The sequence below is a fragment of the Brassica napus genome, chromosome C3, assembly GCF_020379485.1.
Source record: "Brassica napus cultivar Da-Ae chromosome C3, Da-Ae, whole genome shotgun sequence".
NCBI classification, from domain to species: domain Eukaryota; kingdom Viridiplantae; phylum Streptophyta; class Magnoliopsida; order Brassicales; family Brassicaceae; genus Brassica; species Brassica napus.
In genome coordinates, this window is record NC_063446.1 from 30615552 (window position 1) to 30683781 (window position 68230).

The window sequence follows — 68230 nt, forward strand, 5'->3', positions numbered from 1 at the left end:
CCACGGCAGACGAAGCTGATGCAAGTAAACCTCTCTTCAATCATGCTTAAAATCAATCTACGCTTTTCAATCTCACAAACTAAGAAACAATTTTACCTACATGAATCAGGAAATTAGTGCCCACATTCCCGACATAGAGAAAAAAAGGAGTTGAAGTCCTAACAGTTTTTTCAGTATTAGACTAAACCACAGATTCAAGGCCCAGTTATTTTGAAACCCTAACATTTTAAATCTAAATTTATTATCTTTTTCCATGCACTATTTGATTTATATACAAACAACTACCTAAGTAAACACTAACAAGTTTCATCACCCTCAACTTTGAACATATAAGATATAAAAATATCAACATATGACTTCGTCGTTCATTCTTATATCAAACTCATCAACCCATGTAATATCCAAAGTTCCATCAATCACTTTATAGACAAAAAAAACAATAAAATCCCGTAAACAAAACTATACAATACATCTATAACGTAGCCGACTCCGCGCTTGCGCAGGGACTATGCACCTAGTAACTTTAAAATAGTTAAATATATCTAAAAACTCGTTAGAGACTATCTTGCAAATACTATAAACTTTTAGGCCAAATTGCAATTCTTTGAAACTTGTAAAATTTGTCGGGCCTCTTGGTCAGGATGGGTATTGACGGATACTAATAGATTGACACCAGGTTGAAAGATTGACATCAAGATCACTTTTTCAGCTCCAATTTTCTTTATGCTCCAAATTGAGTTAGAATCTTCAATCTTGTCCAAAATGCATATGAATTTATAAAGACTCTAAAACGATTCGAAACATAATAAATATCTTGCAATATAATTCATATCATGGTTCAAATTCATAAAAACATGATATATCAAAAAATTTAATGGTGGATTTATCCATAAATAAATTACCTAACGATCGAAATTCTGCAGTACAACGAATAAAGGAGTTTTTTAACACCATAAAGGAGTATGTTTTAAATAACTTTTATACATGTTTTTTATTAATATAAAAATCAGATATATATAATCCAAATCGGCAATTAACCAATCCGCTGCGATTGGGAAGAAATGACCGTAGACACTACTATAGAATTTTACTATAAAAATTAGTATCGCATTCATTATTATAATTGTTTTTTTTGAAATTTTATTATATTCTTTCCGTTTCATAATACATGATATTTCAAAAGATTTGTGTTGTGTCAAAATATAAGATGTTTTTGACATATTTATACAATTTTAACTTTATCAGAAAAAAATGAATTAGAAAATGTTTAGTTAATTATATTCTTACAATATTTTTAATGATTGGTTGAATTATTTTAATTTATAGTTTAATAGCTTTTCCTTACGTAGAAGTAATTTTTTTTAATATTTGTGGTTTTATCTATAACATTATATATTATGAAATAGAGAGAGTAACTGTTGTGGCGATTTAAACATTGAGAAATAAGAAGTTACATTGTAATTTTGTGAATGCGATTGCATGTACATTTTGTCAATAATACACACGCGTTTGCAGTAATCAGCGTGAGAATATTATAGATGCACGCCGCGCGTATGCATGGATCAGCAACTGTATTTTACGTGTGTATAAATTGTGTGCATGATGGCATTCATTTTTATTTAATAAACAGATGACAATTACTTTTCAATAAATAAATAAATAAATAAATAAATAAATAAATAAATAGCAACAATTGGAAAACTTTTTGGTGTGAAAACAGTATATTATCATATGCTCTCTCCTTTTCATGCATGCATGCGGGAAAACGGTCATTTCGTACCTAACGATATGTTCAATTCATACCCGACTTATATGATCGTGCTAAAACATACATAATTTTTCAAAAATTTCACATACCTAATGTTTATTTTTTTGGCCAAATCATACCTCAGTCGCCACATCAGCTGACACATCATATAATTTTGCTGATCTAGATGCTACGTCAGCTAATTTTGGTGACGAAAATGCCATGTGTACATTTTAATGAAAAAAAAACAAAATAATCATTTTATAAAAATATTTTTTAGAAAATGTAAAATTTATAAATTTTTATCAGTTAGTAAAAATAATAAAAATTAATTAAATAATTAAATTTTAATCTTATATAAAAAATATACAGTCTCTGTAAATGTCTCGATCATATCATAATACTGTCCTTATAAAGTTATATATGTTGTAATGTATCAAATTCAATACTACTGTTGCATGTGTTGCTCTTGATTATCTTGATTAATCATGAGTATGCTATTTACATTTAAACAATTTAGATTCACATATCATAAATATTTTAAATAAACACAACCATAATTAACTATGAATATGTTATTTACATTTAAAGAATTTAGATTAACATATCATATTTGTTTTTAATAAATACAATTATACATGACTGCAATACTAGCATTGAATTTGAATAATTACAACACATATATAACTCTTATAAAGACGGTACTGTGATATGATCGAAACATTTACAAATCTATCTATTATATAAGATTAAAATTTAATTATTCAATTATTTATGTTAATTTTCACTAAATAATAAAAAGTTATAAAATTTTACATTTTCTAAAAAAAATATTTTTATAAAATGATTATTTTTTAAATGTACATGTGACATTCTCGTCAGCAAAATTAGCTGATATAACATCCAAGTCAGCAAAATTAAATGATGTACCAGCTGATGTGACGACCGATGTATGATTTTGATAAGAAAATAAACATTAGGTATGTTATTTGATTTTTTTTGAAAGTTCAGGTATATTTTAGCACGTTCATATAAATCAGGTATGAATTAAACATATCGCAATATGTTGGGTATGAAATGGTGTTAAAATTTTTGAAAGTTAAAATATATTTTAGTACGTTCATATAAGTCGGGTATGAATTAAAATATTTTAGCACGTTCACGATATATTATACTCTCAAAAAAATAAAAATGAAAAAAAAACGAAACATGTATGATGTAATAATTTCATAAATATATTAGCATTGACAGAGGCACCTATCCCTTGTATCAACTATATAAGTCTCACACCAGTCTTTGTACTCTGCACTTCCATTCATATATACAATCTCAAAAGATGAAGAGTCACTACACAAACATCATTTATGTTGTTTTTCTCTTATTTTGTCTTTTGATCACATCTTCCTCTGCACAATCCCTCATACGACAACCCACTGATGACCTAACCACAATTCTACAGCGTATGCATGCAATATCTTCTGCTCTAAGATTCGAACCCATATTCAAGAAATCCTTCAATGCCCTTTAGATTCTGTGCTTCGGCTGTGTGTTTTCAAACAGTATGATACAGACACTTGCTCTATTTTACTCAAATGCTCGGTTTTTGTCTTGAAACAGAGGAGAAAGGAGCGCAACCAAACTCAATCCTGGGAGAAGCGCATTACTTAAATAAAGATGATCTAGATATCTCTTCACGTGATTATAAAGGCTCACCTTCAAACTTAGTGACGGGTATGAGAGATCGTCCTCCAATGTCTTACTCTCTCAGAATGGAGTCTTTCAACACGCTCCTTCAGTCAAATGAGACAGAGAGATACGAATCTCGTCCTTTTCCCGTTGGTGGATACAACTGGTATGTTGGTATATTATTTATTCCGGATCTAGAACCCGTTCTAAGCATAAACAAAGTGAAATATCAGTCCATTGTTTAAAATTTTTAAGAATATATATAAGCTCCAAAAATTGTTTAAACAAAATCATCTATTAAAAATTCTTATGAAATAAGTAAATTTTCTATAGTCCCAAAATCTAGTGTCCGAATATTACATATCAAAAAACTTTTGATGGATCTTGTTATACAGGTCACTTATTGTGTATCCCAACGGGAACAGGCAGGATAGTGGCTCAGGGTTCATTTCTCTTTACGTAGCCATAGACAACTCGACTCTCGTTTCTTCACATCAAGAGGTTTTCGCAGATCTCAGGTTTTACGTATTCAAAAGGACCGAGAGGAATTTCTTTACCGTCCAAGGTTCTTTCTAATTTTCCATTCTATCAAGAAACATGCAATGTGTATATAGTAGTAACATCTATCTTTGTTTCAATCCGCAGATACAGATGTATGGCGATATAATATTTTCAAAACGATGTGGGGATTCCCTCGGGTCCTCCCTCTTGATACCTTCAGAAACCCGAGCAACGGATACCTCTTCGATGGAGATAACTGCGAGTTTGGTGTTGATGTGACTGTTCATTCTCCCTTTGAAAGTTCAGAACTTTTCACTGTCTCTAGGAATTTCCCTAACCCGAGGTTCACCTGGACTATTCAGAGGTTCTCCACCCTGGTCGGAGATACGCATCTCTCTAATACGTTCTCGGTCGGAGGAAGGAATTGGTGAGTCCTGTCCAACACTAGTTCAAGACTAAAGCTCTTTTGATTTAGTTAGCGTATAGTGGTAGTAACAGATATTCCATATGATGAACAGGAATATACAAGTGAATCCACGTGGCCGTTCAACGGGGGCCGGAAGAGCGATGTCGATGTATCTTATCCTTAATGCGAACGAGAAAGTTAGACCCAATGAGAAGATTTATGTTCGAGCAAGGCTTAGAGTTATTAACCAAAGGATATTCTCGCTCTTGTGGACAACCATCGAAAGGCCAAGTAAGCACATGATCCGTTCATCGGTACTATAAAATTAATCATCGTTACGGACACATCCCCGATGACTAATGAATGTCTCCTTGTCGATTTTTTGTTTTTGTTTTGCAGTCGATCATTGGTTCACTACTCCGGGATTAGGTTGGGGATACGATGAGTTTATCTCTCTAGATGATCTCAGAGATTTTTGGAAAGGTTATGTCATGGGTGATGTGTTGATAGTTGAAGTCGAAATGGAGGCAATTTCTTCAACCAAGTACTTCCCTAGTTAGATTTCTCTAACTAAAAAACTTTGTAGCTCTAAGTTTGTTTTATTATCAACCAACAATAATAAGAAAGGTATGTGTTTGTGATTCAAATAAATGAACAAAACATCATCTCTCTTCTTGCATAAGCACTGCAACTCAAAATCCTTACTTGACATTTGGTTATAAACTGACTATTTCAGGACCATATTAGTGTTTTATCTCTTCAACCATAAAAGCAAAACACTTCAACACAAACGTTGAGGCAATTAAGGAAGCATGAAATTTTTTATTTTACCCATGAATTGGAGTTGGTCATATGACTCATTATTTTTGCAAAGAGCATCCGTAGACTACGTTTAAAACATCGAAAATGTATGAAAATGGATGAACATTCTATAGAATTACGAATTTACGATTTAGATATTAATTAGGGAAAATTGGAAAAAAAGAGACACTTTCAACTTAAAATTTGTCTCAATAAGACTTTTTGAATTTTTTTTTAGGAAAATAGGATTTTATTTCTTGTTAATACCATAATACCCTTATAATTAACCAATTAATATGAATTTAAGTATAAATTATAATTTCCGTAATTGATTTAATATTAATCTATACTATTATTTATGAAGTGATTTGACTTATTTGTCATCTTCTCCATGATTTTAGTTAATTTGCTTACTTGTGATATTTTCCATGATTTTAGGATAAATTATTAGTTTAATTAATATTATTATTAATTTTTATTTTATTTTGATATCTATATATTTATCATGATATTTAAAATCTTGATAAACATGAACCTATTTTACCGATATATATACTATATTTTTCAAAAAATATATTTTAATATATAATAAAAATGATATTTAGGACATTAATTTAATTAATAAATAGATATTAATAATATATACCGATAATATAATCATTACTTTTCTCTCATTTGTAATTTTAATTACTAATATTTTAGCTAATAGATAATTTCCCTGATTTTTACTGAAAATATTGATCAAATAAAGATTATTATAAAATTTACATATAAGTATACTAATATATCTGAATTAATCAGTTTATTTAGTTAATTTGTTTATTTTTCATCTTTTCCATAGTTATAGGATAAATCATTAGTTTAATTAATATTATTATTTAATTTATTTATTTTGATATCTATATATTTATCATTATATTTAAAATAATTAATAAACATTAACATATTTTACCAACATACATATACTAATATTTTGTAAAAATATATTTTAATATATAATTATCATGATATTTAAGAATTAATAAATATATATTAACAATATCTATCGATAATATCATCATTAATTTTCTTTCATTTTATAATTTTAATGACTAATATTATAGCCAATTTCTATGATTTTTACTGAAAATATTGATCAAATACATATTATTATAAAATTTATATATAAGTATACTAATATATCCGAATTAATCGATTTTTTTTTGTTTATTCGGTTTGATCCCTTAATATATTGAACCATATTCATATACTGATGTTTTCTAAACATAACATCCTCGGTACTTCCAAATCCAAACTATTTTCTCTATTTCGGTTTGGTTCGGTTTTGAATGGTTTGGTTTTACCAGATTGAACACTCCTAAACTATTGTTATTTGTTAATGTTTTATATTTATGATTTTTTTATAATCCTTATAGTACTACATGATTTCTTTTCAGTCCAAATACAATATGTGTTAGTTTCACATACAAAATTTCTTAATTTAGTTATTACTATAAAAAAGATTTTGATCCAAAATCTACATCACATAAATAAAAATATTAAACAAAATAATGAAATTTAATAAATTGATTACCAATATGAATATTGAAATTTTATAATTTAAAACAATTTAAAATTTTTATCTAATTTAATTATTATTATTTTATTAAAAAAATAGAATTAAAGGTTGTTAGATGTATAGATATATTAATCCGCACAAGGTGCGGGACATCAACTAGTTAAAAAAGTAAAAACAAAGTAAAAACAAAAGGTAAAAAAAAAAACACAGTTAAAGGGTATTGGGTTAGTCTAATACTTTTTTTTATCTTGTCTTAGCCGCCGTTGTTCTTCTCTCCATCCATGGAGATTTAGGGTTCTTGGAGATAATCTTTGTTCTTCATCGGTGTTTCGTCAATCCTTTCTTCGTCTCTAACCTCGTTTTGGTGATCGAGAAGGGTTTAAGGAGGTTTCGACATGGATTTCTCATCACACGGATGTTCAGGGAACGGTCCAATTTAGAGATGGATATCAGGAGAAGTCTAAATCTCTTGAGGGGAGATTTTGGTACTTGGAGAATTGACAATCGATTGTTTCAAAGGGATATACACGACGAGATCCAAGACACTAAGGGAATATCTTCAGTATGCTATCTGCAGGGGTTTGAATTATGGGAGTATAAGTGGGATACGGTTAATAATGGTTCGTGTTAAAGTTGTCAAGGTTTGTGTCTCTTTACTTGTGCAAAGGGAGATATGATAGGATTTGATTTGGAATATGATCTAAGGAATTGTTTTTGGGGATCAAATGGTTTAAGGGATATATATATATATATATATATATTCTGCAAACCCTAGAATACATGGATTCTGTTTTTAAACCAACACTTCTTGATAACCTAAGTAAAAGAATGAAGTTTTTGGAATATATAGACTCTGTTTTTGTTTACAGGACCTTTATATAAGGGCAAAACAAAGGATCAAAAAGAGGGATATTAGTAGAACAGAGGGGCATGGTGCTACTAACAGAGATGACTATAAAGATCAAGCTAGATGGTCTTCTCCATCTATTCAAGACTTTGGGAATTTGTCAAAAAGTGAGGTCTATATTTGGACTTCAGATCATGGAAGGTGGATTGATTCAGAGCATATACGTATGGCACCCAACAGACGGTTTCCTCACTCACATGAGATTTCCTCATACCTCAACGAGTCTGCTGTAATTGGAACAGATTGGGTCATGGTTATGGAGCACATACGGTTATGGAGAACATATAGTTTTTTATTGTTTTGTCTTTTAATAAGCTCTATGAATAGTCTTCGGGTCAGTGTCTTTTATTATTGTTGGTGTGTCTGTTTGGTTTCTTTATATGAGCCTAAAATTCATTATAAGATATTGTAATAATCATATACTGGGTCACTAGACATTACAAGTCTTTAATATTCGAATCAGAGGGTAGTTATGAATTCATTAGAATGTTGTACCAAAGCCTTCAGCAACTTCGAAGTATCAATGCTGACAGGCTCTTTGCAGATCATATTTTCGGAAAATTTTGGGTCCACTTAATGGCGAACAATATTGCTTCTTTAATCATATCGTATTTTGTTGTATGGGAACCAAAGGATGTAGTAGAAATATATGGTCCATTAAGAAGAGAGAGAGACAAATAACGAAGGAGAGAAAGATCATGGGAGGAGAAAGATATAGTTTAGATATGAGAGATTTAGGGTAGATTTAGTTTAGATTTAGGAAAGATATTTATCGAAATATGGAAGTTTCCATATTTCTCGTGATTTGCCTATAATATGTAATGTACGTATATCAGAGTGCTGAAGAGAGGGTGGGAGTTTTATTCTTCCTTACGCATTTGATAATTTAAAAGGCATAAAAGGTTATGACACATATAGAAAAGAAGGTATTTCACAGAGTCGAGGTTAGAAGTTGTAATAAAACTATAAGTAGACTAAAGATATCTTGTTAGAATATTACTTGACGAAATCTAGGTAGGATAGAATATTGAAGAAAGTTTTGTTTGTATTCTCTACCCAGGATAAATCCGTGTGTAATACTTACTATCTGATTTCTAAACTAAGTAGACGGCTAGAATGAATATTATATCCGTGCTAGAACATAAAATAAAACATGATTCCAGTATTTTCAAAAATAAAATTTAAACATATAAATAGTCATACTAATGTTTCCAATGGCTTACATATTTTTTTATATTTTTAAAACTTAGTTTACTATTTTTTCCATTACAGAAGGGTAAAACATGTCCAAAATGATCAAAACTATCAAAAATCCTATTTAGAGAAACAAAAGTTGAAAATGTCTATTTTTTCTAATTTTTCCTATTAATTACCCACACCCCCCCCCCCCTCCCCCCACCCCAATTTTTCCCAATTTTCCCTAGGGTAGATTTAGTTTAGATTTAGGAAAGATATTTATCGAAATATGGAAGTTTCCATATTTTTCGTGATTTGCCTATAATATGTAATGTACGTATATCAGAGTGCTGAAGAGAGGGTGGGAGGTTTATTCTTCCTTACGCATTCGATAACGTAAAAGGCATAAAAGGTTATGACACATATAAAAAAGAAGGTATTTCACAGAGTCGAGGTTAGAAGTTGTAATAAAACTATAAGTAGACTAAAGATATCTTGTTAGAACTTTACCCGACGAAATCTAGGTAGGATAGAATATTGAAGAAAATTTTGTTTGTATTCTCTACCCAGGATAAATTCGTGTGTAATACTTACTATCTGATTTATAGACTAAGCAGATGGCTAGAATGAATATTATATATGCGTTAGAACATAAAATAAAACATGATTCCACTATTTTTAAAAATAAAATTTAAACATATAAATAGTCATATTAATGTTTCCAATGGCTTACATATTTTTTTATATTTTTAAAACTTAGTTTACTATTTTTTCCATTACAGAAAGGTAAAATATGTTCAAAATAATCAAAACTATCAAAAATCTTATTTAGACAAACAAAAGTTGGAAATGTCTATTTTTTCTAATTTTCCCTATTAATTTCCCTCTCCCCCCCCCCCCCCCAATGATTAATCTAGTAGGTGATGGCATCTATACTATACTAAAAGGGGGATATAAGCCATGAAGAGGGTGTCCACATAGGATAAAAAAATCAACCAATCAGAGAACCCGAAATTGCCATGTCATCTCATTTATTTTTCGTAAAAAATAAAAAAACAATGCGAGGGTGAGAATCGAACCCGGGTTAGTATGATATATATATAGGACAGTTACCACTAAGCCATTGAAACTTTCTTGGACACATATACAAGAACCACTAAGTATATAATCACAAACTCTTATGTACATTTACAATAATATGAATTCAACTTTCAAGACTCCGATACTTTGTTTTGTAAAAAAAAAATAAGTAAGTGACTAAGCTAATATATTCTTAGAAAGTGTGAGAACGTTGACAAATATGAAAAAGCATAGATTTTTGTTTTCGTGACAAAGTTAAGAATTTTGTAAAAGTAAGTTTAACATATAAATTTTCGTGACAAATATGAAAAAGCATAGATTTTTGTAAAATTTTGACAAAACAACTCAAAACATACTTTTCTAATGTCTTAATAAAATATTATTTAAAGGTGCAATAATTAAATATATTAATTCAATAAATTTTGTAATTTGTAGACAAAACAATAACACAACAAATTTTGAAACATTTGTTTAACCTATCGATTTTTTTTTCATGAGAATCCAACTAAACAAGATAAAAAAAATAATTAGATTTACAAATATTTAATTACCATTTTATTCAATTTTAATTAATTTCAAATTGTCATAATGTATCTTTTTGAAGTTACAAATATGAAAAAGCATAGATTTTTGTACAATTTGACAAAACAACTCAAAACATATTTTTCTAATGTCTTAATAAAATATTATTTAAGGATGCAATAATTAAATATATTAATTCAATAAATTTTATAATTTATAGACAAAACAATACCACAACAAATTTTGAAACATTTGTTTAACCAATCGATTTTTTTTTCATGAGAATCCAACTAAACATTTAGATTTACAAATATTTAATTACCATTTTATTCAATTTTGATTCATTTCAAATTGTAATAATGTATCTTTTTGAAGTTACAAAAAAATAATGTTCTTTCTTTATTACACTAGCATTATATATATATATTCTATATACACAAAATAAATATAATATAACAACATAAGCTTGCTTTCCCCGATTCATATGAAAACTTTTTAAGTTATCCACCAAAGCAAATTAATTAAATCAATGAAATTGTTAAAATACAGCAAATTAATATATAATTTATTTTAAATTGAATTATTTAAAAAGTGTATTTTCGTTAAAACAAAATAATAAATAAGTAAAACTGATTTGATGGTAATTTTTATGATAGAAACTCAAACTGAGTTGGCTCTTTTATATATATCAATTCTGTGAAAGAAATAGAAGCTTAATATGGAAAAAATCTTAAATACAAAAACCTCTAAGAATTAACAAAAAAACTAATAAATTAAACTATGATATCACTTAAAAACTTCTTAGACCATATTAATAAAATATTTAAGCGATAATTAGACAAATTTGATTTTTTTCCAGCAAAAAGTTTATTATTAATTAGCATCAGTTATTTTAAGATGTTTAAGAAATGGTGGACAAAAAAATAGGATGGACATTAATGATATATGAACTATGAATAGTACTTTGTGAAGCAGACTTAGATAACATATCTGCACATCCATTTCCAGTTTTTTTTATGCCTAAATTCAATTTCTTCAGAGTAGTTATTCCACAAATAGATCGTATGAGATATTGTTTTGATATGTAGATTTGTTTTTTCAATGTTAAGAAGATTGATAACTGTAAAAATGTCTCCTTCGAATATGATATGTCTATAACCGAGTCCCCAACATGAGACAAGTTTGTTTAAAAAGTAAATAATTTTATTTTTTTTATATTATATAATCAATATATATTATTTACTGATAATAAAAATATAGTTATTCATCTATCACAAATATCTATGCAAATATGTGAATCAAGTACAACAATCAAACAACATAATGATTTCCACAAAGAAAATTTAAAAAATATATTTATGTTATGTAGTCATATTTTATATTCTTTAAATAATGTAATACAATATTATACATTATTTTTTTTAGAATTGAGAAATACATATATCAGTTAGACAAATTAAGCGATAATTAGACAAATTTGATTTTTATTTTGTGAGCAAAAAGTTTATTATTAATTAGCATTACTTATTTCAAGATGTTTAAGAAATGATGGACAAAAAATAGGATGGACATAAATGATATATGAACTATAAATAATTTTTTGTAAAGCTGACTTAGATAACACATATGCACATCCATTTTCAGTCCCTTTTGATGCGTAAATTCAATTTCTTCAGAGCAGTTATTCCACAAAGAGATCGTATGAGATATTGTTTTGATATTCAGATTTGTTTCTTGATTGTTAAGAAGATTGATAAGTGTAAAAATATTTCATTCGAATATGATATGCCTATAACCGAGTCCCCAACATGAGACAAGTTTGTTTAAAAGTAAATAATTCCATTTTTCATATATTATATAATAAATATATATTATTTACTGATAATAAAAATATAGTTATTCATTTATCACAAATATCTATGCAAATATGTGAATTAAGTACAACAATCAAACAACATAATGATTTCCACAAAGAAAATATAAAAAATATATTTATGTTATGTAGTCTTATTTTATATTCTTTAAATAATATAATACAATATTATACATTATTTTTTAGAATTGAGAAATACATATAATATCTTATCCGCGCGTAGCGCGGTTAAAAAATCTAGTTAACGTAGTAGAAAAACCACATGGGTTTTCTGACCACCAATTTTATAACATTTAATTAACATGGGTTTCTGACCACTCGTCCGGTATAGAGCCGGTTTTGAAAGCTACAAATATTTCAATTTTTAATTCGCCATGCAAAACACGAGAGAATAAAAACAGCATTTCTCCTTGTCATTTATTATCTTTAGCTTCCCAGTGCATCTTGAAGCATCGCCCTCTCAATATATATACAAGTCTCGCTAGTTGCTGCTCTGCTCACTTTATTCACAAAGCTCTTGCAAGATGACGAGTCACTACGGAAACACCATCTCTATTGTTTCTCTCTTGTTTTGTCTCTATATCACATCTGCGTCTGCACGTTCCTTCATACGTCAATACACTGATGACGTCAACACAAATCTTCAGCGTATGCAATCTCTTTTGCTTCCATCTAATATCTTTTAGCCTCTGTGTAGTTTAAACATTGTTTGACACACATGTGTTCTGTCTCAAAACAGAGGAGAATGGAGCAGGACCAAACCCAAACCTGGGAGAGAAGCGAACTACGAAGACAAATATGAAGAGATCTCATCCCGTGATTATAAAGTTTCAGCTTCAAACGCTGTGAAAGGTCTGAGAGATCGTCCTCCATCATCTTACATTCTGAAGATGGAGTCTTTCAACACTCTCCTCAAGTCAAACTACGCAGAGAGATACGAGTCTCGCCCTTTTGCAGATGGTGGATACAACTGGTATGTGTTGGTAATCAGATCTTTATTTTCTTGAATAAAATCTTTAAATAACAATAGGTATACAGTATCAATGAGATGAACTTTCAACTCAAAACCAGTTAATTAATTAATACAATTGATCTATCTTTTTATACCAGTTGATCTTTTTTTTTCTTTTATAGTAAGGAATAGTTGATCTATCTTTTTATCTTTTTTATAAATTATTTAAGATCTCTTCTAGCTTCGGATGTGTAACTTTGTTTCTAATATGCAGGACACTTGTTGTATATCCCAACGGGAACAAGAAGGACAGTGGTTCAGGGTACCTTTCTCTTTACGTGGCCATAGACAACTCCACTCTCGTCGCTGCACATCAAGAGGTTTTGGCAGATCTCAGGTTCTACATCTTCAACAATAACGAGAGGAAGTACTTCACCATCCAAGGTTCTATAAACTTTGACCTCTTATACAAGATAAATGATATGTGCTTAAGTAAGCATGCGGGTTTGGGTTGTTAGGTTAATTCGTTTTTCGGTTAATTCGGTTCGGTTTGGCAATCGGATAGTTCGGTTAATGAAAATTCTACCGAAATTTCGATTTATAGTTTTTGATTAAAACAAGGGTTTTTCGGTTACTTCGGTTCAGTGGTCAGTTCAGTTACTTAGTTCGATGGTTAGTTAAGTTTGAAATTTTGGTTAGAGTTTATATGTTTTAGTTATAATTTTTAGAAAATAAAAAGCCGAACTAACTGATTGTCAAACTGATAACCAATTTTTTTATAAAAACCTACGAATTGAACCAAACTTTTAACCAAAATTAAACCAAAAACCGATAATTTTGGTTCGGTTGGGTTCTGCCGGTTCGGAAAAAAAACACAGACCTATAATAGCTATCATCTTTCTTTGGTGTAATCTGCAGATACTACTGTATGGAGATTCAACGTGTTCAAAACAATGTGGGGATTCTCTCAGGTCCTCCCTGTTGACACCTTCAAAGATCCGAAAAACGGATACCTCTATGATGGAGATCACTGTGAGTTTGGCGTTGATGTGATCATTCCTTCTATAGCTGAGAATTCAGAACTCTTCTCTGCCACTGAGAAGTTCTATAACCCGACATTCACCTGGACGATTCGAGGATTCTCCACTCTGCTTAAAGATATGTACTCATCAGATGTGTTTACTATTGGAGGAAGAAGTTGGTGAGTCTGGCACTAAAATCAAAACAAAAGCTTTGTATTAGAATTTATGAGTAACAAAAAATATTTCATATGATGATTAGGAATATACAAGTGTATCCAAATGGTCGAGGCGAGGGAGAGGGAAAGTTCTTGTCCATGTTTCTTAAGCTCAATGGGGAGGAGACACTCAGACCCTATGAGAAGGTTTATGTTCGGGCCAAACTTCGGGTTCTTAACCAAAGCAAACTCAACAATGTCCAAAACCAACGTAAGCAAATGATATATAATAGTGTATATGTGTGTGTGTTCATCGCCATGACTAATGTTTTTCTTACTTTGATGACAGTGGATAGTTGGTTCAGTAGAGCAGCACCGAGCTGGGGGTTTCGTAAGTTTATATCTTTTGATGATCTGAGAGATTCATCAAAGGGTTTCCTTGTGAATGATGTGTTGATGGTTCAAGTTGAAATGGAGGCTGTTTCTTCAACCAAGTACTTTCCCTAGTTAAATTCTCTCTCTAAGCCAATGAACTTGGAGCTCCATGCTTTTTGCTTGCATATCAACCACCTAATAATGAAGATTCTGTGTGTTTGCTTCTCAAATAAATGTGTGTTTTTTTCTTTCTCAAAGGCATATATCCATTTACCATCAAGTCGACCATATGTAACTCTTACCAAACACTATCTTTGCTCATAATAGCATATCAAGGTTTCTAAAAAAACATATTGTACTCAATACATATCAAGTCAAAACTTCAAATGACGCTCAAATAGAGACTGCATCGGCTTATTCATGATTTAGGGATGATAAGAAAAGCCCCAAAACCATCATGGTTTGTTTTATTTGTTTTGACATCTTTTCCCACTCTTCATAGCGTGTTTGATGGTGTTCTAGAGTGTTGCAATGCATTCGATCTCGATCTTGGCGTTTAGAGGCAAGGCTGCGACTTGATATGTCGATCGTGCTGGAGAAGGAGCTGGGAAGTCTGCACCAGAACAAAAAAAATATGGGTTCAGAGTGTTTCACTCCAACTATAAAACCAATACATAGACACAGTAATTATGCAATTTAGAACACAGTAGGAACACTTAATGAGAGAACTCACATTTGGCGTATATCTCGTTCACTTTCTTGAAGTCACCCAAGTCAGCAAGCCTGTGACAAAAGAAACCAAAGATATTATAGATTCAAAATCTCAAATGGAAAAATGATTAATGTTTAGCAAAACGTACATGATTGTTGTCTTTACCACGGAGGAGTAATCAACACCACTAGCTTTCAATATCTCCCCCATGTTCTTGAGTACCTTCAATATTCCAAATCAATCAGTTTCCAAGATTTCATTTGGTCATCAGAAGATGGATACACCATTAAACTCAGGTTGAATTAGGCATAAATAGCTATTTGGAGTACTATCTTAACGGGCATTAGTCACACAACATTCAAGACAAATCTAAATCATCCAAACACAACAGAGATGGAAGTGAAGCGAAACTAATCTTTATAGAGACAGTTGAAAAGCTAATTCACCTGCTCTGTCTGATCCTCAACGCTGTCTGAAACAAACTTTCCAGTCTATACACACAAAAAATAAATTGCAAACTTAGTAGAGAACCCATAGAAAAAGAAACAACAATGTGATAATTTGAAAACTTCATATCTTATAAGGAAGGACCTCAGGTATAAGCCCAAGAACACCAGAGAGGAAAACAAGATTATTAGCTTTGATAGCCTGAGAGTATGGTCCCAAAGCAGCTGGTGCTTTCTCTGTTGCCACAACTTCCTTCTTAACTGCATTTCCTAAGAGCCCACAAGACTAAATAAACAGATGCATTGACGATAGTCGAAATCAAATGAAAAGTTTCTGACCAGGACATTGAAAATGAGATAGAATGGTTACCAGAAGTAGCGGAGATAGTGAGTGAAGCGAAAGGAATAGATTTTGAAGACATATTCGGAAGCGAGACACACCAGCGGTTGCAACGAGAGAAGCCAAGTGGTGCTGTGGAGAGGCGGAGTAGTTTTGGAGAGTCTATTATGGATTTGACGACTGACAAAGTCATTTCCACCTATTTTACGGCGCAGGTACAACAAAAGCAAAAGGACCAACCAGTCTTAAGAGAGAGAAAGGTAGGTAAGCAGATGATACTTAGTGCTGGGTTCACGGGTCAACCCGCCCCGACCCGCCCCGCCCCGCCGCGGGTCGAATCATTTTTTCGATTCAAAAACTCGATCCGCATAACCCGCAAACAAAAACTTTTATATCCGCACCCGCCCCGCCAAAACCCGCGGGTAATATTAATTATATTAAAAATAGTTATTTTAATTAAAAATGATTATTTTCTAATTATATAATAATTATTTTAATTAAAAATAATTATTTTTTATTTATATAATAATTATTTTTAAAAAATATTATTAAAAAATATATTTATAATTAAAATTATACAAATATTTATTGTTTTTTATATATTTTACGAAAAAATGTTTTTTTTTTCAAAAATGTTTTTTTTTTAATTTGCGGGTTGGCGGGTACCCGCGATTCAAATTCGGCTGACCCGCACCCGCCCCGCTCAAAATAATCTCGACCCGCATCCGCACCCGCGATTTAAAAATTTCAAATGGTTCGACCCGCACCCGCCGCAAACGGGGCGGGGCCCGCGGGCAATGATTAAAATTTCCAGCTCTAATCATACTCGTGTCTCGTCCTCTCCTCCTTTTAATCCTACGTTTTCTACATTTCCAAATTTACCCTTAGTTAGGTACATATATTACATGAGAAAACAAAGTTTTTATTATTTGATTTTGGAAGTTTAAAGTTATAGAGATTTGACCCACTGGGCTATAAGAGCATCCACAATGCTGTTATCCAAAGAAGAATCTTTAGAAAAAATGTATTTTGATTTTTTAAGTATTTTTTTTTTTTCTTTTTCAGATAAAAAAAATATATATCAACCAATCGCGGGTCGCCACATGTCGTGGGGACCCGCAAATAGTGCAAGGATTCACTAAGAAAGAGTCTTTATTTAAGAATTTTAAAGATTGAATCTTTAGCTTTTGGTGCGGTCCACTGATTATTTAATTATTTTTTTCCTAAGAACTCCCACTTAAAGATTTCCATTGGATGTCAAAAAAAAAAAAAAAAAAGACTCCCATTGGAGATGCTCTAAAGCCCCTACCAATCCCCATAACATTTTATTTGATAAATTCCTTTGTTTTTTTTGTACATTAGTTCTTTCTGTGGGAAGAACATTTAGAAAATAGAGATGAACTATGTACAAGTGTAATATGAAAGATGGTCTCTACAAATGGGGCTAGTCGCTTGCATTCTAAGAAACCAATTATCTATGCAAAACCATATGAAATGTGTGGCCATACTTCTCTAGCTTTCTTCCCAATCTATGTGCAAACCATATGAAATGCGATTATAAGATTATGATTACATTTTTGTACTATGATGACATTTTATAACGTCCTCATATATAGAGTGACAATTTCCTTAGACAAAGGTTGATCACCATGTAGCATCGATCACTCCAAAGAGTTGGTCCGAGGTGATAACTCCAGCCACAACTCCTACCAAAACCACCTTTATTTAATCTGATGTCTTTGGTGTGACCTTCCATGACCCCTGCAATGGTGGCTACCACAACACTAGTTACATCAAACACTTAGTCATATTACAAAATAGTACTCATACATAAGTACATAACAATGTGGATCAATTCAAGCTATGTGATATGTTAAACAATACATTACTAAAAGAAAGTGTCTTTGAGAATTTATAATATAAGAGTATGAAGTCCCAAAATCAGATAACTTATTGTATTCAATTAAGGTAGGCATGAACACGTAGTGGTGTGGCCATATCACGCACATTTTGGACCCTACCATCTTACTTAAATCTTCCAAGCTATCAAAATTCAATTTCAAAAGTAAAGTAGTCTATCACTGGCTGAAAAAAATATACGTCAAAACTTGTCATGCGTAAGTTTCTAAGTGGAAGCCAGACCACAAATTAAGGAATATGAATATTGTGCAGATTTTTGTTGAAAAAGGAACAATCGATCTAAAGTGAATCTATCTATCTTGCCCCAAAACATGTATTTTGCTCTGATCCTTACTTCTTATACCTAAAATTCCATCTAAACACGATTTGATCTGAATATATTCGAAAACACTTGAAAACTAAGGTTCAAATGCGCTGAAAACATAATACATTCTCGCCCACAAAATATTAAAGTTAAAAGAATAAGAGAATTAAATGGAGAAGTTAATGCAGCTTCGAAAATCAATGTGAAGGCATGGGATGAGTGCACTGCAATGTGAAGTTGTTATTTGCCAGATCAGATTAATGGTACCAACAACCTGGTGATGGGGGAAGCTAGGATGTAAAACCGTCCCACTACAAGCTCAATACCAATTAACCCTTCAAAAGTTAATTTAAACCGCGCCTGAAAGACAAGACTTTAAAGAAGATATTCAAAATCACAATCCAAATCCATTTAAACAAAAAGAGAGATTGTTCTACGATATTTAAGTATATATACTATGTATATACCCTAATTGATATAGACATTTTATCTGACTTAGTAGCAGTGGAAAACAAAACTTAGTAGCGGAAGACTAATGTGAATCAATATATTTATTTAGCCCGTATAATCATGTATAACCTTGATGATCTAAGGTTACTAATGTTTATTTTAGTATCGGTGTCCATCCACTAAAATCATATAACTTAATGGATTTTTTCTCAGCCAAGAAGATACACAAAATCATATATCGTAAAGTGTATAAACCGAGTAGAATTGGTCATATCACATATCCGTTATTCAAAGTTGTAAAGATCATCCTTTCTTGCCTATATGATACTTGATAAACTAGTCAACTAATCGCTTTAAGCAATTATATAATACGTTATTTTTCAAATGTAATGTAACAACAGGAAAACAATCAAAAGGAATTATATATCTCCAAAAGGTTTTTAACATTAATTCTCTTTTAGAGTAAAGTTTTCTAAATATAAGTTTATTTGAGAAAAATGAGTGTATCTGAAATAGTTAGTTTGATAGAATCCAACTGTACAAGTACAAAACAACAAGAGAGGTTCAAAAATGTCTGAAGCAAAAGTGCAAATCCAAACACAAAATTCTGTTACTTTTCTTGTCACTGCACAATATTTCCAAGACAAGAAGAAAAACATTCATCAAACATTCATGTCAAATGATGAACAAATTAAAAAGTAATTAAAAAAGACTAATGAAAAAAGAGTTTGACTCCGTGTTGAATAATAGACTCTTTACTTTTCAACATCTATCTGTCTTTCCCAGAAAAAGCCGCCCTCTCCCTCTCTTATAATACGAACCCACCACCACTTGTTCTTCATTCATGCTTCTCATGATTTCCTCTGCAACTTTTTCAACTCTCTGATTTTTAAATAAATCCTCAAATACATCTGGCGATCATTATTTTTGCTTGATGAATTAAGGTAATAATATTAATCTGAAAGCGTTGCCGAAGTGATGCTTCCACGTCTTTATATTATAATAATAACATCCCCAACTAATTTTTTCTAACGAATCTGACTTTCTTAAATTTCTCTGTTGCTTCCTTCTTTGATCATCTGCAAAATATTCACTTCTATCATCCAAAAGCTACGATCTTTTCTCTCTGGGTCTTCAGAATTTGAGCTGACTTAGCTAAAAGGTGCGATCTTTCCTCTCTGGGTCGTCGTAATTTGAGCTGACTTTGCTAAAGTTGGGATCTTTCTTATCTGGGTCGTCGGAATTTGAGCTAAAGTTTCGATCTTTCTTATCTGGGTCGTCGGAATTTGAGTTAGAATCATGGGAAATTGCTTTGCCAAGAACCACGGATTGATGAAGCCTCAGCAAAACGGGCAGACCAGATCAGTTGAAGTGGATCAGACCCACCAAGATCCGCCGTCGTATACTCCACAACCGAGAAGCCATACGCCGGAGAAACGATCATCCGAGACGAACCAACCGCCGCCGTGGAGAATGGCGGCGCCGGCACCAAGCCCCAAAGCGGCAAAGAGCAGTTCCATCCTAGAGAACGCTTACGAAGACGTGAAGCTCTTCTACACACTGGGGAAAGAGCTAGGCCGAGGACAGTTCGGTGTAACGTATCTCTGCACGGAGAACTCGACGGGGAAGAAGTACGCTTGCAAGTCCATCTCGAAGAAGAAGCTGGTGACGAAAGCTGACAAGGACGATATGAGGAGAGAGATTCAGATAATGCAGCATTTGAGTGGGCAGCCTAACATTGTGGAGTTCAAAGGGGCTTATGAGGACGAGAAGGCTGTGAATCTGGTGATGGAGCTTTGCGCTGGCGGCGAGTTGTTTGATAGGATCATTGCTAAGGGGCATTACAGTGAGAGAGCAGCTGCGTCTGTGTGTAGACAGATTGTGAATGTTGTCAAGATTTGTCATTTCATGGGTGTGTTGCATAGAGACTTGAAGCCTGAGAATTTCTTGCTTTCTAGTAAAGATGACAAGGCTTTGATCAAGGCTACTGATTTTGGCTTGTCTGTCTTCATTGAAGAGGGTAATAATATAAACAAAATCTGTTTCTTCTTTCCATGAAACTGCCCATGTCTTGAGATAACTCTCTGATAAAGTTTAATGTTAGCTTACTGTTCTTCTTTACAGGAAAAGTATATAGAGACATTGTTGGGAGTGCATACTATGTTGCTCCTGAAGTCTTGCGTCGTAGATACGGCAAAGAAGTTGATATATGGAGTGCTGGAATCATATTATACATTCTACTTAGTGGCGTGCCCCCGTTTTGGGCTGGTAACACAACATTCTATCCCTCTCTGTATCTCTTGTGACTACATTTTATTCATATGCTGCATAGAACAGCTGATATTTAATCTTAACATGGTGTGTTTCTGTTTCATCTGTCTATGTAGAAACCGAGAAAGGGATATTTGATGCTATATTGGAAGGCCATATCGACTTTGAAAGCCAGCCCTGGCCTTCAATCTCCAACAGTGCTAAAGATCTTGTACGTAAAATGCTGACTGCTGATCCGAAAAGGAGGATCTCTGCTGCTGATGTTCTTGGTAAGTAACCTTGTCAAGGATGGTTACATTATATGTTCCTTCTTGATCCTGAGACTTGGTTTGATTGGTTTGTGCAGAGCATCCATGGCTTAGAGAAGGTGGAGAAGCGTCGGACAAGCCGATTGACAGTGCTGTTCTCTCAAGGATGAAACAGTTTAGAGCAATGAACAAGCTAAAGAAACTTGCTTTAAAGGTGACTTCCAAAACTTTGGAATATGAACTTTTCGTTTGTGCTAAAGATTTAGATTCTGAATAGGTTATTGCGGAGAATATTAACACGGAAGAGATCCAAGGATTGAAGGCAATGTTTGCTAACATAGACACAGACAACAGTGGCACGATCACATATGAAGAACTGAAAGAAGGGTTAGCCAAATTGGGATCTAAACTCACAGAAGCTGAAGTGAAGCAGCTCATGGATGCTGTAAGTTTGGTCTTAGGCTGAACTCATATTACTTTCCTTTTACTTTTAAGAAACTCATATTCATGGGGGTTTGTGATTAGGCTGATGTTGATGGGAACGGGTCAATAGACTACATAGAGTTCATTACTGCAACTATGCATAGACACAGGCTCGAAAGTGATGAGAATCTTTACAAGGCCTTCCAGCATTTTGACAAAGACGGCAGCGGGTAAGTGAACCTTTTCTTCCTCAGTTAATTTTGTAAGAGGGCTCATCATCTTTTGCATGTGTGGACAGATACATTACGATAGATGAGCTGGAAGTGGCGTTGAAGGAGTATGGAATGGGAGATGATGCAACCATCAAAGAGGTTCTCTCAGATGTTGACTCTGATAACGTAAGTTAAATTGAAACATCTCCGTCTTTCAAGAAAGCTAGTCTTAGTCCATAATGTGTGTGTTTGCATCTCCTTATGCAGGATGGTAGAATCAACTATGAAGAGTTCTGCGCGATGATGAGAAGTGGAAATCCACAGCAGCAGCAGCAACAACAACCTCGGCTGTTCTAAGGGGACATTGATCCTGGATTCAAAGTATCAAGAGGAGGAGAAACGGTATGTATCTAATCCAGAAAATCAGGAGCTGTATTAATTAATGTTTGTTCAGACAACAACAGGAATATACCCAGAACTCTATTGCTTGTGTTTTGTACTTTTATTCTGTTTTGTCTATTATTCTTTGTGTGTTCCGTACCAAGGCTGTGCTATGAGAGAAAGAGAAGTTTCAATTTTTTTTTTCCAAGATTATGATGTTTGCAGTGCTTTTATTGACCTGATTTGAAACACGAACCAACTCCACTTCTCCGACAACATCAGACGGACAAGCTTGTTTTCTTTTTGACATTTGGTGCAACGGCTGTCTTTTTCGTAAATGCAAAAAATAGTAGAATCTTTGCTTTAAACATGTTTCATCACATTAATCTAGGGAAAATTAGGGGCAACAACCTCGTAGTAATAATAAAAAATAAGAGTACATGTCTACTCCTATATGAAATTGGTATACGAGTTTTAGAAATGTAGTACGCAAATTAGATGTGCTATTATAAATATTTTTTTGTGCTATTATAAATAACAATCCCACTTTGATATCTAAGTCGTTAGATACATGTGGTGTATAGAGTTCACACCCTTATCATCAGTTAGAAACTGATGTCATGCTTCTTTAGCACGATCTCAGACCATAGCTACTTTCTCATATAGTGGTGCTTCTAAAAGAATTCTTTGTGACTCGAATAGTAATATCATATAGAACATATGGAATGGAAGCACTCTAGACATGTGGTTGGTTGACATCATTACCTACTTCCACTTAGTTGACAAACCAAATATGAGATGGAAGCAACTCCATCAAATCACATTTGAGAATTGAGATAACTACTTCATACATCTCCCCATTTAGATGAGCCTAAGCTTAACTGTGACTGGATTTTGAATATCAGGCTCATTTACCCCTAGACCATCATTATCAATGATATTTCTACATAAAACGCTTACAAATTATATTAGAACATTTTTTTTAACTTAATCTTATGTTAATTTTTTTACATGAAAGATTTTTGACATGAGTACTCTCATTAATATTAATATAGTTTATATTTATACTATAAGAGATTCAACTTGAGAGATCTCTAATGTAGATCTAAAATCCGAAAATTTGTAATTAAATTCAAAATCTGATCCATAATACTTGAACTGTATCCGATCTGACTGTAAAAATACTTGAACAAATTTTTTTTAGGTGATATTTTAGATATCAAATATCATTTGAATCTGGTCTTAGTTTGAACATATACTCAAAGAATCCGATTCAAAAATCCAAATTTATATCTGAGATGTATATTCAAAATTTAAACCAGTATTGATCAGAACTGTATTAACTTTTTTTTTTTTTTTTTAAAATGCATGTTTATATATGAAAATGTTAATTAGATGATTGATCCGTAAAAATGATGGCTGTAAGTGGAATAGTTGTTTAAAGAGCGTTGACTAAAAAAGGCGTACCGATTCCACGCGCTCACCACACCAAACAGCTCTTAATAAAATTTCTTAAAATCCATCTAGTACTCAGATCAATTCAGCACGACGATCCATCGCTTTCTTCATAAACATTTCTTTCATTCATCCCTTCCACCTTTCACGGAAAATTCAAAATAATAAAAAAAAGCTTCGAGAAGATGCATGATTTCTGCTTCACTATCCCCTACGGGATGCTCCTAATCGGCGGTGGATTCATCGGGTACATGAAGAAAGGAAGTATCACATCTTTCGCCGGAGGTGCAGGCGCTGGTTTATTACTCATCCTCGCTGGATATCTCAGTCTCAATGCTTTCAAGAAGAAGAAGACTTCTACCATCGCTGTTGTTCTTCAGACAGGTTCTTCTTTGTGTTTTCTGTCTGATCTGCTGTTTTAGATGTCTCATGTTTAGAACAATTTCAATTGAGGAAGGGGTGGTTTGATTTTTGTTATGGTTCACTGTTTGAATCAAGAACTTGGGCATCGTTATAGACTCTAGCTTTGAGCAATTGGTAGTTTAAAGTTATGCTATTATTCAAGATCTTAATTAGACCACTAACGATCTTGAACCGAACATAAAGTAATCCGGCTTCATGTGTGTTCAGTGGCGGATCTAGGAGAATTTTTTACTAGAACCATTTATCATGAATTGGATGGGATTTGAATATTTGAATTATTTTGTTAAAAAAAAAATCATAGTTTGAACTGATTACTTAAAGAAAATCCAAAATTTAGACTTGATTAACAAAGATTTGAAAACCAACATTTTGCTTTGTTTAGATCTTCAACTGTAGCAGTATTTTGCAAATGAATATTCAAATGCAAAGTTTCTGACTTTAAGGATTTGGTTACAAGAATAAGAATAATTGAAGGCACTGACTTTTTTTTTGAGTTATACCATTTTGTATCAAAGAACACTACAGAGTAGCTCACAAAGAATCTATTTTTATTTCTCGTATTTAAGAATCTCGGTGAGACTGAAACTAATCTGAATGTGTTCTTTTTTTTTTATTGATGCAGTCATCTCAGCTGCTCTCACGCTTGTCATGGGACAACGTTACTTGCTCACTCAAAAGATCATGCCCGCTGGTTTGGTTGCTGTGATCAGGTAAACCATCTTCCTTTTCTTTTCTTCTCATTTTACTTTTGGTGACTATTAGTTATTTTTGTTTTGCATCCAAGATTTGGTAATTTTTTGAGATTCTACTCCATTGATTTTTAACATTAGAACCATATCTGTATTGCAGTGCTCTCATGACCTGTTTTTACGTATACAAGATCGCCACTGGTGGCAATAAAATCCCATCAAAAGCTGCTGAGTGATGATGGTTATGCAACTATGGTGGATGCAGACGATACTCTCCTTTGTTTGAATTTGTCGATTAGAAATCTCTCTTGTGTGTCTCTGAGATTAATTTGTATGAGTTAAAAGAACTTTCATATGGTCTTGTTTGTTTGAGATTAGTTTCTTGTCATTATGTTTCTCTTAACCACAGACGTTTTGGAGACAATATTATATATTATGAAGATATCATCATGTTTCTGTTATCAACAATATATCTTGAACTGTTTCTAATCTTTCCTAATAGTATACAATTGATTCTAACGAGTGCAGGCAGAGACTAAGGCAAGACTCTTGCATGAATATTAAAACAGGAGACAAGCAAGGGAGACTTAAGCTACAGGTTCCATGCTGAGTGGAGGTAACACGGTTTCAAAAAATGTTCTTTTCTCACAAATTTGGAAACAAAGTGGAGTTAATGCTACTGCAGAATCTCATTACCTGTTCTAGCTAAACTTTCTATTCTAAGAACATAGTAGTTTGTGTACATTATTGCTGAACTTTAATACCAAAAAAGAAGAAGATTATTGCTAAACATCTAAAGGCCACAATTATATACACTTGTTTTTCACTTCCATCTTCATCAGAATCAAAAACCAAACACTGAGAAAAAAAAATCTCCATCACTATGACATTCCTTGGAATGTTTTTTCTGATTCTGCTCCAGTTCTTCAACTTACACAATGTTTCAGCAAGTTCTTGGCAGACACTAAGTGGTTAGAGACAGAGAGTTCTTTTCAGTTTTCTAAACATGATTCTTTATGATGTTTTTACACTTTCTTGATGTGTTTTTGTTTTGGGCAGGGAAACCTCCTGTTGTAATTGCTAGAGGCGGGTTCTCTGGTGTGTTTCCAGATTCCAGTAGTAAAGCATATGAGTTGGTCAGTGTGACCACTTCACTAAACCTAGCTCTGTGGTGTGATCTTCAACTAACAAAGGATGGTGTTGGAATCTGCTTCCCTAATCTAAATCTCTACAATGATTCTGATGTCAAAGACGTTTACCCAAATAAGAATGAATGGTTCTCTGTTGATTTCACATGGAAGGACCTCTCTGATGTGAACTGTAAGCGTACTACCTTGAACCCTTTTTCAAATGTTTCCATACAAAGTTTCTGATAGTATCATTCCATTAGTGGTCCAGAACGTTAAGTCACGATCAGGAGTTTTCGACGGTTCCTACCAGATATTAACTGTTGAAATTGTAGCAGAACTAGGAGCTCCAGGCCTCTGGTTAAACATTCAGGTATATATAATGTACATACTCTTGTATCCTTAAGACACAACTAATCTTCTTCTTCTTCTTCTTGTCGTTCCTATACTTACAGAACAGTGCTTTCTACCGGCAACATAATTTGAGTATGAGAAACTATGTTGTCTCTCTATCAAAACGCGTGGACTTCATATCTTCTCCAGAGATCAGTTTCCTTAAGAGCATGAAAAAGGATGTGACAAAGCTCATCTTTAGGTTTCTGAATCAAGATCAGATAGAGCCCTTCACAAACCAAACTTACAGCTCTCTTTCCAAGAACCTAAGCTATATAAAAACGTTTTCATCTGGAATCCTTGTTCCAAAGTCTTACATATGGCCAGTAGGTTCAGATCTTTACCTGAAACCCCACACGTCCCTTGTCACAGAAGCTCATAGACAAGGCTTACAAGTTTTCGCCTCGGAGTTTGCCAATGATTTTGTGTTTGCTTATAACTACAGCTATGATCCAACAGCTGAGTATTTATCTTTTATTGACAGTGGAAACTTCTCTGTTGATGGTTTCTTATCAGACTTCCCAGTGACTCCATACCGAGCCATCAGTAAGTAGAAAGAAACCTTCCTTTGTTATACTTTTAGAGGTAAAGAAAGTAACATTCTTGTTTGCTTTTTCACAGGTTGCTTCTCTCATTTAGACACCAAAGAAGATGAGGAGCCTGGTAATAATGCACAGAGTAAACCATATATATATACATCTTTGAATTGTTGTCTGATTTTGATCTGATCTTGCAGCTGTTGTTACTATTATCTCGAACGATGGAGCTAGTGGAGACTTCCCAGGGTGTACTGACTTGGCATATGAGAAAGCTGTTAAGGATGGGGTTGACATTCTTGATTGCAATGTTCAAATGTCCAAGGACAAGATCCCCTTTTGCATGAGCTCCATAGATCTTCTCAACACCACTAATGTCTTTAACACAAGCTTCAGAAACCTGTCATCAACAGTTGCAGAGATTCAGCCTAAAAGCGGAATCTATACTTTCAGCTTGACTATGTCTCAGATAAAAACATTGAAGCGTAAGCACAAAAAGTACAAAACTAATTTCAAGATTCAGTTCAATTTATGTAAAAGAGAGTTTTGTTTTTTTTCCTTCATTGCAGCTGTTATCTCGAATCCTAAAGAGGATCATGCTCTATTCAGAAACCCAAGAAACAAAAACGTTGGAAAGTTTCTTACGTTATCAGAGTTTCTGTTTCTTGCAAACCGTTACAACTCTCTCTTAGGCGTCTTGATAAAAGTGGAGGTATGAGCTTTGTTCCCAAACTTGCATCACAAGTAAATAACAACAACAAGGATTCTTTTCCTTGAAATAGCTTTGTTTTTTGTTTTCTTAGAATGCAGTGTACTTAGCTAAACATCAAGGAATCAGCGTGGTGGATGCTGTGCTAAATAAGACGGAGAGACTAACTACTCAAGAAGGCCAGACAACTTCAATAGCAATCATGTTCCAGTCTACTGATAAGTCTGTATTAATGGACTTTAAAGAAAAGAAGCTAATATATCCTGATGAACTTGTCTATAGAGTGGATGAAGACATACGTGATGTCACAGATTCAGCAATCAAAGAGATCATGAGTTTTGCAGGCACTATTGTCATCAGTAAGGAGTCTGTCCTTCCTTACAATGGAGGGCTTGTTAAAAAGAAGACAGATGTTGTTGCTAGGCTGAAAGCAAGTGGGTTTCGTGTGTACGTAGAGACGTTTAGCAACGAGTTTGTAACTCAACCGTTTGATCTTTTCTCGGATTCAACTGTAGAGATAGACTTCTTTGTCCAAGCTGTTAAGATTGATGGCATCATCACTGACTTCCCAGCGACCACTGCAAGATACAGAAGTAAAAACAACTCTTCTCTCTTGCCTTCTTTAAAGTTTTCTTGAGATAATCTGAGATGATGTTTGATTGCAGAGAGCCAATGCTACAGAGAGATGAGTATGTTTAGAACCGGTGAGCTCTTGCCTTTCGGGAATCCAAGGCTTCTTTCACCAGCTCAAGCTCCTTATCCATTACTAGTTGAGTCAGATGTCATGGAACCACCACTTCTTGATGTAAAAAGCAAGAACTCTACGCCAACAAAGGCAATGGCAAAAGCAATACAAGTTTTCTCTCCGGTTAGGACCATGGCGGTTCTTGTGATCTTCTTTATCTCAGTTTAGTGTACTGAAGTGCTTAACTTCAACTGCAGTATCTGGCAGTAGAACTATGAATAACAACGTTTTAATTAGTATGTCATTCTTCTTTTAATATTTCTATAATATATCTAGACATTTCAAAATATGATGAGGATATTAAGGAATTTGGCAATGGATTTTTATTTGTTCTTGCCATTGATTGACAAAGGAAAAAGCTCAAACAACATTACAAAAAAAAACATTACAAATAAGCTCACATTGTTTTCATTCTGCTATATAAGAATCTCCAGTGATTGAAACTCATCATGTGGATGTTATTTTTTCTGATACAATCATCTCAGATGTGACCCATATGGAAGTTGATCTTCAAAATTTATTTGTACTTATGAGAACGGCAAATATATATCTAATTGGATACATGGTCCATCAACGGATGTGACACACAGTTTTAGAAATTGACTTCTCTCTTGCTAGAAAATGCTACGGAGGCCGAGAATAAGTTATGTGAAGACAATTTCTCATGCTAGTAATCTTTACATAAGGTCTCCAGCTAAGATAACTTTTTTATCCTATTTTCATAAAACGACATTATTCTCACAAATACAGAAAAAGTAGCAAATAATGCTGCTGAGAAACCTGATTATGTTTTGAAGATAAATTCTCCATTTTAAGAAAGTAATCTTTTGTGTAAAGTATTGCTAAACAGCTCGAATGTACAATTATTAACTCCATCTTCAACAAGAAAAGTAAAAAGAAAACACCTAGCCATGGCGTGTCCTAGGATGGTTCTACTGATTCTTATCAAGTTTTAAATTTTAGAGTGTTTCATCCAGTTTTTTGGCAGACATTTAGTGGTCAGAGCCAGTGATATTGCATATGGGTCGGTAAATTTCTCCAGACGTAACACTATGGTGTGATCTTGAACTGACAAAGGATATTATGGTGTTGGAATCTTCTTCCCAAATCTGAATCTTGACAATGGTTCTAATGTCATGGACACTGAAATAAAAATGAATGGTTTCCTATTGATGTCACATGGAACGAACTCTCTGCTAGTGCTGTTAGTTGTAAGTGGATTTTTAAGTATCATGTTTTCTTCTTTCTTGGAACCATTTTCTTGCGAGTAAAGTTTTCTAAGTATTATTCAATGTATTGGAATAACAACAACTCTGCGAAACATACTTAAGATATCAATACAAGTTTCCTCTGCGGTTAGAAACATGGCGGTTCTTGTGACCTTCTTTAACTCAGTTTAGTGTAATTAAGTGCTTGTAACTGACTTCAACTGCAGTATCTGCCAGTATAATCTTATGAAAAAACAATGTTTAATATTTACCATCCTTATTTGTGAGATATCTGAAATATTTCAAATTTAGAAGAGGATATTAATAGGAATATGGGAAATGGATAAATATATTGCAAAACCAAATATAGTTTTACTTGATCTTAATTCTCTTCCAATGGATTTTCATCAACCTTCACCATCCATTTATTTCTTTTTTTCAAGGAAAAAAATATACATAAAATAAAAAACCAAACATACGGAAGAGTTCATAGTAGCAAAATTGATTTCTCATTGTTTTTTGTTGTTCCTTCTCCTTTTGAGGCCATAGAGACCAGATTCATTTTTGGTTTCTTCAAAGGCCAAACCTTATTTTCTCAGCAAACCCTTTTGCCATCTTACACAAAAAGAAAAAAAAAATCTTGTTCGTCTGAGAGTCTCTGTCCCTTTTGGATTTGAGGTTCAACAACATTCATGAACTTCAAGTAATCTATCATCTTCTTGTAGTAGTAATCCAGGAAGATCCATTTAAACAAATAGACAGAATGAAAATGAATTGCTTGTTCTGTTGTATGTCCGAGAGACAATTTACCAGACGATCATCATCAAGACAAGGCATCAAAGACTGCATTGATGCAAACAACACTCTTTCAAGATTTGAAAACATCTCTTATAAAACAGGTCCCAGTTTTTTTTTTTAATTATCATTTTCATAATATACATTATCAGATTTCATGTTTTTCTATCTAAACAAGCTGACATATGTACTTGCAGATAGCAGTAGGAGAAGATTCATATCCGAGGAGATATCAAAACTTGGGAAAGGGAACATAAGTGCTCAGATCTTTACCTTCAGAGATCTCTGCGTCGCCACCAAGAACTTTAACCCCGAGAATCAGCTCGGTGAAGGCGGTTTTGGAAGGGTTTACAAAGGGCACATAGAAACCCCTGAAAAGGTATATATACTTCCACTATTTCTTACAAATATATTCTTCATATCCTTGTTCTTGAATCTGATTCTTGCATGTATTATATAGGTTGTTGCAGTTAAGCAGCTAGACAAGAATGGCTACCAAGGGAACAGAGAGTTTCTTGTGGAAGTCATGATGTTGAGTCTCTTACATCACCAAAACCTTGTCAACTTGGTTGGATACTGCGCAGACGGTGATCAACGGATTCTTGTCTATGAATATATGCCAAATGGCTCATTAGATGATCATCTTCTCGGTATATATACATCTAAAACATTACAAAACATCATTACCTATGCATTTTATAGTTTTAAAATATTAGCTTTTCTATTTCAGATTTGGCGCGGACCAAGAACAAACCGCTGGATTGGGACACAAGGATGAAAGTTGCGGCAGGAGCAGCTAGAGGGCTTGAGTATCTACACGAAACAGCTGATCCTCCTGTGGTCTACAGAGATTTCAAGGCCTCCAACATTTTGCTTGACCAAGAATTTAACCCAAAGCTTTCGGATTTCGGTTTAGCTAAAGTTGGTCCGACCGGTGGACAGACTCATGTGTCGACTAGAGTGATGGGAACATATGGCTACTGTGCCCCTGAGTATGCTCTCACGGGACAGCTCACTATGAAGTCCGATGTGTACAGCTTTGGAGTTGTGTTCTTGGAGATGATCACAGGAAGAAGAGTCATTGACACGACAAAACCAACTCGAGAACAGAATCTAGTTACTTGGGTAACAAGAAACTCAAACATCCTTCAATTTCTCTAATCATTAGTTTGTGTTTTCTTGATTGGTGGGGTTGCTAAAATGTACAGGCGAGTCCATTGTTCAAAGATAGGAGAAAGTTTACGTTAATGGCGGATCCGTTGCTTGGAGGGAAGTATCCGATGAAGGGATTGTATCAAGCGCTTGCAGTTGCAGCGATGTGTCTTCAAGACGAAGCAGAAACGAGACCTAATATGAGTGATGTAGTCACTGCGCTCGAGTACTTAGCTATGACCAAAAGCGAAGAAGATGGAGAAACGAATTAATATTTCGAAGCATTTTTGTTTTGTTTTGTTTTTTGTATGTAATTTTAATGATCGATTAGGAGATTTAAAGATTTTTTGAAAAGAAAAAATATAAATCAAAGAAGATTAAATCTAGAGTTTTCGATTTCCCTCCTTCAAGCAGATTCAAATTTCAGACTTCACACTACTGTGGTTTATTGGTGATTTGCAGTATTTCAACTTATGAGGATGCTTACGGTTGAAAGTACCTTCTCCAAGCACGGTGCTGCCTACACGGTCAAGGACACTGACAGAAGAACCGCTCTCGACCGAGCCGACAGCAAGGAGATCCGTGAATTGATTTATGGATTTTTCACTCAAAAGGCTTGACAAATCTTAAATAGCTTCTTACATAGAAGTCATGTTTTTTTAGTACCTTAAGTTGAAAACTCTTAGCTCGTCCCCAATGCACAAAAGGGCCGGAGCTCTACTAAAAATTTGATCTCATTACCAAATGCCAACTTTTTTCTCTTAGCAAAGGGCCACCTTACAAAACCAAAATTAAAAATCTCCTCTTGAGTTTATCATTCGATAGGTAAGCAAATGCTTTCTAAATGGTAAGTATTAACAAAATGTCGAGACTGTCACCAACACAGTAGATAAGCTATCTGAGGAAAGTAGAAACGAAGCTGCTCAACTATCCTCTCTTTAAACCCCTGACAAAAGCGATCTCCTTGCTGCTTGACTCTGATTGAATTCACTCCGCAGAACCCTCGTGCAACAGTACGTACTCTCGACTGAAACCAAAAGAACAGGATAGGTCAAGACATTGTCAGAAAAAAACGAGAAATCAGATACCAAGCAACAGTGTGTTAACCAAAACAATATACAAGCAAGCAAAGATTTGGTTAAGAAGAGAACAGACACGATCATTATTCATAATTAATAACCAAAAAATTGCAATGTTCTTCAGTAGCATACCTGCTGTTACCAAACTTGATGGTGTCTTTCTCGCGAAGCTCATAGTAGCGTTGTGGTTCAATAGGATCTTTCTGAAAAAAGCAAAAAAAAAAAACAGTTCACCATAATACAAACATTGATCTAAACCATGACAAGGAAACAATCAAGAAAAGATGCGATTCAGCACTCACATTGATGTACGTCTTATTGGTGCTGCCAAGATCCATCAGGTAAGGCCTGCAAGTTGACATTAATAGAAATTAAATTTTACCTTACAGCCAGAAATTTTGAAAACTTTCAATCAAAATGAAAGAGCAAACAGATTTTTACTTCACTTGCTTCTCCACCATACCATCTGGTTTCTCCACTGTCACTTCCCTGTGACAAAGGACATTCACGGTGACATTAATAGTTACATAAAACCCTTCTTCTCATTAGATCCATGTTCATAAAAATTACTATTAAAGGGAAGAATTACAAATCAGAAATCTACCGGTACTGGATAACAGCATGCTGCTTGCTGCAAGAAGGGTGATCAGTAGGAATGTCAGCGATTCTTCTCTCACGTCCAAAGAGGTAGCAGCTTTGGCGATGGAGCTGGAGTGGCTCTGTTAATCCAACACATTTTACATGCGCAAAAATCACGCATCAAGAAAACTGATTCAGGCCATAAAGAGTTAAAATGCAAAACTATGTTAAGGATTCAAACCAGAATAGAAACCAGACAAATGTATCAGATTCATTTAACAACGCATGGCTATATTCATTATAGCCGCAGTAACAACTCTTAATCAGGCAGTAATTTGGCTACTGTTGCTAATACGCTATCATATGGATGGATACTAAATCGTTAACGACAAATGGACCATTATTTTGACAGATGGAGCATCAAGCATGTGAACACATAATAACACTAAGAAATAGAAAAATAGAAGGTCGAAAGGCTCACCATCCAGTGGCTCGCTATCCTTGAAAACATAAAGTCTCCATCTTTTGTTGGGTTTTCTAGCCTCTGGTGGCTCATTGAAGAGGATGGCGATACCTGCAAAGGGTTCAACAAATCAGGGACGCATGCCTATGATAAATTATTAGGCGATTAACCTCTATCTATCTCCATTCATTCGAGAAAGAGCAGGATTTGCAGCCAATATAATATTTGCTGATACCAGATGCCTTATATCTAGGCTTTTAGTCTCATTAGCCATTAGCTACTGAACTAATATATTAGAGGCACAAAAATGCATATTAAGTCGGAGAAAAATTTCACCCTAACAACAAGGGGACACGTTTCACACATATATCAAGATCACTGTAGAAGAAGTTGACATGAGAAAGCAATGCAAACAATTGAAATGCCAGATGGAAACATCACCTCTGTATCTGTTGGTTTCTTCCGCAAGTTTTCCTGATAGCTCAAACGATGGTTCTTCCTGCAAGATATAACAAAGTTGGCACTAAAGCCTCAATACATGGATAAACTACACTGGAGATTTAATATTAGTAGATGCTTCATATGATGATACCTTTTTCTTTGCTGCCAAAGCTTCTTCAGCAGCTTTCATTTTAGCAATCGAATCATCTTCATCATTGCTGTTAAAGAAAACCCCTAACATGGTTAAACAAAAGAGTGAAAAGATTGTAAAGGTTAATCTTTTAAGAAGAAAACTTACGGTTCCTCGCCGCTCCCTCTTGCATTAGATCCCTGAAAAGATAGATAAAAGGAGATAAAAATGACTGAAGAAGTGCCAAAACTTGCGACTCACCAAAAATAATGAAGGGTTTTGGTCATGGATAGGCAGGATCCAAACTATGTAATATGTGAAACATGAGAGTACCAGCAGCAGCAAAAGGCAACCTTTACTAGCATACACTAAAGCTAAACAGATTTCAATCAAATTATCTTTTTCAATCCGAAAAATTGAGCTAAAGAAAGACAAAGCTACACATAGAAGTAGTTGAAGTAACCAGATACCTCATCATGCCTTGATGCAGAAGCTCTCTCTGGTGAACGCCTACTCTTGCGACTACTCCTGTCTAACGGTGAAGGAGACCTCTCACGTCTTCCTCTAGTTTGTCTCTCATCGTCTGCTCCTGCTCTCTTCCTTTCTTCAGTCTCCTCTCTCCCTGAGCCGCGTCTTCTCTTATCCCCAACTTCCACATCTGTTACGTCCCTCCTCGTCCTCTCCTTATCTCCTTCTCTTCTTCTCTCCCTTTCTCTTTCTCTTTCTACTCCCCTCTTCTCCCTTCCTCTGCTGTCTTCTCTCTCTCTACTTCTTTCACCTTGAGCTCTTCTCAGTCTCTTCGTCCGCGGCGAAGGAGACCTAGAAAATTCATCTCTTCTCGATGGACTTCTCCGTCGAGGAGACTGCCTGTGCCTCACCGGAGACTCTGAAGCCATACTCGGAGACCTCTGTTTCTCTCTTCTGCAAGGGGCGCAGATTAAGAAAGCGTCAGAATCGGAAAACCCTAATTCGTAAAATCCCTAAATCTAAAAGATTTCGAGCACCGGGGTAAGTTAGGGCTTGGAGAATCTAACACTTGACAAAGGAAGAAGGTGAAGATTGGTTTACCTGGTGGCCGGAGTTGTGATACTTCGGCGGAGAGCAGCGAGAAGAGGAGAGAGTGAATTAGATCCGAGATAATTATTCAGAAAATCAGAATAAAGGGGTGTCTTTTGCAAATAAGAGAAACTTTAGGGTCCAATATCAAAATTACTAGATAGTATATCAGCTGAACGGAGTTGCAGTTTTATGGTCTTGGCTACACGCTTGGGCATTTACCCGGACCCGAAAACCCGAAAATACAGGTTCTGATCCGGGTCCGGGTCCATGCTAAAGAATCTATTAAGTTTTTTTCTTTGGATTCACGGGTCACGATTTGGTATTGGTCCTACTCGAAACTCGATCGGGTATCCAAAATACCCGGAAATTATTGTATATATTAGATATATTTGGGTCATTGAGTATATTTTTTGTATTTCAAATATTTTTTTAAGTTTCGGGTTTGGGTTTTCGGGTATAATTTCAGGTTTTGGATAAAAATTTAGATTTTCAGAAAATATAATTCGGATATTCGGGTATTTTTGTGTTTTCGTGTATGAAATTTTCAGGTATTTTTGCGGTTTTTCGGATACTTTTAGAATTTTTGGGTATTTTTCGAGTTTACGGGTCCAGTTCGGGTATTTCGGATATTTTTCGTGTCTTAAATACCTGAAACTGACCCGAATCCAAAATATACCTGATATTACGGAGAATTTACGGATAATGAAATTATATACCCGGACCGATCCGGATCCGATAAAACCGGACCCGACGGGATCCGACCCTAACCCAATCCGAAGATCTGGATGCCCAGGCCTAGTCTTGGCATGTGACAAACCTGAGAATGGTACTGCGATTTTTTGATATACACTTAAAAGAATTAATTTGTCTACATATATTAGTAAAATACATTTAGTTTTTAAAATACATGGCGCTTAATAGTCAAACCAGATTATTTGTTCTCAAAAGTTTTTAAAGGTCGATATTTTCGAAAAACAGATCCATTGGATCCACGCAGATCTTACTCCATCGTTTGGCTATATAAGTATCTGTTCAGCTAAATCTCTGGTTAAGAAATGGTAAATCAAAAGAGTGGAAAACGGCCAATCCATTTTAGTAGGGAATGACCCGTGGATTTCTGCTCCTCGTCCGAGGTCAGCAATATCAAAAACTCAACCCCACTTTTTAAACCATTCTCTAAAGGTGGAACATCTCATCAACCCGAAAAATTTGTCATGACATGTGGATATGCTTGATGCATATATACATCCAGATGATGTGAAGATCGTCAAAGGCTTAGCCATAAGTCGGAATCGTAGGCCTGATTCTTCTGGTTGGCTATTCACAGAGACCGGTAAATATACTGTTAAATCAGAATATAAGATTGAGTCTCTATATCTAGATAAGAAACAACAAGCGGTTTCTTATGGTCCGGATACCAAACCGTTGTTGGCTTTTTCATCTGGAAACTGAAATGTTCTCCAGAGTTGCGGCATTTTATTTGGCAAGTTATATCGGGTATTATACCGGTTGCAAAAAATTTGAAGGCACTGGGTATTGACTGTGTATCCGATGTAGTATTTGTGGTGCGGAGGAAGAATCAATTAATCATATTCATGTCCACCAGTTTTGCAAACATAGACTTTGTTGAAAATTCCTTCTCCTCTTCCCCTCCGTGAATTTTCGCAATTCCTTCATACTAATATGGATTATCTTTTCTGGAGATTTTCCAAAGAATATGATTTCAATACCTTTCTTTAGATCTTGTGGTATATTTTGAAGAATAAAAAAATAAGATTTATAACAACAAAAATGGTAACCCACATAAAATACTTCAAGATAGCGAAAGTCAAGGGAATGGTGTGGGCAGAAGCTCAATTCCCCCGAAAGAGGCACAGTGTGGATCTACCAGGCGTTTGATTGGCAATCCTTAGGACATTCCATAATCTTTTTTTCTATGGCGCATGAAGGGAGCAAGATAAGTTCTCGAGACAGAGATGGTTCTGCAGAACTGTAGGTTCAAATGAGAAGATGATGGAGGCAATAAATCTCTAAAGAAGCTTTGATATGGGCTATGAAGTGTATAAAGACCTTAACTTTCTTGCGACAAGGATTCTCAATTAGTGAAGAGGTGTCATCACCCGAAGAATTGTCAGATCAGCTGGCTTCACTTTTTTGGATTGGTTTGGCTTTCCGGGTTGGTTTTTTGCTACCCTAGGTTGACCGGAAAAAAAAAAGTTCTAATAAAAAAAGGTAAAGAGATTGGAAACGCATAGGCAGCTTCACGCCATGGTGAATCACTGATTCGGCATTAGAGAGAAAAAAAAGGGGAGAAAGAGATAACTCTTCTTCTTCATTCCATCACTGGATCTCTCTCATCGTCTTTTCTCCGCAGCAGAGCTATGGTTTCCCCCACCAAACTCAAATCCGTTGATTTCTACAGGTGCGACCCTCTCATCTCTCTCTCTCTCTCTCTCTCTCTCTCTCTCTCTCTCTCTCTCTTGCATTTCTCATTTCTTGTGATGCATGTGCGCATGAACATTCACATTGTTGGAATGAATGTGATTAGTTTACTCCTTTGGATTGTCGTCAAGTATACATTTTTACGTTGATTTTCGTTGTCCTTTGATAATTCTTTCAATGATCTGACTTTCGAGGTGCCTTGTTGTTCAAGGAAAATCCCGAGAGATTTGACAGAGGCATCTTTCTCTGGCGCTGGCTTATCCATCGTAGCTGCTCTCGTTATGATGCTTCTCTTTGGAATGGTAAAATCCTTCTTATTTATGGATATCGCTTTCTCGCTGTTTTGATTAAGACAAGACATGCATGATCTTTGTATCTTGCAGGAGCTGAGTAGTTATTTGGAAGTCACCACTACAACAGCTGTCGTTGTTGACATGAGCTCTGATGGGGACTTCTTACGCATTGATTTCAACATCAGGTTTAGATATTGTTTTACGTAACTGGTTAATCAGTTTTCATTTTTTTTTTCATTTTTTTTCTTTGTTGATTGATATTGAAATCTGCTCTAGATGTCTAGGGAACATGAATAATAGTCACTAGATATTCATTTTTTTTTTTTTTTTTTTTTTTTTTTGAACACATGTCACTAGATATTCATAAAGTAATGTTTTTCTTGTCGAATCATTGCTATATAAGCTAACATTTGTTTTCGTATCTTTTTTCTATTTGTAGCTTTCCTGCCCTTTCTTGTGAATTTGCATCCCTTGACGTGAGTGACGCGTTAGGAACAGTAAGTCTCTCCTCATAACTCTCATGTCTTTGATGATCCCATTCTAACTGTTTTGGATGCATCTTCCAATTTAATTGTCTATGATTATCATACAAAAAAATCTTGACGTTTTTCTTCAGTATCAGAGAATATATGTTTTGGTTATATGATACTGCATGATAAATTATCTATAGAAGCAACTTGAGTTGGTCGTGCAATGATGATAAGGATTTAGACCAATGTTCATATTTATTTTAGTAGTTGTAATCATCAAAGTTATTAGGTGAAGTTTAGTAATACCATCCTCTCAATTATTTGAAAACTTGAAGCTTATGATCTTATTTCTGAGTCCATGTTTCAGTTTTGCAGAACTTGTTATGTATTATGTTAAAAGCAAGACTTAATAACCAAGCCTATGATATATATAGCCTGCATATTATTTAATATATGGTTAACTGAGGCCTAGATGTAATTTTGATGTTTGAATTTTCAGAACAGGTTGAATATAACAAAAACAGTTCGCAAGTTTCCAATTGATCCGCATTTAAAGACCACCGGTGGAGAGTTCCACTCTGGCCTTGCATCACATCACATCAACCATGGAGAAGAGATTAAGCAAGAGTTTCCTGATGGTGCAATACAATTAACCAATGGTGGTTTTGAATCATTGTCACACCAGTGAGTAGGCAGCTTCTTTTTTTATCTTTGTGGATGTGTAGGAGTCAGTCCTGTCTGAAGGTATGAATATGGATTGACGTAAAATGACTTTTTTTATGCAGCTTTCCATTATTGATCGTTAACTTTAATGCACCATGGTGTTACTGGAGTAATCGTCTGGTGATTCTCTTATTAGTAGTTTCTTGTGCTTCTTTTACTTTTGTAGCTTTTACGGTTATTATGTAACGCAGTACATGTCTAACAATGAAGAAATCATCGTTCATGTTTGGTTATGTTTTTCTACTATTCGTTTCAGAAACCGTCTTGGGAGAAAGCAGCTACCATTATAAAACAGAGGTTTGCATTAAACTCTTGTGCGTTTTTTATTAAGTTTTGAAGGTTCCTTAAGTAACGGTGGCTGATATATTTATTTATTTCTGAAACATAGTCATGTTAATATCTCTGCTACAGATATGATCCTGACACTGATGGGCGTGTTCTTCTAGGAAGTGTTGATTGCACAGAAGAACCTGCGCTATGTAGGAGGTACTAGGAAGCTGGTGACTTGTTTGTTTCTTGCTTGTTTGCTCATATTTTAATGGCTGCTGTTTAAGTATGTATGGGAAGCAGAACAGTGATTGGATATATTTTTTCAGGAACCATATACAAGGCTATCCATCTATTCGGATTTTCCGCAAAGGCAGTGAACTTAAGTAAGAAACCATCTGATTAGATTTTTTAAAACTTCCAGCTACTAGCGTAGTTATAGTTCTTTGTATCTTCTGCTTAACCTTATGAGTCAATCATTGTCTTAAAATAGTTTCCTGATCTTCCTTTGAACTATACCTTCCGTACGTAAGCTTATGTGAACCACATGTATGTTGGTGCCAAAAATATTCCTTATGACAGACAGTGTTCCCTGCTTTGTTGTTTTCAGAGAGGACCATGGACACCACGAACATGAATCTTACTATGGAGATCGGGACACAGAGAGTATCGTTAAGGTAGACAAAACCCAAATTAGTTAACATTATATCTATGTGTGTTCATTAGTTCGTCTAGTAGTTATATATACATATACATGCACAAGACATCATATCTTTTTAATTGAGTTTCTTTCTTGCAGATGGTGGATGAACTGGTAGTACCAATCCACCCGGAGACACACAAGCTAGCTTTGGATTGGGGTGTATCCAATGACACAGCAAAACTTCTTAAAAAGGCACCAGTTACAGGAGGTTGTAGAGTTGAAGGCTATGTGCGTGTAAAGAAGGTAAAACCCTCGGAACTACAAGAAAAAATGGTTTTCTTAGCGGCTGAAAATCGCTATCTATAGATACCATAGCGTTATTGCAAGCGCTATGTCATCGCCCGTTATAATAGGTCGAAGACTTTAGATAGCGCTTTTTCGCGCTGCTATCGTATTCCGATATACAATAGCGGTTTATTAATGCTATTATATATTATATAATAGTGCTTTATTTACGCGATCAAATATTATTTAATAGCGGTTTTAAAAAGCCATAGTTAATATTACCATAGCAGTTATATAAATGCTACTGTCTCTATACTCTTTTAAAGTAGCTTCGTTTCGGTATTTATAATTTATATATTATATATATATATAAATATTTTTAACTATTTTTAGAAACATAAATTTCGGATTTAGAAATAGAAATTTTATTATAATAAAGATACACTCATTTTTAAGTTCAACATTACATGAAATTCATAATTATGACAAAGTACTAAGACAATTGAAAGTTCTCAATTTCACAACTCATCACTCATATGAAAACAACCTTATCAGTAGGCCACGCCACTGTGCTCCCTATTGCATCACCTATGACTTCAATTTCAGAGTTTGGTCTCCACACTCGTGCATCATCCATCTTGGAAACCTCTACCAAGACCTTAGAAGCATTGGGACCTAAAGGGATGAAATGAACCTTGTCTGCTGGATCTGTTGAAAACACACGACCCCAAGCTACTGTCTGTCCAGAGTTATGACAGTCCAAAAGAGCACACTTCTGTTTACCAACTTTGTTGCTATTACCAGTGCTGTTACTAGTACTCTGAAAGACCAAAAAAAAGACCAACACAACACAATCACAATAACATCACAGAATTGCAACATATCGAAGATAAATTAACTGGCATCTGAAGCTTACCACATTAGGTTTCTTGGTTGATTCAGCAGTTGTATCAGATAGTCGTGCCCTATCAATTGGCCAAGCAATGATCTGATGTAGTGCATCACCCATGTTTGACATTCCAGACGCTGGTCTCCATAGGAAAGCAGAATCTTTAACAACTACTTCAACTTTTATAACTGCAGCATTCGGTCCAAGCGGAATATCGTTCACCAATTGGTTAGGTTCAGTTGACAACAGTACACCCTCAGCAATCAACTCATCTTCTACATTCCAGTAATCAAATATTTGTACCCTTCCTACTGATGCATCCATAGTCTAATAATCATCCCAAATGTATTATATATTAGTAATCGATTTTCAATGTGAATTTGAAAATAACACAAGAAATTTCAGTTTACCTCTGACCCGACAATGTTAGCATGTTTTGAGAAGTCAATAACATCGTCCAATATTAACTTGTCGGATGGCCATGCAATTTTAACTCCTACAGCTTCAGCAAGTGTTCCAATACTTGTAGTTGGTCTCCAGACACATGCATCTTCGACTGCTACAGAGTTGACAATTACAGCTGCCGCATTAGGACCCAGAGGAATTCGACCAATCTTATATGTGGGTTCACTTGAGTAGTATTCTCCTTCACCTACAGCCACATCATCAGTCGAAATCCAATCCAGTATCTGGCTCCTTATTCCTCTCTTGCTACCATCGCTTCTTTCAGAACTAGAAACATCATCTTTATGTGTCTTAAAACAACAAAAAACAAGTAAGCATCATATTGAAACACCAAGTACAATTAATTGGACAAGTGTATAAGAAAGTTACCTTTTCGCCAGCTAAGTCAATAACAACATTTTGCAACTTTTCAAGCTTGGTAATTAATTCCGCTTGAGTAGCTTCAAGCTTCTGGACATGTTTGTCTCTAGCTTGTAAGTAAGCCATCTTCGTAATAGTGGCTCCTCTGCCCATCCCCCTAACTCTTCCTGGTCTCTCTTTTCCGAGAACTTGACTCACAGCATCTTCACCAATGTTATCTGAGGAGTTAGAATCTATTTCACTGTCAATTGTCTTGATCTTTTCCTGCAAAGAAAAAACGAAGACATTACGAAATTGTCTTGATCCTTAACTAATAAGAATTCATAATATGCTTACAATAGTTTCAGCGTGTGTTTCATTCACGGGTCTCCCATCTGAATGTGTATGTCCTGCTACCCAAACCTTAGTTCTAGTAACTTTCTTAGGATCATCGCTGTTTTTTTTCTACAAGTTCGATCAAATAAAGTTCTAGTAACTTTCTTAGGTGCAAATAAAGTCATTACTTTTCTCCCAAATTCAAAAAATTAGACAAACATACCATCTCATGAGCTAGGCGACTCATGCCTTTTCGGCTTGTTGTGTGCGGAATTTGAATCTTCCTAAGTCTCTTGTATTTATCACTTTGTACCTATTAACACAACCATCAGATACCATAACTTTTATCTAAAATAAATCGTATAAGTAATCAAGCATCATTAACTATAACCTTAAAATCTTTGGTGCACCTAGCTTTCACCCAACTGTTCCAAGCAGAAGAAGATTGGATGTTGCTAGGCTTCATTTTCTGTATCTGAGCCTTGTTTTTAATAGAACGGACTATAGAAGTCAGCCTAGATTTCGAGGCCCTCCACAAGCAACCCATTTGCTTAAAGACTGCATCTTTTTGCCATTCATCTGTCAAGTTGAACCTCCCCTGTCAAATATTGATAAAATAATTTAAACTAGTACTCCATCGAAAAAACTTATAAAAATTACCTGAATCTCTTCCCATAAAGCGTCTTTTGTTGTTTCTTCGACGTGTCTCCAGTCATCTAGCAATACTGGCACATGCTCCCTCACAAGAGGACCAAGAAAGGAGGAGAGTGTCACTGATCCACTACCGACATGCTCACCTATGGAGTTGAACTCTACATCTACCTTGTCCTCTAAGAGCATCTCCAACCCATCTCTATAATAGAGATCTCTAAAATAGAGGAAAAAATAGAGATAGTGTTTTTGCTCCAATGTGTTCCTCTAAATAGAGGAATGCTATATTTACCTCTATAAATAGAGGAATGCTATTTTTTCCCCTAAATATAGAGGAAAAAAAAACATTCCTCTATTTATAGAGGCAAATATAGCATTCCTCTATTATAGAGGAACACATTGGAGCAAAAACACCACCTCTATTTTTGCCTCTATTTTAGAGATCTCTATTATAGAGATGGGTTAGAGATGGTCTAGCGCATTTTAGTTAGACCCCTTGTCTTCCTCATTTTGATCTCGGATTGCTGTGTCTGAGTGTCATAGGTGTTGGACACTCCATTGCTAGAAGCAGGGATGGGTTCTTCAACTTCAGTTGGTGAATGTTGATCCACTTCTACGTCTTGCGCCTCTTCATCAATTGATTCTTTAGCAGCACTCTCTTCTCTTTCATTAACCTTCGGAGCATTCTTCTTTTGTTTCTTATGAACCTCTGACCGGACAGGACTCGCATCAACACCTGCTTGACGCTTACTGCGACGGTTTTGCTCATTAACAGCTTGGGATTTCATCATTGCAGAGAACCTGAAACAAAACTAGAATTTTTAGTATCTAAACATCAACAAGGACACCTTCACAGTCTTCCCTAACACATAAACTCTCATCATCATATTGATATCCTATATCTTCAATTGGCTGGACTGATGGTTCAAAATCGATCTTCTCTTCTGTCTCTAACTCATGGTATCCTCTTGGTGGTGCCCGCATAACAACATACCAAGGTGAGCTTTCATCTTCTCTAGAATAGAAGACCTGTTTAGCTTGCGATGGCAGAATGTATGGATCGTTTGCAAATGATGACTGGTTCATATGAAGATTGACAAGTGTGAACCCTTCTTCCTCTTTAACTCCTTTCCCTTTGTGAGCCCAACTACACTTAAACAGGGGAACTTGGAACATGTGGTAGTCCACCAATATGATCTCCTTTATCACTCCATAGTAAGCTACCATGTCCGCCATTTGCTTAGAATCTTTAGCACTAGCTCGACACATCGAAAATGCTTCATATGCAACCCCACTATTCTGTGTATTGCGCTTTACATCATCATAATGGTATCGATGTCCATTCACCACGTATCCTTTGTATGTGTGAGCAATATTCCTTGGTCCAAAAGCAAGCCATCTCAGCCTTTTCGAATGTTTCTTCGAGTTATTAGGTATCTAATTAACATGAAACGTGTAGCAGAGTTAATAATCATACAAAAATGTAAAGATTAAAGCATATAATAAGCTCATTTACCTTATATTTTATCTACTGGGGGAACCTTTCTGTGTGATATTTCCACAGTAGAGTTTCATAATTTTGTGCGCATCTTTCATCAGTAGCTTGCAGTTCTTCCAAATGCAACCTGCTTTCTTTAAGTTGGACGATGTATAAAAATAAAAAAACTTTATATATCTAACTGCTGTTTTACTTACCCAATATACGGATCCATGACTGCTGTATTCATGAGGATACAACGATGAGCTATATCTCTCTCCTTATCTGTGAGGGTTACTTCTGTAGCTTTCTGTAATGGTCTTCCTTCAAGGACATTCTGAGTTGCCTCAATATCTTCATTTCTATTAATTGCTTCTTGGACTGGAACAGATTTTCGAAGGAACTCCATACAAAACGCAATGCATTCACTAGACAAATATCCCTCAGCCATACAAGCTTCGGGTCGTGCAAAATTCTTGACATAAGCTTTTAGAGTCTTCATATATCTACATACCAGAACATATAAGTTAGTCTATTTATTGAAAGTATACGACAAAGACAAAAAAAAAATTACCTCTCAAACGGATACATCCATCTGAAGTGCACAGGGCCACCCAAGCGTGCTTCTTTAGCTAGATGGAGAGGAAGGTGAAACATAATGTCGAAGAGTGATGATGGAAAGAATCTCTCCAACTGGCACATTGTTTCCACAATCTCAAATTCTAGAGTCAGTAGCTTCTCTGGATCAATAACTCGTTGGCAAAGTCTGTTGAAGTAGTTGCAGATACGATTGACAGCTATCCGAGGTCCTTTAGGCAATAAACCTCTCAATGCCACAGGAAAAAGGTTCTGTAAAAGAATGTGATTGTCATGTGACTTCATGCTGCCGATATTGGAAGGATCCAACGAGACACAATTGGATATATTTGCACAATATCCATCGGGGCCTCTAAACTTGGATAGCCGTCTACAGAATTTTTTTTTCTCTTCCTTGGAAAGCCAGAATGCAGCTGGAGGCAAATAAGTTCTCTTCCCACGCTTTTCTGGATGTAAGTTGCTCCTGATTCCCATGTCTTCTAAATCTTTTCTTGCTTTCAACTCATCCTTTGATTTTGCATTATTCATAAGAATAGATAGTAGTGCGTCTGAGACGTTCTTCTCGACGTGCATAACATCTATGTTATGCCTCACAGGCATTTCCTGCAAACATTATGTAGATTTAATTATCAGAAACAATTTAATTAGCTTACATAAATTCAGAAAGTTAAAATTAATTGTAAAGCAGAACGTATACCTTCCAATATGGTAAGTCAAAGAGGATAGACTTTTTTTTCCACTTCCATAAATCATCAGCTTCTTCGATTTCTTCAGCTGTTGCAGCTTCATTATCGTCATCTTCTGCTTCTGCCCTTTTACGCTTCCCCTTTTTAGCTAATGGTCTTCCAAAATCATTTCTAAATCCTCTAAGGCTGTCAAATATTCCTTTCCCACTCTGAATCCTCTTTGAAACACCAGACTCCACTGTGTTGTCAAACCAACCCTTTCTACGTTTGTAGGGATGACCAGGCATCAGTCGCTTCTTGTTGCCCATATACACATGTTTCCTACTAAACTTAAGCCATCTATGCGCTGTCTCCTTCCCACATACAATACACGCTTGCTTCCCCTTAACTTTGCATCCAGCTAATGTCCCTAAAGCTGGGTAGTCTATGATACTCCACAACAGCATAGCTCTTAAATTAAAACTCTCCTTCTTAAAGGCATCATAAACTTCAATACCTTCGGTCCACAAGTCCTTAAGGTCCTCTATCAGGGGCTGTAGATACACGTCAATGTTGTTGCTAGGTGCTGTTGGTCCAGGTATCAACATCGTCAACATAATGTTCTCCGCTTTCATGCACTGAGTTGGCGCCATATTGTAATTAACTAGGAGAACCGGCCACATGTTGTACTTGGTGTTTTGGATCGAGAATGGATTCATCCCATCAGTAGAAAGACCTAGTCTCAGGTTTCTTGCTTCAGCAGCAAATTCTGGCCACTTATCGTTTGCCTGAACCCAAGTCAAAGAATCCACAGGAGGCCTCATAGATCCATCTTCAGTTGCATTGTTGAAGTGCCAACACAAATCCTCAGCCAACCGTTTCGATCTAAACATCCTCTTGAATCTCTCTTTTATGGGAAAATACCTAAGCACCTTACATGGAACTCCTTTCTTCTCCTCACCAGTGTGCTTATCTCTTTCCCATCTTGATTCACTACATCTTGGACAGCAAACTAACTCCGCATACTGTTTCCTATAAAGGATACAATCATTTTTGCAGGCGTGGATGACATCATAACCAAAACCAAACACCTTTAAGAACTTATTCATCTCATCCGTAGACTTAGGCAGAACATTATCTGGAGGTAGCATGTCATGAACTAATGTCATTAGCTGGTCAAAATAGCTCTCTGACATCCCACTCTTGACCTTTATACGGTAAAGACCCATGATAGCAGCAACCTTGGTGTATTTCTGACATGTCGGGTACAGTGGAGTCTAGGCATCATCTAACTTCTTCCTAAACTCGTCCTCTTCTGGTCTCTCAATACCATCAAAATCCTATGAATTCTGCTTCTCAAATGGTGTTTTGCCATCGCTCGCTATAAAAGCTGTCCTCATCAACTCATAAGCCTCATTTTCAGACGTCTGAACATCAGCTGTCTTATGGCCTTATATCCTCGTGTTTACTCCAATATTTACATCTCTTGTACTTCTGATCCATCCCTCTGATGACGAGATGCTCAAAAACTGTCTCTCTTGATTGATGGCAGACATTGCGACAATCAACGCAAGGGCAGAACATTTCAACTAGATCACCCAATCGTCTTGATGACGAAGAAACAAACTCAGTTGCACCTTGCTCATACTCGAGACTATTCCTGTCAGATGCACACAAATGAAAATTAATTCAGAAGCACAATTTCGTGAACGAAATCAAAAAAAGATAAGCAAAACACAGTAATATTTATACCTTGGTAACCAGACCCAAGCTTTATCCATCGCACAACAGCTCCGACCAAATGTATATAAAAACACTAACTTTATTATGCCTCAAGAACACACAAAGACAACTTATAGAAGAATCAGTATAAATCGGTTTGGTTTTACCTGATAAAAATGTCTTCTCTTTTGATTTAAACGACCTGGAAAATAAAAGCAATGATATAATTCAATTGAAACAAAATCAAAAGCTATAGCCAAACCTAGAAAAATACACGACAGATACCTTTCTTGGAAGATCTGAATCTAAAGCTCCCTGCAAAAGAGTAAAAGACCGAATCAATTGGACATGCAACCCTAAATCAGCCACCAGTTAAATAGGAATAAATGATTGGTTTATCAGAAACAAAAAAAAAATACAGATATTAGACGAGATTGTACCTACGATTCAGAATCGAAGAACAGTTGTTGGGTTTTAGAGATTCTGGAAAACCATTACGACGAGATAGAAATAGGATATTAATGTGTTATTAGAAGAGATTAATTTTTTAGAGTCCGACCAATCGGGAAAATAATTGAGACAAAGAGATAGAGGGGAGATGAGAACTCAGGGGAGATAGAGAGAGGGAAGAACCGAAAAATAAAAAAAATGAATTAAGTGAAATTGGTAAGCCTGGGCAAATGAAAATTTTGTCCGCCTAACTTATTCGTAGCGCTTCCGCACTAAAGTGCTATGTAAAATGACTATTAAAATTCGGCCCAACTAAAGATAGCGTTTACAATTTTATAACCGCTATATAAACTCAATTACATATCAACCATAGCAGAAACGAAAAAAACGCTATCCTACACCGCTATAAAAACCTATTTTTCTTGTAGTGACTGTTAAAAAAAAAAAAGTGAAGACTGAATCAATGTCCCTGGAGTTATGTCTTTTAAGTATGTTTTCAGGTTCCAGGAAACCTCGTTATCTCAGCTCATTCAGGAGCTCACTCGTTCGATTCTTCTCAGATGAACATGTCGCATGTGGTTACCCATCTTTCATTTGGGAGGATGATTGATCCTAGGTTGTTAACCGATATGAAGCGCTCGTTGCCATATCTTGGCCAAAGCCATGACAGGCTTGATGAAAAAGCATTCATAAACCAACATGAGTTTGGTGCTAATGTTACTGTAAGTCCCAAAAAAACTTTTTTATGAATCTAGATTCTTGAAGTCTTGATTCTTGTAATGTCCCTTACAGATTGAACACTACCTACAAATAGTTAAAACAGAGGTCATTACAAGAAGATACGGTCAAGAACATTCATTGATAGAGGAACATGAGTACACCGCTCACAGCAGCATAACTCAGACTTACTACTTACCCGTTGCAAAGTTTCACTTTGAGCTCTCTCCCATGCAGGTTGTTCAGTCAACATCTCTCGCAAATTTCATCGGAATATATAGTCTACGCTTTACAACCAAGAGCATGATTATTGGGAGGTTCTTAGGGTGGGGTTTTTAACGGAATATAAGAACCCGTCTTTTAATAGTTAAAAGTTAAGAGACGGGTTCTTATATTCTGCTAAGAACCTTACCTTAAGAATCCTCCAATAATCATGCTCTTAGAGCATGATTATCGGGTGAAACCCGTTTTGGGTTTCTAAATTTTTTTTTTATCTGATTTTTATTAAAAAAAAATCGCACCAATCGCGGACCACCACGTGTCAGTGGAGCCCGCAAACAGTGCAAAAAACCCATTGCAAGCGGTCCTCAACTCACGCCTTCTGTCACCGGTTTTATAATATTAATGGGGCCCAAAACCTATTTTTCCATCCAGAAATCCATTAACAAACCCGGATAAAGATGATCTAATAAAAGGTTTTTTTTATCAAAAATGAATATTCACATTTCGAAATAAAATTTCCAAAAATAAAAAAAATCAGAATAAAATTTCAAAAAATGTTTGAAATAAATGGGAGTGATTGATTGAGTTGTAACTGTAGAAATTTACTTTATAATTTAGTCTGTTGGATTTTTTTTTATTTAGCTTGAGATGTAGCTTTAAAATTTCCTACAGCTAAAAAGATGGAGTTTTAGAAAATAAGACTTTTACAGCTATATTTTTTTATTTTTTTGGCTGTAATTTTAATTTTTTGGTTGTGCATTTAAAAACTAATATAAAACATGATCGGTGGTTTTAAGGTTGTAGATAAAAATTAAAACTAAAGTCACCAATCGCCCCCCCCCCCCCCCCCCCCCCCCCCCCCCCTTAATAAAGTTTTTTCGAAAAATGTATAATTACTTTTTATTTATTTAAATATTTGTTTGTGTTTATATATCTATAGATGTATAATTATCATTTATCTCTTTAACGAAACCTCTTCTGGTCAAAACAATTTTTGGATTCTTTTTGAAGATTTAGATTTGCCCTTACAATTACTCTGTTTCTTGCAGATTCTAATAACTGAAAATCCAAAGTCGTTATCGCACTTCATCACAAATCTATGCGCCATTATTGGTGGTGTTTTCACGGTTAGTATATTCCAGTCAAATCTTGCTTCTTCATACTCTTGTGGATTCCATGGTGGTTTCAGATTCTTGCTGTGGATTTTTTTTCAGGTTGCGGGAATAATAGATTCGATTTTCCACAATACGATAAGACTGATTAAGAAGGTTGAGCTTGGGAAAAACATTTGATTGGCTACTGGAGGTTAGAGTTTACCATTAATTCATAAAACTATAGAAGAACCTCGTGTTGTTTATTTGGAACAGCTGTTCCTACATAGAAAAACTCAGTAAAGAGAGAAGTTTTGTTTGAGAATATCTTAGATTTTTTATCCTTAATATGCACACAATTAGAAATTTTTATTCACGTACATGAGAAACAAATGTGAAAAGAATCAAACAACAAACACCAATGGACACAAAGTGGGGTGAAAAGAGAGAAAGGGAAAACAGAAACTTGTTGCATAGTGAAAACACAAGACAAAACAGAAACTTCTTAGTGTAGGAATAGAGTTGAAGCAAGAGCAGCTCCGAGAAGAGCAGCAGCAACAGAGGAAGAAGATGGAGAAGCTGCGTTGTTAGGAGTTTCTTGAGATGGAGTAGGTGTAGCTGCCGGGGGCTCAAGGGTTCCCTCCATAGGCGGAGAAGGAGCCGGGGCTGGAGATGGAGGTGATGATGATGTGGTGGTGGTGTTGTTGTTGCCGCTTCTGTCAGCCATGACGATGACAACTAGCTTCTCGTTCTTGTTGCAGTGGTCTTTGTTTCCGCTGATGAAATAGTACGGACCAGAATGTGTTAGTGCGAATGAAGTTTTGCCGTCTGCGAATTTAGCGGTTGGTGCATCCGTGTTGCAGCTGTCGTAAGCGTCCCTTGTGACTTGGAGCACTGAGTCTTGGTTTGGGTGGTACACAAACACTGCATGTGTATACATCTTTGGTGTGTCATATGTGAAAGAAAGATATGAGTGTATGGTTAATAGTAGAGTGTGGAAACTTACGTAGAGAGTCACCGATTTGGAATCTGCTCTGTTCTGCCCATTGACTATAAACTTGAGAGCCGGAAGGGACGGTCCAACCTTTTGCACCACCGACCGCAAACTCTCGAGCGTAGGCTTTATTAATGATCATGAACAGACACACGAGGCCGAACCCATTAAGCATCATGTTGTTTAGGTTCCTAACCATTTCTTAAACTTAAAAAAAAAAAAGAGAGAATAAAAGGCTAGGTACTAAAGATATGGATGTGGTGTAGGATATGATGAGACAAGATGAAAGGCTAATGGGTTTATATAAAGGTGTTGCAGAGAAAGCTTTTTAATTGTATTTCTCAGATTCTAAGCAAAGCATAGATACCTGCTTTAAAGAAAGTGTTTCAGTTTTGGAATCTCATGTGACTTGCTTCTTCTGTCAACAACTTTTGTTCCTTGCTTCTGCATCTTTGGTTGTGTACTTTAATACTTAAAAAAATATATAATTAAAAGGACTTCAAATTAAAAGACTAATAAATGTTCTTCATGTCAAAAAGAAGCTGACATTGTTCTGAGCTTCTGGGATTGCTACCAGAGAGAACAACAAACGTACACATGAATACTTTTATAGACCAAACAAAAGTATTAATACAATAAGTCCTTTTTTTTTGGTTCAATATTAGATCAATCATATTACAAAGATCTCTCCACATCTGCTCCTCTTGATCCTTTCTCTGTTGCAATAACACTAGCTTTAGTTATGTCTTCAGTAATTAGTCCATCATCAGTGCAAAAGCCACTGCTATAGAGAAAACAAGTGACATCAAGACACTGATACCGCCTCTATGTCCTGAGCTCTTCTTTGGGAAATGTTTAGGAAGCGCACATTCTTCTCCATTAAAGAAAAGCTTTGTCGGAAACCCATCACCTTCAGCTATTTTCAAATCATTAATGTTCTTCTTGGTAAACGAGATAACAGACTGTTGCTTGCCCGGCACGGGAGGGTCTCTTAATGGATGCGTTCCGTTAACTTGACCCACAAGGTAGTTCAAACCAGGCAACCCTTGGAACATAACAGTTCGGTTGTTCGGTGGAACACGTGTGCCGTTAAAGGAGTAAACGTTTTCATACCCTTTCCCTGATTTCCCCATCTCAACGGCCACAAACCAATCCTCAAACGCAAAGTCTCTCCAGTTAAAAACAGTTAACCTCGCGGTCCAACCGTTTCTATAATCAGTGTTAACGTGCCAGTTAATGCTAACTCCACAGTTATCAGGACAAGGGAGCTTCTTAGGTATCGGCATGTGGTTTTGTTTAGCCCAAGCTTTAGCTTTTAGGGTTCGGTTATCGAAGGGGACAAGGAGGGCGTCTGCAGGGAGGAGGAGAGGGTTACGGTCAGCGTTGCATGTGTTGGTATCGATGTCATCGCATCCACAAGCGCAAGTGTTACAAGGAATAGCGGAGTTGTTGTAATAGGCAGAGAATGAGACACAACATCGTGAGGCTTGTGCTTTGGGTTTGGTTATGTTGCAGACAATTTGCCAGCTGGAGATTGCATAGGTTACAGCCGGTAGACCGCTAGAATCCGGGAACTGTGACGGGTCGACCCGAACCGGTGGCCCACATTTGTACTGAGGGTTGAGAACTCCGTCTATTTTCCAGTGCTGAGGTGGGTATAGAGCTGTTCTGTTTAGATCAGGAGGCAACTTCCAAACCTAACACAACAAAACAGAAACTTCAAAACACTAAATTTATGCTACTCATGACATTATCTTGTTCCACAAAAATAAATGTTTTAAATCAAAAAGATAAATACATTTTTTGTGTTTCTATTATTCAAAAATTGTAAATAGTGTATTTTATAAATTAATTGAATTACTATTGGTTTAACTTTATTAAATTACAGAAAATGTTGTATTTATAATATAAATTTAATCTGTTTTTCTAATATGAAAACATGAAAGAACCTATTTTTGTAGAATGAAATGAGTATATTTTTTAACAAAATATTATTTACCTGCAGCTGAAACATGGATCGAGATTTGGAAGGATCCATCAGAGGTGGCAAAAGAGTTCCGTTTTTGCAACAGAAAGGTAATTTTCCCATCACCTTATCGTCCTTCCTCTCTGGAGGCAAATCGGAAATGGCTGGCTTCTTCTGACAGTTCATGACCTGAGAGAAGTCCAAGTCCTTGTAGTACTGTCCAGCTTTGCTGTAAAGACATTCAGAGGGATCTCTCTTGTGAGTGTAAGCTCCTCTCATGGTGTTTATAAACTCTCCTCGCATCCATTCCCAAGTCAGGTTCCAACGGTCTAACCGCCCGAGTGGATTATCGTTGTCGATTGTCACTTGGGCTAAGTAGTTGCTGCTGAATGATTGAATAACATCGTAAACGATGTTCAGATCACCGTGCCTTCTCGGTGCAAACTTTGTCTTTGGCCCTGTCTTGACCTTGAACTTAGGGTTTCTCTTGCAACAAACGTTCATATTGCCTCCTGCGCAAGAAATCCAAACTCTAAACATCTTTATAGTAATGACATATTTATTAGCAACAATTTTATTTTCGGCAAAACTCAAACTAGTAATGACATATTTATGATTTATTACAAGTCTAACCTTTCCCACTAGGCTACCACCATTTGATTAACATTATAAAATGTTGTGTGTTTTTAAACGTTAGAAATGACCTAATATGCATGCGCACACAAATTACTTTTACTTGCGCTTCAAACAATCGAGTCTAGTATATGACCTAACCTTTTCTCTTAGCGGCAGGACATTCCCAACCGTCGTTGATGAGCTTAAGAGTTTTCGGCATAGGCATCACGGACTTGGCAACCCCGAAAAGAGTCCCGGTGATTTCGATATTCGTCGATATCTGAGTGAAATCACCTGCGGTTAAAATCGATGTTTTCAAATCCGTGTTGGGCGATCCAACGAACGTGGTTCCATTGCTAGCATCCAGAGGAAAATCACCGTCCATTGGAACCGCACCAGTCGCAGAAACGATCAGTTCCTTGTGTCGAAACCCTATAAACATTTGCCATCCCGTGAGCTCTTCCTTACCCGCGTTTACAATCATTGCCGTCGATTTAAACGCCCACGATTGAGCGGTCACGTTCTTGACGTGAGGGTACTCTCTCTCGCGGCTGCCGAAGCTGTAGCTCATGAAGATACCGTTGCAACGCGCCATCTCGGGCGGCGGCTCTCCTGCTCCGTCTTCCGTCGGTGTTCCATAATCTTGGCCGTTGCATAGGAAAAGAATTGATGATAATAAAATCAATAGACTTAATGAATAGCGTGTGTCCCAAGGTATCTTCATTCCCGTTTTAACTTTAATCGTATGAACTCTTTCTTCCTCACCGCCTTGAGATTACTTGAACCACAAGGCAGCGGGACAAAAGAAAATACAATGAATCGACCAAGCCTTTGACAGAGACGAAGAAGATTGAATTGAAGGATTAAGGTTTCAGATTGAAGAAAACCTGTAAAAAGATGGAAATGAAATAGTTTTAATTCAAAGCAAGGAAGGTGGTTGGAGAAGAAGAGAAGTTCTTAATAGGTAGTTTTGATATGAGCCTCTGGTTTAATTTGGTGGTTATGAGGAGAGGACATGTAAGAATGTGTGTAAAGACAAATGCTAATATTGGAACAGAGCTACCTATTTGTTTATTAACTAAAAACCGCTTCGATTGTTTCTGAAATGAAACAAACTCTGTTTTTTTTACAGAGGTATTTGGATTCTAGTTCGGTTTAAATAAGGCAAACATGGATTTAGCACATTTTCAAAAAAAATTATCAAAGTACTGTTTATCTAATTTATTTAAACTGTTTACGTAAAGTCTTTTGTAGAAAGTTTCAGTTTACATGACGGGATGAGTCAGCTCTACTGGTTAGAGTCTTGGGGGCCAATTGTCATGCTTCCGGGTTCGACGCCAGCCGGAGGCGAACTGCTCATCCCTGTCACTAAAGTGGGTACTGGACCTTCGGGCTCAGAAAAAAACTTCCCGGGTGAAGCTGGCCCGCTGTCTGACCGGGCCCAGGAACTGACCCGCGAAGCGGGGAACCCTGGATTATCAAAAAAAAGTTTCAGTTTATATTTGATATTATTTTTCTTATCCGACAACATGTACTAATATACGAATTTGCATCGGAATGATGATACAGTAATGCCATTAGTCTATTCCGACCACTTGCGGTGGCGGACATGGACCCATACACTACAAGAAAACACACCAAATTCCGACGGAGGTTCCGACGGACACCAAGGTCGTCGGACATTTGCGACGGAATACTGACAAATTTCCGACCAAATCCAAAAAAATGAAGTCGTCGGAATTCCGTCAACCATTTCCGACGGAATTCCGACGACATACGGTTCGTCGGAATTTTCCGACGACTTTTCGACGACATTCCGATAAAAAATGTAACCGTTGTAGTCGTCGGAAGTTCGTCGGTATATTCCGACGGAATTCCGACGACATTCCGATTAACAGCAAAGTCGTCGGAATTCCATCGGTATTTTCCGACGGAATTCCGACGAACCATGTGACCGTTGCCGACAAATACATATGACCGTTGTATAGCCGTTTGGGATTGGACAATTCCGACGGAATTCCGACGGACTTCTTTATATCCGTCGGAATTTCGTCGGAAAGTCGTCGGAGGTCCGTAAGCAATTTCCTATAAATACAACCCCTCCTCATTCAACTCATTCACACTTCATTCTCTCTTCATTCTCTTTAGTCATAACAATTCCGTGAAAATCATGTCTTCAGAAGTTTATTATCGTTCGTGGATGGATAAACCTCATTTGGATCCGAACACCAATTTGCTTACGGAAGAATACGTTCAAGGGATTGGAGAATTCATGAGGCTTGTTCAACAGCAACCGGATGCAAAAAGTGGTATGTTAAGATGTCCCTGCTCTTCTTGCAATAATAATAAGGTTATAAAAGAATTTGATGTTTGGACTCATTTGTATATGAAAGGGTTTTCACGTAATTATAAAGTTTGGTACCTTCATGGGGAAACTGGTTATGAATATGGTAGTACTAGCGAACCTCAGCCTGTTAGTGAACCTCAGCCTGATATTAGGTTAGAAGAATCTAGAACGGATATAGATTATGGTGTAGGTACTGAGCAGATGGTACATGATCATTATAGAGGGGAAGAACCAAACCCCGAGTCTAGGAGATTTTTTGACATGTTGGATGCAGGAAAACAACCTTTGTATCAAAATTGTAGAGATGGTCATTCAGTCTTATCATCTGCAACTAGATTAATGGGTATTAAGACAGACTATAATTTGGCTGAAGAATGTATGGATGCGATTACTGATTTTGTCAAAGGTATTCTACCTGAGGATAACCTTGCACCGGGTTCATACTACGAGGTTCAGAAACTTGTTGCAGGTCTTCAACTACCGTATGAAGTGATAGATGTATGTATTGACAACTGCATGATCTACTGGAGAGCGGATGAGACACGGAATGTATGCAAATTTTGTGGGAAACCTCGTTATCAGGAGACGAGGGGAAGAGTTCCGATCCCATTCAAAAGAATGTGGTATTTGCCTTTGACGGAAAGATTGAAGAGGTTGTATCAGTGTGAGCGCACAGCAAAAGCAATGAGATGGCATGCAGAGCATTCCACAAATGGTGAGATTAGACATCCTTCAGATGCAAAGGCTTGGAAACATTTCCAGTCAACATATCCAGAATTTGCGGAAGAGAGAAGAAATGTTTATCTTGGATTATCTACTGATGGTTTCAGCCCATTTGGAAAGCATGGAAGGCAGTATTCTCTATGGCCAGTTATTGTGACACCGTACAACTTACGGCCGAGCTTGTGCATGCGACGAGAGTTTTTGTTTCTCTCAATTCTAGTCCCCGGGCCAGATCATCCTAAAAGATCACTAGATGTGTTTCTTCAACCACTAATATATGAGTTGCAACAACTATGGGCGCATGGTTTTGAGACATACGATGTTTCGCGCAAAGAAAACTTTCAGATGCGGGCAGTACTTATGTGGACAATAAGTGACTTTCCAGCATATGGTATGTTATCTGGATGGACAACACATGGGAAGCTATCATGTCCATATTGTCAAGATGACACAGATGCTTTCCAACTAAAGAACGGAAGGAAAACGTGTTGGTTTGACTGTCACAGACGATTTCTACCACCTGATCATCCATACCGCAGGAGTAAGACTTCGTTTACGAAGAACAAGCAGGTGTTTGATGGTCCACCTGAGGAAGTTAGTGGGAAAGATTTGTTGAAGCAGTTTAGGTATTTTGATGCAGAAAGGACGCCAGATGTAGGTGGACATGAAAACATTCGAGTCAATGCGGTTGGAGAGCTACATAACTGGCACAAAAAGAGTATTTTCTGGGATCTACCATATTGGGAGAGTCATCTATTGCGGCATAATTTAGATGTCATGCATATTGAGAAGAACTTCTTCGATAATCTGATGAACACAGTCCTTAACATCCAAGGTAAAACGAAGGATAATTTGAAGTCAAGGTTGGATTTAGTCGATATTTGTGATCGTTCTGAACTTCACGTTGATGAGAACGGTACGGCCCCTTTTCCCATTTATCGGCTAGATGGTGCTAGAAAAGAAGAGTTCTTTGATTGGATTACAGAGAAAGTGAAATTTCCTGACGGATATGCATCAAATTTGGGGAACTGCGTTGATAGAAGCGAAGGAAAGTTTACTGGCTTGAAGAGTCATGATTGTCATGTAATTATGCAGCGCCTCCTTCCGTTTGCCTTTTCAGCATTATTGCCACGTAATGTTCATGAAGCAATTGCAGGGATTAGTGTTTTTTTCCGTGACTTATGCAGCAGAGTATTGACTGAAGAGGGTATTAATAATTTGAAGACAAACGCACCAGTCAGCATGTGCAACCTTGAGAAGATATTTCCTCCATCATTCTTTGATGTAATGGAACATCTTGCTATTCATCTCGCAAGAGAATTGGAACTTGGTGGTCCTGTGCAGTACAGATGGATGTATATTTTTGAGCGTTATATGCATCATCTGAAGAAGATGGTCAAAAATCAAAGCAGGGTGGAAGGATCTATAGTGGCACAGGTGATCAATGAAGAAACTGCAATCTTTGCTGAAAATTATTTTCCACCAGAAGTGCAAACAAAACACCGAAGACCTGCTCGGCATGATGATAGAGGGGAGAGAGCAACATATCATGTTACTGTCCCAAGCATGTTCAAGGAAATAGGACGACTTAGTGGAAAATTCACGAAGCGGAGACTTACGGACACTGAGAACGCTCATTTGCAAACATATTTGCTCACCAACTGTGAAGATGTTCTACAATATGAGAGGTAAAAATATTTATTCATTTATTGTTAGATTAATATTCAATAAATTTATTTCATATTGATAATATTTTTGTATATAGTGTATATATGGCGGAGTTGCGTATGACTCACAGGCATGCAACAGAAGATGAGCTTCGACAACTTAGAGATAACGGATTTGCTGCGTGGCTTCGTAGTTATGTGAGTCATATATCCTATTACCCTATGCAAATGATTAGTTTAAATTTAATATATATAAACTAATTAATTTTGCAATCATATATGTTTTTTTTATAGGTGAATGATGGTTTGGCCAGAGGTCTTGTGTTCGATGATTGGATACGCGAATTTGTGCAGGGACCAAACTATGTGGTCAAATCATATCCTAAATTTTGTACGCGAGGATATGCATTCACAAGGAAAGGTCATTCTAAGACAACATATGATGCTGGTGTTTCATCTTCTTCTGGTGACGATGTCTACTACGGCAACATAAAAGAAATATTGGAAATCCAATTTCCTGGAATGGTTGGATTGCGTTGTGTAGTATTCTATTGTGATTGGTATGACACCACCCCAGATAGAGGAGTGAAGATTGATGCGTTTGGTGTTACATCAGTTCATTCGCGGCGGAAACTTCAATATTATGATCCCTTCATTCTTGGTTCGCAAGCTGATCAGGTATGTCAATATATTCATAATTTTTTACCAATATAATTAATTAATGTTATATATTGAACTAATACTTTGTATAATTGATATGTATAGGTGTGCTACATCAGTTACCCTCGGGTGACGTACAGAGACGATCCATGGGTTACTGTAACGCAAATCAACCCAAGAGGACGAGTGGATGGAACTTCTGATGATGATGAACCATTGCAACCAGAGTCTACCAGCAACGCCCAGGCAGTTGAAGATTTGGAAAATGTTCAACTCGTTGAGAATTTGACTGTGTTTGGACATGATGCTGTCGTACATTCAGAGCCGGAAGCCGAGGTTGGGGAGTTTGATGAAGATTCAGAAGATTCTGATTAGTTTTTTTTTTTTTTTTTTTTTAATGGTCCGTCGGAAATCCCTCGCAATATACCGACGACATAGCGACGACAACGGGTTTCATTGAAAATTGGAAAGGTCGTCGGTATTTCGTCGGAAAATACCGACGACATTCCGACGAACTTGTCGAGTTCGTCGGAATGTCGTCGGTATTTTCCGACGAAATACCGACGACATGTTTTTCTATAAAGTTTCAATCATAAAAATCTATAAATTTAGATGCCAAAACTATGAAAATAACACATAATAAGTGTTTAGTATAGTATTAGATCGCAACCGTTCAAATATAACAACTCATTAAAATATTTATGTATGCATATCATTGTTTTCATAACATCTCATCTTAACATTATGTACTTATACAATCATATTTATATAAGCTTACACTACAAAAAATATTGTTGTGTAAAATCGTGTTATAAAACATTTTTATTGTTAAATCTTTATGCAAATACTATATATATTATCAAAGGTTTGGATTTTGCATTTAGAAACTTGAAAAGAACACCCTAAACACTAAGTCGTCGGAATTCCGTCGGAATATACCGACGGAATGTGTCCGTCGGAAAATACTGACGGACACGTTCCGTCGGAATTTCAATTAGCCCGGGAGAACCAAACCGCTTGAAAATTTTCGCGAATCGGCATTTGGTATATTTTAAATATACCGACGGAATACCGACGAACCCGTGTCCGTCGGAATCCACGGAAATAAAAACCCTTCTCCTTTCTTCTTCGTTATCTCCGCGGCCTCTCTCTCTCTCAAAACTCTCCGGCGATTTCGGCGATTTCGGCGACTCTCCGGCGATTCCGGCCTCTCTTCACCGGCGAATCCTCTCCTCACCCTCCTATCTCTTCCCCAAACCCCAAATCATGTAAGAATCATCCCAAACCTTTTTTTTTTCAATTGTTTAGGGTTTTGGAAGTTGATCTCGGATTTTAGGTTGTTTGATTGAACATTTTAGGATTGAATGGATAGTTTAGGATATATAAGTTAGGATTGTTGTTTTAGTTTTTTTTGGAACATTTTTTGATTTTTAAAAACGTTTTTTGATTTTTTAAAACGTTTTTTTTTTATTTTTAAAAACGTTTTTTGATTTTTAAAAACGTTTTTTGATTTTTAAAAACGTTTTTTGATTTTTAAAAACGTTTTTTGATTTTAAAAACGTTTTTTGATTTTTAAAAACGTTTTTTTGAAAAAAATATAAATATTTAACACCATTTTTCTTCATTTATAAATTTTAACAACATTTTTCTATATTTATAAATTTTTTATAATTTTGTATACATATATATATATATGTAAATCATGTATAGTAAAAATTTAAAATTTTAAAATTTTTATATTTTTTTTTAAGTTTCCACTAATAAATATTTAACAACATTTTTTTTTTAAAATATAAATATTTAACAACATTTTTCTTCATTTATAAATTTTTAACAACATTTTTCTATATTTATAAATTTTTTATAATTTTGTATACATATATATATATATATATAAAAGGTTTAATAGTTTTTTTTAAAACGTTTATAAAACCTTTTGTAAATATATAAATGAAAATATGTTTGATGGGTTAATTTTTTTTTTTAGGGCCGAGGATGAAGCCCGCCCCGCAGCCCGTCTTCGACGTAGTTCGGTGAGCGGTTCCCGTGCATCGGTATCGTCTCATGACTCGGTTCCCGCATATATTCCCGCTCCAGCTCCCTCTGCCCCTCACGCTGCCCCTCACGCTGCTGCTCAACAGGATCCGGGGGTCATGCCGGTTCATCTATTGGTTCAACAACCAGGTCGAGAGCATCTCCCGTTTCTCCAACTCAACCCACGACGAGGCCATAGCACTTGGTTAGTATTTTTTTTATTTGTACCGTTATATTTTTGCTTTAATTAACTTGCTAACTTGTATTTTTTTTTAAAGGTTCACCAAGTCGAAAAATGGCATTAGCCGGAGCATCAACCAGATGATGTACTCCATGCTCCGTTTTGGATATCCAAAGTGGAGTGTGATCCCTTCCGACGAACGAGAGTTGTGGTTTCGTCAGTTTGCGGTATAGTAACCCTTCATTTTTTTTAAGTTTTTACATTTTTTTACATATATTTACTTATTAAATTGTGTTTGTTTTGTAGCAAGAGTTCAACTGGCACTCCGATCTTACGGAAACAGTCCGTAAGAAATTCAACGAAAAGGCCATGGACTCTTACACAAAGCAGATAAACGCGTGGAAGACAGTTTGGCAGAAGAACAAGAAGCCACGGTTCATCAACGGGGGGGTGTGGGAGCAGTTGATAGCTCATTGGGAGAGGGAAGACACTGCAGAGACGTCTTCTAGGAACTCCAGGAACCGGAAGAGCGATCGTGGCGGGAAAGGTATGTATGTGCACAACCTCGGCGCTTGCTCCATGTCTACTAAGGAGGATGAACTTGTAAGTTTTTTATTATTATTTATCTTTATATTTTTTAAATAAATATTTTATATATTTTTTGGCTAATAATGGCGGTTTTTTTAGATCGAAGCAAATGACGGTAATCCCGTTGATCGTCTCCAACTCATTAAGGTGGCTCACACTAACAAGACGACGGGTCAAATTCAGGACCCCGTGATCAGAGGTGTAGTTGATTTGGTGGAAGCTGAGATAGTTTCTCAATCTCAGCCTCTCTCTGATGACGGCGACTCCACGGGAGCTTCAACCAACCTGTCTCTATTGCAAATAAATGAGATGGTTGAAAAGGTAATTTTTTTTATTAATATATTTTTTTTATAATGTCGATTACTTACTTGTCCATATTTACTTACTTTAAATATTTTTGTAGGCGGTTCCTAAAAGGAAAGGAGGCCGTTTAGTTGGGTTGGCCCGTCGTGCTTCTTCGTATCCGGCATCTTCTTCGCAAGCTCCGTATGCCGATCCCATGATTCTCGAGGAGCTACATGACAAAGATGAACGGATTGGGGCATTGGAGGAGCAGAACACCACTATCCTTTCGGAGAATGCCACTATCCGTTCGGAGAATGCCACTATCCTTGCTGAGTTGGCATCCCAGAAGAAGTTCAACACCGAGATTATGCAGAAGCTAGATCGTTTGATGTCTTCGAGTTCATCTTAGTTTATTTCGGCTTTATAAAACTTTCGGAATGTTTTTTTTTTCTATTTCGGTTTGTATGAATTTTAAACTTTATGAATGTTTTTTTCCTATTTCGGTTTTTATGAATTTAATTTTATAATATTATTAGTTTTAAATTTCCAATTTTTTAAATTTATTAATATCAAAAAATATATAAAAATGCAAAATTAATTTGTAAAAAAAAAGGGTATATACCGACGGACAACGGTCGTCGGAATATACCGACGGACATATATCCGTCGGAATTTACCGACAAACTCATTTCCGTCGGAATATACCGACGAACGTGGTTCGTCGGTATATTCCGACGACCGATGTCCGTCGGTAAATTCCGACGCCCAAAGTTCGTCGGAATAAACCGAGGAACCACGTTCGTCGGAATTGTAGTTTTCCGATGAACTCTGGTCTCGTGTAGCCGCATCGTAATATCGTCGGAAGTTCGTCAGAATGATGTTTCTCGGTATTCGTCAGAAAGTCGTCGGAATTTCTGACGAAATTCCGACGAATTTTTTTTTTCCGACGAAACGATACCGACGGACGGGTTCGTCGGAAATTCGTCGGAATAGACCGATTCCGACGAATTTCCGACGATTTCGGCCATCAGAATCCCCCTGTTTTCTTGTAGTGATACTCTGACTCTTCATATCAGTTTAGTGATTAAAAAAAAAGCTTATTAATTGATTAGTTCGCTTAACCACAAATCTCCTTATTGAATTTGCAAAATTGAGTTTACCTTAGTGGACTTGTCGTTAGTGGGTGCAGATCCCTGATCAAAGTGGTGAGCGGTGGTGCGAATATAAAAATATTAGAAAAAGATAGCATTCACGAGAGAGGAAAACATCTAATGGTTGGTCGAACAGTACAAGAAAAACGTGTTCTGTAGTGATTACTTGATGATGTTTGTATCCTACAGTCAGGGCCATAAGACCATTGCTATGAAACATTTTAATAAAAACCATATCAACGTGATGATACATATACTTGTTGTAAATTAGAGAGTTTAGAAACTGAATATTTTTGTGTTATTATTAATGAACAATGGGGGTTTCTTATATAAAGATTACATGATAAAGATAAATGGAAAGAATACATATGCTAATCCAACAGGAAATAGGAAAACTACTAAAACATAGAAAACGAAAACATCCTAAGTTCTAAGTCGGCTAGATCATAAGTCGGCTAGATCATTGGCCGACTCTCTCTCCTCCTTGCTGTCGCGGTTGGGCTTGATGTGGCCGACGGGCTTTCTTCTCTTGTCTTGGTTAATGGCAATCCACTCCATGATTTATAACACTCCCCCTTGGATGCCATAACCATACAGGTTCTGTAGTACGCTTCATGTTGCCTCATTAAAACCTTATCAGGAAAACCCAGTGGGACAAAACCATGATGAAGGAAAAAGAGTACAACACGCACCACTCCCCCTGATGTGAATATCAGTGTAGGTTCTACATTCTATGCATCTTGGTGCGTGATATTTCCTGTATGTATAGGATAGGAGTAATCGGCCAGTTTCATTACTGAACCGTAATTAGACCACTTCGACTTCTTAGGTCGTTTCTCATGTCCTTTGACATCGAGTGTCCCGGTAAAGCATATGTGCTAAGCAATGTGAATCACATTGTCCTCGAAGATCACTATTGGGTCTTTGCAAATCGTGTTTGCATATGTCCATAGTCTAGACGTGATTGTCTTTTGTTAACTCTTTACTTTGATCGGACAAAATAAGTACTAATGGACAATGTACTAGACATGGTTATCATGAACCTATGTCTCGATCTGGCCGATCCATGTCTGGGTCATAGACCTCGTCTATACATGTCCACTACTTGTCTCATGAGTGTTCAAGATCAATGATCATTGCTGTGAGTTTATAATCTCTTATTATGGCTCTGCGGCCGAACACTCTCATGGATGTGGACATCATGTGGACATCGATTTCTTTGCCTTAGGTAATGTCGTATTCATTTTGCATTCCTATCTTAATGATGGCGTCTCATGACCTTAGTTGCTGTGGATCATATCACACGCTAAGTATATATTATTAGGTCATGAATCTCGGCTTTCACAAGCTTATGGACTACAATACATTTGTATCCGGTTGATCTTTTGTCTCTACTAGCCCGTGATCAAGAAGAAGGGCTAGACGTCTTTTAGTCTTAAAAGCCGGACGCGTCTAGTAGAATAGCCAGACATTCTTTGCTGAAGAGCCGGACACCCTTAGACGGACAGAGTCGGACATCTTTAGTTTGAAGGGCCGGGGCCGGACGCTTTTGGTCGGACACCCACATAGATTTATTTTATGCCTACTAACCTCTTTAAGGTTTAGTATAATCACAAGGAATTTCAAATATATCGATTCTATTGGATTGTCTTTTATACAACTCCAAGATCAATGATCATGCGTGATCAATTTCTTTTACATACTATATGCTGCTGCTTTATGTTCCAGTCCATGAATCAGCTTAGGAACGAAGCTGTTCTTTCATCTTATCCAGTGATTCATATGCTGCTTACTACATCATTTGTATCTAATTTCTTTCTTATGACCTGACCATTTTCAATTTCGAAAATGTGTAGCAGCATCCACCACATAAGAGTTTATCTCCTTATAATCTGTTCCTTTGATCTCTGTGAGTACCTTGTGTAACAATCTATAATCTAATGATGTTAAGTAGGAAGACATGAGCACTCTTAGACCTCGTGATCATGTGCCTTCTCTCACGGTTTCTTTATCTCACAAGATCCATCTATTTCACTGGTTTATCAGATGGTGTTTATGTATATGTATATGGCCAATACGCCCATCTCTCTTTTAGATACTTTGAACCTCCACGTTTTATCTTTTCTAATCTCTATGATCTTTTATGATTGTATGAGTACTCTTTCGTGGGTTCATGATCCTCGTTCATCTCTTTATGTTCAAGTGCTATAACTTTATGTATCTTTATACAAATGTGTGTGTGTGTCGACACTTTCATGTGGTTCCATTATGTTCCAGACATGATCTATAGAATTGAGATCTTATTATCCAGGACCGTTGTTACCTAGTAGCTTGGCGTCCCAAGACTACATGGTTTGGTACCTTAGATGTGTAGCTGCGCAGCCTTTTCTCAATGTCTGGTATGGTTTCTCTTATAATCTCGGATCTGTATTCTATGCACCATTTCTCTATCCAAGATTCCTTTATCTTATGGAACACTTGATCTATCTTGTATAGACTCTATAGCAACTTGATTATGTCTCTTCTAGGACATTTATTTGGTGCTAAGCTGGTTAGTCATTTCTCGGGTCAGTGTCTGGCATTTCGATTAGCTTCTAGCTTTATATAATCTTTCTTTGGACGTCTTAAATCATAATCTCTAGTCCGAGGATCTTTGCCAAGACAATGATGGTTAAAAACCATTCTTATCATTCTTTATCCAGCTTATAATCTTTCTCCTTTAATGTTTGGATAGATGGATGCAATCCGTGTACTTGGCCACAATCTGATCACCCATGTTTGGCTCAAGTTTTCCTTATAAATCATGGGAGAAAGTAATACTCCTATCCAACATATATTTCCAATCCTCTTCTGTGGTTCCATCTTAGACGACACATATATGTACGTGGTGGTTTATTCAAAATCTCTTAAGATGGTGTATGTTTGGTTTTATGACCCGTATTCAATCTGAGATGGGAATATCTATGCTCACTTATATGGCCTGATGCATATTATCATTCTTATACATGTCAATTCATAATGTCCCCAAGCTTATAGACTTTATAGTCTTATCCTTATAGGTAGTGGCTTACATGGCCGATAACTTATAGGTAATAGCTTACTCGGTCGAACCTTTATAGGTAATGGCCTCTCTGGCCGGTTATGACCCTTGCGGCCGACCTGTTCATAACATGGTCTCTTTGGCCGAGTAATGGCCTTATGGTTTGGCCGTTTTAAAACATGGCCTCTACGGCCGAGGAATGGCCTTTTATGGCCGAGTAATGGCCTTTATGGCCGAGCCATTTATAACATGGTCTTTAGATCATAGCGGTACACGAACTTGTAGTATTGATCATGGGTGTATCCTCTCTCCCCCTCATGACCATACTATAAGGTCGTGGTGCTTGGGACAATTAAGCCTAATGAGTTTCCCTTTGTGTACATATTTCACAACGTGAGATCTTTTACGGGATAACTCTGTGCCTTTTCAATCTTTGCATCAAGTTTAGACTTTAGGATGGCTAATCCTATCATGCCATATAGTGTAAAATTTCGTGGTGTTATCTCAATATGGTTACCACATCTCTTACCTCTTTATCATACTGATCTGTAGCATAGTTTTGATCAGTAGAGATCATAGGTATAGTCTCAACCACTTTCTTTCAAGGTCTTAGGCGATTTTTTCTTTCAAAATCTGAAGGAACTTGTTTCCTTTTGTTTGCCCATTGTTTATACTTGGAAACCATACATTATAACTTCAATGGGTCACATGTTCTTTTGGGTGTGTATAATGCCTTTTAAAGCAATGCCTTAGCCATAGTTTCTTTACTATGCTTACTATACTCATTCATGATTTCTTACTTGGTTTTATGCCCTTTAGGCAACTCTTTAAAATCATTTCTATGTTCAAGTAAGATCAGGCAAGACAATGAATTCAAAATCAATTCCATTGTATATATAAAATCGTGAAACATCAAATGGGTTTAAAAGCAAATCACAAAATCATAGACTTAAAATATAAATGTTGAGATCCCTTTTAGTCAATACACATGCCGGCCACTCCTTGAGTTATATTGGACACGGCTCCCTTGGATTCATCTTGATCCATTTCCTCAGGATATTTCATCTCACTGCTTTTCTTTAGTACCTTGTCATTCTCAATCACCATTAGGCAAGAGATTAGGTCATTGTAAGTGGTAGAATCTCTTTCTATGTAGATATGTTTTGACAACAAATCTTCTGGATGGAATGTGGAGTATGTCTTGAATAGACAATCATTATTTGTTACCTCTTCTCCACATAATCTCAGTTGGTATTGATATCTTGCATATTTCTATTGTTTTATCCATTCACCCATGTGCATTTTGATCATATAGATTAGGATTTAGCCATTTTTAGGTTGCATTTTGCATACATGAGTTCTTATCAGGTATTGGAGTAACACATGGAGTTCTTGGAGACATTTGGGTGCATTTGGAGTTCAAAAGAAGTGTTTAAAGTGATCATTGGGCGAGCAGCGCATGGGAGCGACCAGTCCGGAGCGACACCATCAAGTCGCTCTGATCTCCCTATCGGGGCGACCTTACCAGAGCGACAGGGAGGAGTCGCTCGCGTTTTCATCACTCGGAGACGCGAGAACGAGTCCGGAGCGACCAGTCCGGAGCGACCAGTCCAGAGCGACACCATCAAGTCGCTCTGATCTCCCTATCAGAGCGACCTTACCAGAGCGACAGGGAAGAGTCGCTCGCATTTTCATCACCCGGAGACGCGAGAACGAGTCCGGAGCGACCTCTCGCAGCGACACAGCGAGGTCGCTCCCGAAGCATGGAGCGACTTGTCGGAGCA

General features: G+C 36.1%; 10 protein-coding genes and 1 pseudogene across 13 annotated transcripts; 7 read left to right on the top strand and 4 right to left on the bottom strand.

Annotated features, from left to right (window-relative positions):
- The first annotated feature begins 3042 nt into the window (after positions 1 to 3042).
- LOC106385837 lies at positions 3043 to 5019 on the top strand. The gene is made up of 6 exons (XM_013825737.3): positions 3043 to 3207; positions 3365 to 3599; positions 3829 to 3998; positions 4079 to 4361; positions 4453 to 4631; positions 4740 to 5019. The coding sequence occupies exons 1-6, from the start codon at positions 3084 to 3086 to the stop codon at positions 4898 to 4900; spliced, it is 1152 nt and encodes a 383-aa protein (XP_013681191.2). The 5' UTR covers positions 3043 to 3083; the 3' UTR covers positions 4901 to 5019.
- Positions 5020 to 12748: 7729 nt separating this feature from the next.
- Positions 12749 to 15049, top strand: LOC106389280 (annotated as a pseudogene).
- A 2-nt stretch (positions 15050 to 15051) lies between these two features.
- On the bottom strand, positions 15052 to 16538 carry LOC106389281 (reactive Intermediate Deaminase A, chloroplastic). Of its 2 annotated transcripts, none has more exons than XM_013829486.3 (6): positions 16290 to 16538; positions 16065 to 16180; positions 15920 to 15964; positions 15622 to 15695; positions 15495 to 15544; positions 15052 to 15374 (listed from the first exon to the last, which is right to left on the bottom strand). In XM_013829486.3, exons 1-6 carry the CDS (start codon positions 16450 to 16452, stop codon positions 15280 to 15282), a joined length of 543 nt encoding a protein of 180 aa, XP_013684940.1. In that variant the 5' UTR covers positions 16453 to 16538; the 3' UTR covers positions 15052 to 15279. The 2 variants fall into 2 exon arrangements, with proteins under 2 accessions (XP_013684940.1, XP_013684939.1); XM_013829485.3 differs by having other exon boundaries at positions 16065 to 16189; positions 16290 to 16524.
- A 3127-nt stretch (positions 16539 to 19665) lies between these two features.
- LOC106389279 (calcium-dependent protein kinase 9) lies at positions 19666 to 22681 on the top strand. 2 transcript variants are annotated; one of them, XM_048753210.1, is made up of 9 exons: positions 19666 to 19877; positions 20044 to 20953; positions 21058 to 21201; positions 21321 to 21473; positions 21551 to 21666; positions 21730 to 21897; positions 21978 to 22105; positions 22174 to 22273; positions 22355 to 22681. In XM_048753210.1, exons 2-9 carry the CDS (start codon positions 20233 to 20235, stop codon positions 22442 to 22444), a joined length of 1620 nt encoding a protein of 539 aa, XP_048609167.1. In that variant the 5' UTR covers positions 19666 to 19877; positions 20044 to 20232; the 3' UTR covers positions 22445 to 22681. The 2 variants fall into 2 exon arrangements, with proteins under 2 accessions (XP_048609167.1, XP_013684938.1); XM_013829484.3 differs by having other exon boundaries at positions 19724 to 20953.
- A 1200-nt stretch (positions 22682 to 23881) lies between these two features.
- LOC106424453 (protein FATTY ACID EXPORT 6) lies at positions 23882 to 25500 on the top strand. The gene is made up of 3 exons (XM_013865208.3): positions 23882 to 24307; positions 24969 to 25056; positions 25196 to 25500. The coding sequence occupies exons 1-3, from the start codon at positions 24109 to 24111 to the stop codon at positions 25269 to 25271; spliced, it is 363 nt and encodes a 120-aa protein (XP_013720662.2). The 5' UTR covers positions 23882 to 24108; the 3' UTR covers positions 25272 to 25500.
- On the top strand, positions 25447 to 28872 carry LOC106389278 (glycerophosphodiester phosphodiesterase GDPDL5). 2 transcript variants are annotated; one of them, XM_048753209.1, is made up of 9 exons: positions 25447 to 25651; positions 26095 to 26355; positions 26426 to 26535; positions 26618 to 27101; positions 27177 to 27218; positions 27292 to 27576; positions 27661 to 27803; positions 27895 to 28393; positions 28466 to 28872. In XM_048753209.1, exons 1-9 carry the CDS (start codon positions 25639 to 25641, stop codon positions 28711 to 28713), a joined length of 2085 nt encoding a protein of 694 aa, XP_048609166.1. In that variant the 5' UTR covers positions 25447 to 25638; the 3' UTR covers positions 28714 to 28872. The 2 variants fall into 2 exon arrangements, with proteins under 2 accessions (XP_048609166.1, XP_022555330.1); XM_022699609.2 differs by lacking the exon at positions 25447 to 25651 and adding an exon at positions 25687 to 26006.
- A 1128-nt stretch (positions 28873 to 30000) lies between these two features.
- On the top strand, positions 30001 to 32101 carry LOC106386516 (probable serine/threonine-protein kinase PBL23). Its single transcript, XM_048753211.1, has 5 exons — positions 30001 to 30652; positions 30746 to 30927; positions 31009 to 31198; positions 31279 to 31673; positions 31757 to 32101. Exons 1-5 carry the CDS (start codon positions 30517 to 30519, stop codon positions 31970 to 31972), a joined length of 1119 nt encoding a protein of 372 aa, XP_048609168.1. The 5' UTR covers positions 30001 to 30516; the 3' UTR covers positions 31973 to 32101.
- A 317-nt stretch (positions 32102 to 32418) lies between these two features.
- LOC106389277 (FHA domain-containing protein DDL) lies at positions 32419 to 35607 on the bottom strand. The gene is made up of 11 exons (XM_013829480.3): positions 35461 to 35607; positions 34863 to 35313; positions 34561 to 34592; positions 34414 to 34480; positions 34263 to 34320; positions 33840 to 33932; positions 33384 to 33498; positions 33221 to 33268; positions 33082 to 33127; positions 32912 to 32982; positions 32419 to 32727 (listed from the first exon to the last, which is right to left on the bottom strand). Exons 2-11 carry the CDS (start codon positions 35286 to 35288, stop codon positions 32688 to 32690), a joined length of 996 nt encoding a protein of 331 aa, XP_013684934.1. The 5' UTR covers positions 35289 to 35313; positions 35461 to 35607; the 3' UTR covers positions 32419 to 32687.
- A 237-nt stretch (positions 35608 to 35844) lies between these two features.
- LOC106389275 (protein disulfide-isomerase 5-3) lies at positions 35845 to 50575 on the top strand. The gene is made up of 15 exons (XM_013829478.3): positions 35845 to 37873; positions 38105 to 38195; positions 38277 to 38371; positions 38626 to 38683; positions 39156 to 39340; positions 39442 to 39499; positions 39636 to 39676; positions 39791 to 39865; positions 39976 to 40032; positions 40257 to 40323; positions 40446 to 40592; positions 48666 to 48887; positions 48958 to 49119; positions 50154 to 50231; positions 50319 to 50575. The coding sequence occupies exons 1-15, from the start codon at positions 37833 to 37835 to the stop codon at positions 50394 to 50396; spliced, it is 1455 nt and encodes a 484-aa protein (XP_013684932.1). The 5' UTR covers positions 35845 to 37832; the 3' UTR covers positions 50397 to 50575.
- On the bottom strand, positions 50546 to 51464 carry LOC106389276 (early nodulin-like protein 3). The gene is made up of 2 exons (XM_013829479.3): positions 51202 to 51464; positions 50546 to 51119 (listed from the first exon to the last, which is right to left on the bottom strand). Exons 1-2 carry the CDS (start codon positions 51386 to 51388, stop codon positions 50701 to 50703), a joined length of 606 nt encoding a protein of 201 aa, XP_013684933.1. The 5' UTR covers positions 51389 to 51464; the 3' UTR covers positions 50546 to 50700.
- Positions 51465 to 51656: 192 nt separating this feature from the next.
- On the bottom strand, positions 51657 to 54753 carry LOC106399881 (COBRA-like protein 10). Its single transcript, XM_013825735.3, has 3 exons — positions 53930 to 54753; positions 53189 to 53667; positions 51657 to 52886 (listed from the first exon to the last, which is right to left on the bottom strand). Exons 1-3 carry the CDS (start codon positions 54492 to 54494, stop codon positions 51945 to 51947), a joined length of 1986 nt encoding a protein of 661 aa, XP_013681189.1. The 5' UTR covers positions 54495 to 54753; the 3' UTR covers positions 51657 to 51944.
- Between the last annotated feature and the right edge of the window lie 13477 nt (positions 54754 to 68230).

Excerpts from the sequence above, each read along its gene's own strand:
- LOC106386516 (XM_048753211.1), top strand. The coding sequence starts at position 30,517 with ATGAAAATGAATTGCTTGTTCTGTTGTATGTCCGAGAGACAATTTACC. Across the intron at positions 30,653-30,745 it reads AAACATCTCTTATAAAACAG|ATAGCAGTAGGAGAAGATTC; the intron begins GTCCCAGTTTTT and ends ATGTACTTGCAG. Across the intron at positions 30,928-31,008 it reads ACATAGAAACCCCTGAAAAG|GTTGTTGCAGTTAAGCAGCT; the intron begins GTATATATACTT and ends TGTATTATATAG.
- LOC106389276 (XM_013829479.3), bottom strand. The coding sequence starts at position 51,388 with ATGGTTAGGAACCTAAACAACATGATGCTTAATGGGTTCGGCCTCGTG. Across the intron at positions 51,120-51,201 it reads CCAAATCGGTGACTCTCTAC|TGTTTGTGTACCACCCAAAC; the intron begins GTAAGTTTCCAC and ends ATACACATGCAG.
- LOC106389277 (XM_013829480.3), bottom strand. The coding sequence starts at position 35,288 with ATGGCTTCAGAGTCTCCGGTGAGGCACAGGCAGTCTCCTCGACGGAGA. Across the intron at positions 33,933-34,262 it reads AGAAACCAACAGATACAGAG|GTATCGCCATCCTCTTCAAT; the intron begins GTGATGTTTCCA and ends AACCCTTTGCAG. Across the intron at positions 33,128-33,220 it reads ATGGTGGAGAAGCAAGTGAA|GCCTTACCTGATGGATCTTG; the intron begins GTAAAAATCTGT and ends GTCAACTTGCAG.
- LOC106389279 (XM_048753210.1), top strand. The coding sequence starts at position 20,233 with ATGGGAAATTGCTTTGCCAAGAACCACGGATTGATGAAGCCTCAGCAA. Across the intron at positions 21,667-21,729 it reads TAAAGAAACTTGCTTTAAAG|GTTATTGCGGAGAATATTAA; the intron begins GTGACTTCCAAA and ends GATTCTGAATAG. Across the intron at positions 22,106-22,173 it reads TTTGACAAAGACGGCAGCGG|ATACATTACGATAGATGAGC; the intron begins GTAAGTGAACCT and ends ATGTGTGGACAG.
- LOC106399881 (XM_013825735.3), bottom strand. The coding sequence starts at position 54,494 with ATGAAGATACCTTGGGACACACGCTATTCATTAAGTCTATTGATTTTA. Across the intron at positions 53,668-53,929 it reads TCCTGCCGCTAAGAGAAAAG|GAGGCAATATGAACGTTTGT; the intron begins GTTAGGTCATAT and ends TTTCTTGCGCAG. Across the intron at positions 52,887-53,188 it reads GATCCATGTTTCAGCTGCAG|GTTTGGAAGTTGCCTCCTGA; the intron begins GTAAATAATATT and ends TTGTTGTGTTAG.
- LOC106389281 (XM_013829485.3), bottom strand. The coding sequence starts at position 16,452 with ATGACTTTGTCAGTCGTCAAATCCATAATAGACTCTCCAAAACTACTC. Across the intron at positions 16,190-16,289 it reads CACTATCTCCGCTACTTCTG|GAAATGCAGTTAAGAAGGAA; the intron begins GTAACCATTCTA and ends GTGGGCTCTTAG. Across the intron at positions 15,696-15,919 it reads TTGAGGATCAGACAGAGCAG|GTACTCAAGAACATGGGGGA; the intron begins GTGAATTAGCTT and ends GGAATATTGAAG.
- LOC106389278 (XM_022699609.2), top strand. The coding sequence starts at position 25,919 with ATGACATTCCTTGGAATGTTTTTTCTGATTCTGCTCCAGTTCTTCAAC. Across the intron at positions 27,804-27,894 it reads GCGTCTTGATAAAAGTGGAG|AATGCAGTGTACTTAGCTAA; the intron begins GTATGAGCTTTG and ends TTGTTTTCTTAG. Across the intron at positions 28,394-28,465 it reads GACCACTGCAAGATACAGAA|AGAGCCAATGCTACAGAGAG; the intron begins GTAAAAACAACT and ends GTTTGATTGCAG.
- LOC106385837 (XM_013825737.3), top strand. The coding sequence starts at position 3,084 with ATGAAGAGTCACTACACAAACATCATTTATGTTGTTTTTCTCTTATTT. Across the intron at positions 3,600-3,828 it reads CCCGTTGGTGGATACAACTG|GTCACTTATTGTGTATCCCA; the intron begins GTATGTTGGTAT and ends CTTGTTATACAG. Across the intron at positions 3,999-4,078 it reads GAATTTCTTTACCGTCCAAG|ATACAGATGTATGGCGATAT; the intron begins GTTCTTTCTAAT and ends TTCAATCCGCAG.
- LOC106424453 (XM_013865208.3), top strand. The coding sequence starts at position 24,109 with ATGCATGATTTCTGCTTCACTATCCCCTACGGGATGCTCCTAATCGGC. Across the intron at positions 24,308-24,968 it reads CGCTGTTGTTCTTCAGACAG|TCATCTCAGCTGCTCTCACG; the intron begins GTTCTTCTTTGT and ends TTATTGATGCAG. Across the intron at positions 25,057-25,195 it reads GGTTTGGTTGCTGTGATCAG|TGCTCTCATGACCTGTTTTT; the intron begins GTAAACCATCTT and ends TCTGTATTGCAG.
- LOC106389275 (XM_013829478.3), top strand. The coding sequence starts at position 37,833 with ATGGTTTCCCCCACCAAACTCAAATCCGTTGATTTCTACAG. Across the intron at positions 38,684-39,155 it reads TGAGTGACGCGTTAGGAACA|AACAGGTTGAATATAACAAA; the intron begins GTAAGTCTCTCC and ends TTGAATTTTCAG. Across the intron at positions 39,341-39,441 it reads TTTGAATCATTGTCACACCA|CTTTCCATTATTGATCGTTA; the intron begins GTGAGTAGGCAG and ends TTTTTTATGCAG.